Raw genomic sequence first — 72089 nt, forward strand, 5'->3', positions numbered from 1 at the left:
AGGTAGGTCATTCAAAGTCCATGCAATTTAGGGTAATTCCCACAGCAGCAGAATTTCCTCTGGAGAAGCAGGTGTGGCTTAACTGCTCAGTTTGAAAAGTGGTTGTTGATGTTCTGAGGCTTCATTCTCTCAATTCTTAACTATCAGGTTAATGACACCAAAACTTATCAGAAAGAGCTATGTAATACTGTGCCTACTATTCTAATAAATAGGGTCTCGATCTTTTAATAGCTATTATCTCTCCCATTTTTATCCTACTTTATTGCTGTCTATCCACTCAAAAAAGAAATTAGGTTCCAAAACCTAAGGGAACTTGGAACATATGTTATTACATTGGTCAAAAAGAAAGCTAAATCAGAATATTCTACTATATGAAGTAATATGATATATGTACATAGTGGCATATGAAATGTTTTATATTAAAAGATGAACAGGTCACATAGAAATGGCCACACAACCTAAGTGCACCACCAGGAATTCTGAGAGATCAGAACAAAGTCGGGAATAACAACCAGCATATTGGGGTGAATCTGTTGTGGTGGACATAAGGGAGGTGCTTGTTTGCTACATCATAGGAGTGGTCCTCACCTGAAGAGATCATAGATCTACTGGAACATTTATTCAAGTATAAATTCTACTTAACTTAAGGAAAGGATAAAGATCAGTATTAAATCGTTACAGAAATTAAGAGAAACTTCCTGGCAGTAATAATTACAAAATACTGGAATGATGTCTTACCTTAAAAATTCAATTAGACTATATGCCAAAGACAAAAAAATAAAAACAAAACAGCCATTGTCTCCTGGGAACTTAAATTTTATTTGGAGAGTATAATGCAAATACAAAAAAAAAATAATTCATTTAAGTATTTTTCAGGGAAAGGGCACAGGTCTAGTATGAGGAATAGTTGAATATTCGACAACAGAGTAGACAACAGAGAAGAATGAAACAACCAAATGAAAGAATAGGGTAGAATGAGACAAGTAAAATCTTAAAATAAATAAATAAATAAATAAATTTTAAAATCAACTTTTGCTAACTTTTGGTTTTGTGCCATAAATAACATTTCCCAGTAAAACCCTCCCAATTCTCCTTCCTAGATCCATACCTAGCACATAACAACAAAAACATTTTCAGCAAAACTGACCATCTAAGATGTGAGCTTATTTAGAGTTTGGGATGGGACCTGTGATTTCAACTCATATCTGATCATAGGCCCATGAACACAGGAAATCAAATCTCTGAAAGATTTTGCCAATCCATAGGTAAACCCCCACAATCTGAAAAATATCATAAAACTGTTTGGCCCTCCAAAGAAGTCTGAATTATTATGATATTAAAAGATAAAATGTCTTGATGTTATACAGTACTATATTTACATTTTTTGCATTTCTGAGTTTCTAAACTTATTCTGTGTCTTCTACTGACCTTTGTGTGTTATCCATAAAACTTCCCCAAAATTCCCATTTAATTTCTTATTTCAACTTGTGATCTAGTAAAACTGTGATTGGGAAAGTTGCCATGTGGAAGGGATAACTGTGTTTGCAACAGTTATTCTATACATTCTGAAAATTGTAGAAAAACCAATCATCACAATGCTTGATACATGGTAAATATTGTTGAATTGAAACAAGAAAATTCTATTCTTTTCCTTCTAAAAAGCAAATTGATCATACTAGTTTTGTTTTATTCTGTTGCCAATATATAGCACTTTGATTTTCCAAATTATTGAGAACTGTCTATAACCATTTTCTCTCACTTCTAATGACACGTTAAAATCTGTCTATTTCTCTTTTGGACCAATTCTAAATTATTTTATTTCTGCTTTCTATACTTATCAAAATAGGAACAATCCATAGGATCCAGCAAAAAATTGTAGAGCTTGGAATAGCAGCTGGAGGAACACTTCTTGTTGAAAATGTTGAAAATATATTGAACAGAAGACACAGGTTAAATGAATGGTCTAACATTCCAACTTACATTCTGACAAACTATGTAGTAAAGATTTAAATTTCTCAAATTATTTCGATAAACAAGCTTTAAAAATCTTTAAAGTAACCCTCAGTCCATATTGCTTAAGTCACTGAAGCCTCTTTTCATTCCAAATAAACATATTCATGACTAACGGATTTTCAGAACTATGCTTACTCATTATACATTGCTATATTTTACAATTTCTATATTTTATCAGCTTATCACTTACTTTTGTATCAGTTTTGTTATTTTTAATTCTTTTTCATTTTTTAAAATTATGCTACCAAACATAATTCTACAATTTAAAATTACATGCTACATTATAGTTAATGGTTTGCTCTATTTTGGCCAGTTTTTTCATTTTCCTGAAAAGGAGAGAAGGGACTTACTCTTTGTATTTTTAATTGATTTTTGTTTTTATTAAAAAAAAACTATAATTCAGACCCAAAATTTGCTATATGTGTACATTAGTCCTTTTGCTTTTTCCATTTTTACTATTAATGTGGCCTTTTAAAAAATGTAATGTTTATTTCCCAATATGGTTATAGGACTTAAAAGCAGTTGTTGGTCTTTGAAACAGAAAGACCTTGGTTCAAATACCTTCCTCTGTCCTGTATTATCTGTAGGATAGTTGAAAATACTTCTTAGTACTGCAAGTAACTCTCTAAGACTGTTCCAAAGCAAATAAGAAAGTATTTTGGGAATTCTGGGAATTCTAATTTCAATGGCATTGCTGTTTTAGTAAAGTAAAAAATACCTAAAGGTGTCCTCCCTAGAGAGAATGGAGTGTTGTTAGAAAGGGCTCACTGAGGATAAATTATGTGAATAATAGTTACTACAACCCTCCCCTTCCCAAACCAACCTTTAATTCTGCACCTTCCCTGCTGAAATTCACAATTTTAGACATGAAAGTAACTGTGAGGCTCATCTAATTAAAGAATCTAATAGTTCATAAGTATGTTAGAGAGTATTTAACTTAACTTTCCACAAAATTCTGCAAATTCTTCCCATCATCTCTGACAGATGGTCAGCCAGTCTCTGTTCCAACATGACAAATTATACTGCTTACCATTTTCAAGGCAACCTATTTTACTTTGGGGCCATCTTCATGTAGTTTTATATAAGTTATATTTTCTCTCCACATCTTTATCCCAACAACCACCAGAGTAAAATATAAACTCCTCAAGGGCAAAGTCTTTCATTTTTTAATTTGTATTCCCAGAACCTAACATAGTGATAAGTACTAAATAAATGTTTGTTAAATTTAATTGAAATATGTACTCTTGAACAAATCATTTAACCTTTACATGTTTCTACATCTGTAAAATGGTAATAATGACATTTGCGCTCTGAAGGGTCACTTAGAAAATTAGCCATGAAACTTAAAGCATGGTATAAATATGTTATGATTTTTTATCAGTTCATTAATATATGGAACTCCAAACTCTCTTTTTCAATGTGTATCTGAATCTACCCTTTAACTTAAAGTTTTACAAAGTTAACTAAGAGATTTGGAGGTTAAGTGACTTGCCAAGTTTTATATACACCTTGACATCAATTAAGACTTGAACCCAAATCTCAGAGACCTGCTCTCTTTCTAATACTCCTTGCTTTCTCCCCTTGATTATTAGGATTTTGATTTTCTTTAAAACAGACCTTATTAATCATCTAGTGTAATGGGCTGAAGCTCAAGTTGATGCACTGAGGTCCCAAGCACGTGAGGCTAAATAGTAATTGGACCATACTCTATTAATATATATGCTTGGAGAAAGAATGGCCCCTGCCCACTCTGTGCAAGTCCTGATGTGTTGTATAGGAAAAGATGTAGGGACGATTTTGTTGGATGGAGAGAGAGGGGCAGAGAGAGAGGCAGGGAGACTGCTGGCCCGGTTTGTCACCTCCACAAAGAATAAAAATCGAAGATTTTCCCTTAACCTGAATTCCTGACTCCAGCTGATTTTAAAATACACGGTCGTCACAATCTAGATCCTTTGAACTTTAATCAGACAATTTGACTGTGATTTTTAGATCTCACTGATGCCTCCTTTCTTTTTTTTTTCTCTTTTATTTATTTATTTGTTTGTTTGTTTAATAGCCTTTTATTTACAGGTTATATGTATTGGTAACTTTACAGCATTAACAATTGCCAAACCTCTTGTTCCAATTTTTCACCTCTTACCTCCCACCCCCTCTCCCAGATGGCAGGATGACCAATAGATGTTAAATATATTAAAATATATAGTAGATACACAATAAGTATACATGACCAAACTGTTATTTTGCTGTACAAAAAGAATCAGACTGAAATATTGTACAATTAGCTTGTGAAGGAAATAAAAAATGCAGGTGGGCAAAAATATAGGGATTGGGAATTGAATGTAATGGTTTTAGTCATCTCCCAGAGTTCTTTCTCTGGGCGTAGCTGGTTCAGTTCATTACTGCTCCATTGGAAATGATTTGGTTGATCATATTGCTGAGGATGGCCAGGTCCATCAGAACTGGTCATCATATAGTATTGTTGTTGAAGTATATAATGATCTCTTGGCCCTGCTTTTTTCACTCAGCATCAGTTCATGTAAGTCTCTCCAGGCCTTTCTGAAATCTTCCTGTTGGTCATTTCTTACAGAACAATAATATTCCATAATATTCATATACCACAATTTATTCAGCCATTCTCCAACTGATGGGCATCCACTCAGTTTCCAGTTTCTAGCCACTACAAAGAGTGATGCCTCCTTTCTAAACTATTTATCTTGTCCCTAATGTTTTTCATTCCTTGAATACAATTTTGTTAATTGTAGTATGAATGTGTCCCTTAACCCCATTCTCTCTTTTTACTATGGGCAAGCTCATTCACCTAAACCTATACTCACATTTTGGGAAGTTAGGGGGATTCTCATAAGGAGCAACTATATCGGGATGACTGAATTTCAAGGTTCTATGTGTGCTGGTATTATATTCCTATTACTATAAACCTTAGCTCCGAAGTCACTAGCATAGTTCTCATTTAATTTATTAGATAAAATAAACAGTCCAAAATATTTATTAAACAGACAGCAAAGAATGAATATTAATAACATAACATTCTATCCTTAAATCAAAAGTATGCTGTCTCACTGATTTATATGGGGAATAGTGTAGATAAACTTATAGAATCATAATAAGGAAGAACATGCAGAGGGAACATGTGTCCAGGTAAATATACAAGTTTGATCTTTGTTCAGTGCAGGAATAACCTGAAAAGCAATTCACTGATGGATAGAATCACTCCTTTTCTGGGTCTCTCTTTTGTCCTTTTAGTTGGGATCAGTTCACCCATGGTTGCTGCACTACTCTGAAATATTGTTACACTCCTTCAACAAATGGAGAAAATCTTACTTTAAGATTGGCAGAGTTTTTCCTCCAGCTTTCTCTCTAAGGTAGTATGCTCTATCAGAAGAAGTATTAAGTTTGGGATTTGCAACCATGTTGCCTCCTGACCTCACCATTATATTTGTAAATCAAACAAACTGAATTATTTAACACTATTAAATGACTAGCTGAAATTTTGATATGCTTTATATATAGGATTTTTCTGATCTACCAGTCTAGTAACATTCTTTTTCTTTATTTTTTTCTTTTTTACAATATCATTGTCATTTTCCAATGACTTCTCTCTATTTGTTAATGTTACCCATTGACCATATAAGTACAGTATTGGCCATAGAAAGACATGTATATGTATACATTTCATGCCTATTGTCCATCATGTCTTTGCCAAGAAGTAGAATGCATATGTCATTGACAAGTCCTCTGAGATTATAGTTGATCTTTATTGGTTAGAACTAAGTTCTATTTGCTTTCCTTATATTATTATGATAATCATTTAAATTGTTTTGCTGATTCTACTTACTTTGTTCTGGAAAGTTCATATAAGACTTCTCAGTTTTCTCTGAATTCTTACATTTCTTATTTTTTACAGTGATAAAGAAAGAGAGAAGGAAGGAAGGAAGGAAGGAAGGAAAGAAGGAAGGAAGGAAAGACCACATTCAAAAATGTTCATTCTGTATTTTTATTTAAGGTGTTCTTAATCAGACCTCTAGAATAATGGTTGAACATTTTATTTATCATATTTTTGTGTTTTTTGAGGCAATCAGACTTAAATGACTTGACCAAGGTCATATAGTTAGTAAGAGTCAAATGTCTGAAGAGGTATTCGAACTTAGGTTTCCTACTTCCAGGACCTGTACTCTATCCAAAAGGATACTTAGCTGCTTCTTATCATAGTTCTTAAATCTGTCAGATTTGTTTTTTGTTATTGGGTTGTTTTTTTTTTTTACAGTGTTGATATATAATATAAATTATTGCTCTGGCTCTGTTAATTTCACTCAGTGTTTCAGTTCACCCAGGTCTTTTCAGCCCTTTCTGAAATAATTTCTTTCTTCATTTTTTATAGCACAAAAGTATTTTATTACATCTGCATATCCTAATTTGTACAATCATTTCACAACTGATACTCCCCACCTGTTTCCAGTTCTTTGCCACCACAAAAAGAGCTACTGAAAATGTTTTGTAATATTTTCCTCTTTTCTGCATCTTTTTAGTAGTCTAGTTGTGCTATTACTGAGTCAAATGACATGCATCATTTGAGGTCATAATTCCAAATTATTTTCTAGAATAGTTAGAACAATATATTAAGATGACCAAAAGCACACTCTCTCCAACATCTCTCATTTTCTTTTTTCATGTCACTTTTGCCAATTTGATGAGTATGAGATGGAACTTGAAGTATTTTATTTTGAAATATTCTAATTATTAAATGACTTAGACAACAATTTTATATGGCTATACAAAAAATTTAATTTTATGTAATCAAAATTATCTATTTCACCTTGCATAATCCCTGCTCTCTCTCCTTTGTTTGGTTATTCCCTTTTCCAGCTAGGTGACACAGTGAATATAGTGTAGTGAATATAGACAGACATAGAGTAGTTGCCAAAGCACTTTGTCTGGCATCAGAAAGTTCAAATTCAGTCTCGGAAAATATCTGTGGGACAAATCACTTTTCCTCTGCCTGCCTCAGTTTCTTCAATTGTAAAATGAAATAATAGCACCTACAGGATTCTTTGTGGAACATTTGTAAAGTGCTCAGCACAGTGCCTGGCATATACTAGGCTTTCTTTCTTTCCCCTTTAGCTGTCCCTCCTCCTTCCATCTTTGTAAAGAAACTACAGAAAGTTTTCTTTTCTTATTTTTGTATAGGCAGCAAGATGGTATAGTGGATAGAGTGCTGGGCCTGGAATCAGGCCCTAGACACTTTGTTTATCCTACAACTTGCTACCTCCTACTCCATCATTTTGACTCTCCTTGAATCCTTCTTTTCAGCTTCTTATTTGTCTATCATTTTCTTATTTTGAAATGAGTCTACCTTCAAATTGAGCCCTTCCTCTCAATAAGTTTATCTTATTCTCCTTAAGCTTTTTCTGCCCTTCAAGATCAGTCAAAAAGAACTGAGTTAAAATATGGCCTCAGACACTTCTACTCTGTGACTAAGTCACTTAAATCTGTTTTTTTTCCAGTTTCCTTATCTGTAAAATGAGCTAGAAAGGAAATACAAACCCTTCTAATATCTTTGCTAAGAAATCAAATAAGGTCATGAAAAGTTGGATATATGACAATAATATAAGAAAAAGTTATTATATAGAATTGCAGGAGTTTCAACCTGGCCTAATAAAATAAATTATTGATAGAGAAAGGGAGGGAGAGAAAGGAGAGAAAGACAAAAAGACAGAGAGAGAGAGAGAAAGAAAGAGGTGGAGAAGAAGAAGAAGAAAAGAAGAAGAAGAAGAAGAAGAAGAAGAAGAAGAAGAAGAAGAAGAAGAAGAAGAGGAAGAAGAAGAAAGAAGAGGAGGAGGAGGAAGGGAAGAGGGAGGGAGAAGTAAAAAAAAAGTGATATTGATTTTCATTACACACTGCAAAATTTTAAGGTAAAGTAGTTACCAACAATGAGATGACCAAAATAGCACAGAAACTAATTAAGCCAGCAAAACACTTGATTTTCCTGCAAAGCAGAGAGAGAACCAAGATTATTATTGACATATCAGATACAAACCCATTTATAAAACCATGTAGAGGAAGATATAAGAATATTGCAAAATCTCATAAAATTATAAGCAATAAAGTTGTAAAGCAATTGAAAACATTTAAAAAAGTCTACAGAAAGCTTGCCATGATTTCCAAAATAAGTCATTTAACCCCAGCTGCCTAGCCAAAAAAAAAAACAAAACAAAACTAACCAAATAAGAATTATATAAGAATGTTAAATTGGTATTTAAATAAAAAAATTAAGAAATGATTGTATTTGGAAAATATGCACACGGAAGAAATTTATACCGAGAATATTGAGGAATTGTTTATAAACTATTTCATGGAAAGACACAAAATAATGTAAGGGAGGTAATCACAGGTGATATTATACTAAAAGATTATCAGAAAGACATTAAAATTGTCAGTTTATGTCTCTCTTATGTTTTTTGACCCGCAGATTCATATATATTAAGAGTAAAACTGATAAAAGGAGGAGAAAACCTTTGCAACTGTATTATAAAATAAATTTGCAATCACAAAATTTAAAAGTAAAAATGACAAGATTCTGCAATTTTTGTTTCTTGATTACAAAAAACATTTGATTTAGAATAGTAAAGTGCAGTTTAAAAGCCTTCTTCCAAAAAGGAGTCTCATATTTATATATACATATTTATTCATATATGTGTTTTAAAATTATATAGAATTGTTGCAGTCACAGATATAACTATTCAATAACCCTCTGATTATTAAAATCTAATGAAGTATAAAATAGATGCATATACTTACCATCATTGTACACCAATGTTATATGGGAAGTTCTGTAGAGAATTTAAATGGAAGAAGAATTCCAAGTAAATGGAGAAGTCCTCCAGATTTTCCTGCTTGATTACTTTGTGCTGCTTTTAATAGATGCCTGCTGATTGATTGGTTCACCCTTTGTTCCTGTCATTTAAAATTAAAAGTTCTGCAAAGAAGCCCTTATATACTTCTTTTTTCTTTTTTGTTATCATTTGTAATTATATTATCAGAATTTCACTTTGAGCTTCTCCTATTCTTCCTGCTACATCCTCCCCCTTGAGTTTCTGATAATGAGATCATACCTATCTTTTCTCTGACTCTTTTTTGTACCTTTTATGGAAGATTAACTTAAAGACCCAAAGCAAATTGATCTAGTCCTTAAACCAATTCCTGCAACAGGAATATCTCCACAATATTTCTGGTAAGGAATAAAGCTGAAAACTAAACAGAGATATGTTGTTGCTGTTCAGTTGTTGAGCTATGTCTGATTCTTCATGACCTAGTGGGGTCCTGTTCTCAGATTTCATTAATGTCTAATTGTCAACATATTCCTCTGGTATCCAGTATTGTTCATGCTCTGGTCCCCATTTGTAAAGTATAACACAGACATTGTACATGTAATCTTTCCTCTTTTCTCTGGGTCAATTTCTTTCACCTCATCTGCATTTCAACAAAACAGCAAAATAGAAATCTGTGGGAACTTCGATGTGCTTTTTTTTTATATTTAAATCTATCAGGGAAAAAATTTAGTTAAGTGTCAGAATAGAATATGAGAAAAAATAAATATGATAGATCTTTGGCAATTAATGAATTATGACCTTAAGGAAAAACAGGCACCATGAAATAGAGAGCAAATCTCATATAATTTTCATTTTCTTCTATTTTATTTTCAGTCCTTTGGTTTTCTTATAATAATTTTCATTGTCCCATGTAGTCATTGATTTCTGTTTGGTCTAATCTAGTAATCAAGAATTATATTTCCTGGGGAAGGAAGGAAGGAAGGAAGGAAGGAAGGAAGGAAGGAAGGAAGGAAGGAAGGAAGGAAGGAAGGAAGGAAGGAAGGAAGGAAGGAAGGAAGGAAGGAAGGGAAGGAAGGAGGAAGGAAGGAAGGAAGGAAGGAACCAAATAGCACAATAGGGTATTAACTACAACCACATAAGAGGGGATGTATATAGGAACAAATAAAAGAAGAGTTTTGATGAATTCTAGTAGAATGTAAACTCCTGAAGATCAAAACTTTTTCACTTTTGTACTTGTATCCTAAGTGCCTAGCTTGCACTAGGCACTTAATAAATGCTTGTTGTTTAATAGGTTTTCAAAAGTTTTAAATTATTTGAAATTTATGGCATTTTATGCATTGAAATTCTCTCAATTTAAGTCAAGATACATTTAGTGAATTGAAATTTATTTCTTTTCATACAAATATCTATAAGCAAGTTGAATTATTGTTAAATTTCTGGTAAATTTTTAACACAATTTACATACATCACCTCTGATTCTCCACATAACTCTGACAGATACTGACTGCAAAAATTCTTTTCCTCATTTAATAGAAGAATAAGCAAATACAAAGGTGCTAGGTAATCTGTTCACTGTCACACAATGAAGAGTTTGTAGAAGTTTGAAGAGGTCTAGAGTCTTTTGGAGGTTACATCTGTAACTTAACAACATTGACTGGTTTTATTGTAATTGGTCCCATTGTAATAAAAGCCCAGCATGTAAATATTGCCTAGTCTTGTGATCTTAAAGGTTGACAGTGTGCTGGACTCACCATAAATGCACTGCTATTGTGGGGATAAAGGATAAAGCAATCAGCCATGGGTTTGAGGAGGAATTTTGGAGAGAGGATTTTAGAAACAGCATATCTGTTATTTCATTGGTAAAGGAAACTCCTCACTAATATACACCAGCACTTCTCTAGAAAGCTAGATAGTATGTACAATCTATAGAGTGCTGAGCCTAGAATCAAAAAATTCTATATTCCATGTATAATCTATATTAAATTGGTTGCTTTCTCAATGAGAGGATGGTGATGAGGTAGTAAGGGAGAAAATTAAGAACTCAAAAGTTTTAAAAAGAATGCTAAAAATAATTGTTTTTACATGTAATTGGGAAAAAATAAAATACTAAAATTTAAAAAATAATAATTAAATGACATTTTTTTTTAAAGTCCTATGTTCAAATAGACTTGTTAACTATGTGTCCTTGGAAAAGTCATTTTATCTGTGCCTTAGTTTCCTCAACTATAAAATGGAGAGAATAATAAAAGCACATATCTCACATGGCTGTTGTGAAGATCAAAGGAGATAATATTTATTAAATGCTTAGCAAGGTGCTTGGCATACAGTGGGTGCTTAATAAAAACTTATTACCTTTCCTGTCTTCCCCTCTACTTGTTCTCTGCAACATAATGACTTACTCATGCTAACACAGGTAGTATGTGTGAAAAGTAGAATTTGAATCCAATTACTCTGCATTTCCTTACTCTGAGACCAAAGGTAGGTTTCTCCAGTGCAAGTATTCAAATATTTTGAACCCTATTTTCCAGAGGAGGAAACTGAGGCTTAGAAAGTTTAAGTGAGTTGCTTAGGATTATACTACTATGAGTCAGAGCCAGAATATGGACTCAAATCTTGTAGATAATGTACAGTAGTTAGAGTTCAGGAAGACCTGAGTTCAAATCTTATTTCAAACATTAACTAGTGCTCTTGGTGATATCATTTAGCCTCAGTTTCCTCATCAGTTAAAAAAAGAGGGTCTAATAGCATTTACCTTACAGGGTTGTTGTGAGCATTAAATGAGATAATATTTGTAATGTGTTCTGAAACTCTTAAAGTTCTGTATAAATGCCAGCTATCATTATTATTATTCCTTGTCCACTTCTTTTATTCCATGCTTTCCACTTTATCATGTTGTCTCCTGTTTTAAAAAAAAAAAATCTTATTAATTGGTGCTTATTGGTTACCAGCTTTTCAGTAAAGTTTTATCCTCAGTCAAAATTTCAGAAGTCTGAAATAAGGGGACTAGACTCCTACATGTTGAAATCCTGGTAAGATCATAACTAAAATATCCTGCCAGCATTAACCAAAAACCAGGAGAAGGATTTTTCTTCAGACCAGCAGGTGATGGCATTCCAGAAGATCTATAAACTGGCATTAAACTTTATTACTCTTTCCTGGATAGCCATTATAATTAATATAATTTCCTTTCGAAAAGAACACAAGTCCTTAAATATTGGAGCAGGTCTAGACTAAAGGATTAATTGTCTTTCAACAGTGATAGCTGTTTAATGTGGTTACTCATTCAATGTTATTTGGTATAATTCCCATTAAACTGTCAGGTAACAGGTGTTGGTTATATAATCTCTGTCGACCCAAAAGCAAACATTCCTCTTTTGTTTTACAATTCTGCCAAGGAGTGCCCTTGTTGGATGTACCCTCTTCACGTCCCTAAAACTTTGAGGGTCAGAAGGCCCTTACTATATTTGTGTAACTATTATAACACCAAAGTGAGCCACCTCTGGTGTCTTGTGAGTCCTTTGAGACCAGAACTGAATACAAGAATGTGGATAATTATTCAAGATTATATTTTACCTTACCTATCTCTCTCTCTCTCTGTGTTTCTGAATATGAGTCTGTCTCTGTCTCTCTCTCTGTCTCTCTCTCTCTCTCTGTCTCTCTCTCTCTCTCTGTCTCTCTCTCTCTCTCTGTCTCTCTCTCTCTCTCTCTCTCTCTCTCTCTCTCATTATAGGATCAAATCCTAGATGAGTTTCTTAATTGTGTGATGTTGCACTTTCACCTTTTGGAACCACAATTTCCTTGCCTATAAAATGAGGAGGATGAGACAACCTCATAGTGGAAAATATGCTGTTGGAAAGCAGACTTGGATTCAAATCCTTGTCAGCTTCTTACTTCCATGTCTATGTATAATGTGACAATCCTATAAATTTAGCTTTGTCAAAGGAGAAACAGGTGAAAATTTCTACTGTGTAACCTGAGAATTTCCTGAAACAAGGTGTATTGAATATATTAAAACCATCTGTGCATTTTTATATATATTTAAAATTGGCAACAAAAAACATTCTTTAAAAAATTTGTAATGAGTGATCATTAAAGTATATTATAAAGTATGTATAAGGTGTGTATATATATATATATATATATATATACATATATATATATATAAAGTAGTATATAAAGTACATAGTAGTTACAGGGAACATGTAGTGTTTAACATGCCAGTAAGTATGTAATAATTAATAAAAACTATTTTAGGGCTAAAAAGTATATCATATATGAATAAGCATCCCATCTTTTGAATTCTTCCATATCAAAAAATTTGTTGTATAAAGATGGCCACAACCAAAATAATAGTTTGAAATATTTTAAACAAGGCGCTTACTTGAATAAAAGCAAGAAAGCTGAAATACTTAAGGATCAGAAAATTTGATTTTAAGTAAAAAAATCTTGTCAAAAGAGCAAATTGAAAAGGGACTTAGGAGGATAATAGCTGTGGAATGTTGCATATACAGTCAAATATGCTGGCAGACATGATCAGACATAGTTTGGCTAAACTAATTTTTTTCAATTCTTTTCAAAAAATATTTGTTGTTCCAAAGGATGGCTCCCTAGCTTGAGAAGGGATATTTTTAGGAATGAAACCATACAATCAAACTATATAGTATAAAGAAAAAAAATATTTAAACATTAAAATGAATAAATAATACCATGCTCCAAAGAAAAGGAATTTAGAAACCCAAATGGAAGACAAAAATCAACAACAACAAAAAAAAGTATCCTGGTCACAGATAGAAAATAATAAATCCATGAACAATCTGATTTATTACAAAACTTTGCAATATGACTCCAATAAAACAATTCTCTATCAATATGGTTAAACTCTAGGACACCCCCCCACACTCAATGCCATGTGTAAATAGGCAGTTCCATGCACCTGCTGTGGGAGGGTTTTCCTGACTAGCTCAAAAGGCTCATGTGCTAAAAATTTTTGTTGATAATGTGAACTTAGATACTAAAGAGCCCTTTAATGATTAGACAACTTTGCAGTTAGATTCAGGACAGTAAGAAACACCAAACAGCAACAGCAAAAATAAAATAGCTAAAGACAGACTAGTGGATAAAGTGCTGGGCTTGGATCCTACTGAAAATCTATTGTCTTATACTTGTTTTTTATATAACAAAAATCAGTAATCATAATCTAATAGAAAAATCACTAGTTTGGTTGTAAGTAGGCCTAGATTTAAGTGTATTTGTTTGCTTTTTTTCTTTGGAGATGTGTGTGTGTGGCAAAAAGAATTAAGTTTCTCACATATTAGGGATTAAATATGGATATTAGTGATCATACCTGTTGAAGTAAATATTCATATGTAAAAAGCAACCAGTTGGTACTGTGGATAGAGCTCTGGGTCTGGAGTCAAGAAAATCTGACTTCAAATCCAGCCTCAAGACACTAGCTATGTGACTCTGGGCAAGTGACCCTGTTTGTCTCAGTTTTCTCATCTGTAAAATAAATTGGAAAAGGAAATGGCAAACCACTCCAGTGTCTTTGCAAAGAAAACTCAAATGAGGTCATGAAGAGTCAAACACAACAAAATAATGGTGGCTAAATGGGAACAGAAGTGTTCCATTGGCAAATGTCCCATAAAACCCCTTAAGGATATTGGGAGGGAGAAAAAATTATCTGAAGGCAATTCACAACCTGATTTTGGAGGGAGGGGATAGAAGGGAACAGTGTAGTAAGTCTTATAATTATATGTGTACATCTTCTCTCCCCCAAGAAAACGTAACTTCCTTAAGAGCAAAGACTTTCATTTTTGTTTTTGTACCTCTAATATTTAGCACAATGCCTACTTTATGAATGGCATTAAATAATTGCTTGTTGACAGAAAGATTTCAAACACTGAAACAAAGATTTTATCAAAATTCTCTAGAATACAAATATAGAGACATTTCAATATTATTAAGACTAATGCTTTAATCGAAATACAACTAAAATTTAAATTGGAATTAATAGGAAAATTATAAGTACTCAGAAAAAATTAAAGCATATTACTATAATCAAGCAATTAAAATTTCAGTTCTGTATTTGATGTAAAGAAACCTGAAAAAATATTCTAAAACACTTCATAGAAAGGCACATTTAATATCATTTGCCTTAATACTGGAGAACTTGAGTATTCTGTTATTTGTTGGGTTGAATATTCTCTTCACTACTATAAGTTATAAAACTAATTGATTGTTAGTATTGCTATGGCCAAAAAGATGGATAGAATTTTTTTTAATGCACTAGCAATAGTGATCATTATGACATGTTATATAAGCCACTTAATCAGATATTTACACTGATATAATAACTTTAGAAAATAGAAAAAGAGAAAGAAACTGCCCTGTAAAAAAAAAAAAAGAAAAGAAAATAGAAAAAGAAATGATATACCACGGCTATAACACAGTCTTGGGGCATTGCTTAAAGTGTTAACCCAGTTGACACAAAACTGTTGTCATATTTTCTGGTCTTTTACTCTTTAGGGATTATTTTCCTTTTAATTTATTATTTTGTGTTCTAAAAAGTGGAAAGGATCATAAACAATGTTTTAAAACATATTAAATATAACTTGTGGTAAATTAGTAACACCTCTTGTAAAACCTTGCTGTGAGTTCTCCCAGGAGTGCTTCCTTTGGGGAAGGATAACTCAATTGTGTTGATTTAAAGGTTCTGTCTAGTTCTTTTAAACATTCCTTTGATGTTGTATTGCTGTGCTTGTAATAGACTGTTATAGCTCTATATTGAGTTTTCAGAGTGAAGGTAAATCTTCTGTGATGTAATTGTCCTACAACAAACTCAATATTGCTCAAAGAACCTTTTGTAACTCTCCAGCTACATGGCCACAGAATAGGGCATATTTTCATTTTTACCTTTTTAAATTCTTATTCTTTGTTCTGAAACTGAAAGGGAGAGCTTTACATGCAATTTCTGTGCTTATTCTATGAAATGATAACCTGTAAGTAGAGAGAACATTGTCAGATTTTTTTCTTCTCTCTTTCTAAAATTGTTGGGTTTTGTTGTTTTCTTTTTCATTATGTTCCAGGAGGCTCTCTATTATATCACTTCCAAAAAAAAAAAAAAAAAAATGAACAAGAACAAGAACAAAAAGAAGAAAAAACAACAATATTGTGGAAAACTCAAGTCCAAGTTTTGGGGAGCAAATCATCTTTGATGAACAAACAAAATTATCAAAAGACCTTGTGTTAGAATATAATCCTACCTTCAAACCCAGAAATTAGAGGCCTCCAGTGACAGTCTTGCACACATGACTACACGGCCAAGACCATTGGTAATTTATTTACAATGGCTGTGTTTGATTCAAGGCAGAAACTTAATAGAATCATTTATATAATAGTTTGTTTTGTTCCTTTGTCAAATCTGTTGCCACCTTCCAAAATTAAAATACTACTTTCTACTGAAGCAGCTGTCATCCTGCACAATTAATTAAGCATGATCAAGTCAGATAGTCTTCCACTGAATCACTTATCTAGAGCTGGAAGGTTTCCTCAGAGATCATTTAGTCAGACCCCTTTCTTAAGAGTTGAGGAAGTTAAACGCAGAAAGGTAAAATAAAAAGTAAACATCAGTGGTGAGATTTGAATCCAGCTCCTCTGACTCCAGAAGTAGTGACTTTCCTACTGTAACACATACCATAAAAATTAAAATGGGCCACCTCTCCAGTTATCAGTAGTTTCTCAGGAATTTACAGTTTTGCTCAGAGCACTAAGGCTTAAGTGATTTGCCCAGAGTCATAATCCAGCATGTACCAGAGGCAAGACTTGAATATAAGTTTTTCTGATACTAAGTTCTCAGTTCTCAGTTCATCTAGAGTCTGTTTTTTAATGATGATGATGATGATGATGATGATGATGATTTGCTTGAGCTCAAACTTTGATCATTATGATTCCTCTGAACCCAAACTTACCTTTGGACTGTGTTTCCAACCTGTTTCTTAGATCTCACTGATATTGCCAACTTAGTGCCCTCCCTTCCAGTGTTTTTAATGTCCTTAACTCCTTTGAAAGTGTAGGATGGGCATTGCACCTGTAATCTCTTTTTTCTGGCCCAATTAGGATAATAGTCCTGTAGGTTGAAAGTCAACTGAAAAAATTCATAGAAAATCTGTTGGGAATTAGACCTAGGTACTTGCTCACCCGGATAGTCTATCCAGTCTACCCAAAAGGGCAAAGGGACAAAGTAGTTGAGGCAAAGCTTATCTGACAAATGATACCAAAAGATAACCACAAAGGTAGTTGTCTTCTGTTAGAAAAATGAAACAAAAGCTCTATAGGAAAGAAATGGAAAGAGAATAAGTAGCTTAGAAGAGAAAGTTTTTAAAGCCCCCCCCCCAAAAAAAAAGTGGAATCCTTGATTACTAAAGTAGATCAAATAGAAATCTCACAGTGAGAATTATTATAATAGAACCTGTTATGGGGCAGAACTCTGAACTTGAAATAAGGATTCTTACAAGGTGTTAAGTCAGTGGAATTGATAAAGACAATGGTTATCTAGTTTAGCATAGTGCTTAATAGTTCTCTAGTTTAGTACATGTACTTAGTACTTAATATAGTTCCACAAGATTCACACCTATGATATTGCAGTATATAACAGCCAGCAAGGACTGGACAAGATTTAGTTCCATCTTTGGTTAGGCTCCTGGTGGCTGGCTTGGCCTCCTGCATTTTCTCCATTGAAATCAAGTCCCCTCTGAAGGCTACGAGAAAGCTAGCTGAGCACCAGATCAAGGAGACAAAAATTTTTGGACTTTTAACACTTGGCTATTCTTGTGGTGATTAATCTGCTGAAAAGAAGGCTGCCCCAGAGACCTCCAGAAAACCCAAAAAGAACATTACATACACACACACACACACACACACACACACATATGTGTGTGTGTATAAGTATATATATATATATAGAGAGAGAGAGAGAGAGAGAAAGCAGATAATGATTTCTTTTTTAAAAAAACATTTTAGTTGTTGTTATTGTTATTTAAACATCTTTGAGATTTCCCTCTGTCTCCTCCTTCCCTTCCTCTTCTACCCCCCCCCAAAAAAAAACTTCTTAAATTGCTTTTCAGTATTTTAAGAAAGAAAGGAAAAGGAAAAGAAAGGAAAAAGAAAGAAAAAAGGAAAAAGAAAACATAAGCTATCTGATATCAAAAATAACTAATCTAGAAAACAAATCAAAGAGAGAGAATTTAAGAATCATTTGACTTCCTGAATATCATGACCAATAAAAGCCTGGGTACTATATTTCAGGATATCACATTTGAAAATTATCCAGATCTATCAGAAGAAGAAGGAAACTACTAATTACCTTCTGAAAGGAACCCGACATGGAAACATCCTAGAAAATTCATAGGCAAATTATAGACATCCCATGTCAAAGAAAAAATGCTGCAAGCATTCAGAAATAAACTTTTAATTCCCAAGGAGCTAATAAAGATTACTTATGGCTTGATAGCTTCTACTGAGAATAAAGGAAATTTTAGAAAACCATGTTTCAGAAAAGCAAAAGAGAGACAGAAATTTGTAAATAAGAATGTTACCCTGAAAAGAAGAATGAAATCCTTCTGGATGAAAAATGGATCTTTCATGGAATAGAGAACTTTCATGCATTTCTAATGAAATGATTAGAGTTGAATATGAATTGTGAAATATAAACAAGAATCAACTGAAATCTATTGTAATTTTTTGAACTGGAAAATATGACCCTTCAGGTATTATTGTGCTCAAAGAGTATTAAGTTAAACAAACAAAAACAAAACCGAACAAAAAAACAGATATATCCTAGGGACGGGGATTGGTTTGTTCTGAGAGTTAGAAAAAAGAGCAAGAAAAGGAAGGACGAAAAGAGAAACACCAGTGTAGATAGAAGGAAAGAGGTAGAAGCTGTTTGTTTGTTTGTTTTTCAGAACTGGTTTGTGTGAGAAGAATGTTAAACATAGAAGAGGTAGGAGGAATGGATTTCAGATGATCCTTGTTTTTTGAACCGGACAAAAGATGGTTGAACACATAATCTCTCTCTCTCTCTCTCTCTCTCTCTCTCTTTCACACACACACACACACACACACACACACAATTTTGTCCAGAAATATAGCAAACTCCATAATGAAAGAAGACCGAGGGAAGGATTAATAGTGAGGATAATAGCAGAGATAATAAAAGCAAAACACAATTTTTGATCCTGAAAGGAAGATTCAAAGAGGTAGGGGTGCAGAAGGAGAAAAAGAACAAGAATGTACAAAAGAACCTTAGATTACATCTTAGACCACTGGGAAATGACTGAACAAACTATAACATGGATGTATGGGAACATCATAAGAAATGACAAGAGACAATTGTAGAATCCTAGACAAGTGAGCTGAACCAGGAGAACAATTTATAAAAGAACAGAAGAACAGTGTAGTAGATTGAAATGCATATGGAGGCGGCATGGTATAAATATGGTATAAATAAATATAAATAAATTGATTCTAGGCAAGATAGTCAAAGCTTACCTATCAGAGCCCAGGCTATCAGGATCAGACTCCAGGAACTTCTGGTGAGAGGGAATTGTTTGGCTCCCACTATTGAGGGACAGGTTATCTTGAAAAGAATCACTTCTTTTGCACTAACTATTCTTGTACACTACTCATCTTTTCTTTTCCATCTTTCTTCAACAGAGATGTTAAAATGTTAAAAGTGCAATAGGTAGAGTAAAGAGAGAGTTCAATTCAGTTCCCTCCCCCACACATCTTTTTGTTTGATCCCAGAATCTGCTCATTTAGAAAAGAAATAGTTTCCTGGATCCAATGAGATTTTGGATCTAGTCTTAGAGTCCTTAAGAGTTCCTTAGTGCAAGATTGAGGTGTTTAGGTTGTACATTTTCTTGAGGATAATAAAGTGTTTTAAGCTTTCTTATGCCAACCAAAGATTAATAGTCTCTAGCAGAATGTAAACTGGAGGCATCTTGGTGATTCGGTGAATAGAACACTAGGTCTGGAAGTCAGGAAGACAAGTTCAAATCTAATCTCAGAAATTTATTAGTTGTGTGACTGTGAACAAGTCATTTAATCCCCTTTGCCTTAATCTACTGAAAAAGGTAATGGCAAGCCACTCTAGTATCTTTGCCAAGAAAACCCCATGGGCAGCATTCATATACTATGTCCAAGGAGTCCCTAAGCTGAGCAACTGTCACTGAAGGAACATGTCAGTGGATTGTTGTTAGCTCATACTTGCAGGTTCATTTTATACATTTAAATCTTTGAATTTTTCAATGATAACCACTTTAAAACCAAGAATTCATAGAACAGAATGTGAACCTTCTGTTGGCAAATGCAACTGGTTTACTAGGCCATCAGTCTCTTCAGACAGGACTCCTCCATAGTCCATTTCCCAAATGATGGCATTTTCATTTCTCATATTCAAAGCCTGAAATTCTTCCTTCCTTATCACTGTCTTCTGCTCTGCTACCTTGAAGTCCTAGATAAAACCTCAGTTGCTACAAAAAGTCTTTTTCTACCCCCATCTAATGCCAGTACCTCCCTATCAATTATCTCCAATTTATCCTATATATAGTTTGTTTGTATGTAGTTATAAGCATGTTGTCTCCCCTAGGGCTATGAGCTCCTCAAGAATATGGATTGTTTTTGTCTTTCTGTGTATCTCCATTTCAGTGTCTGACACACCTGAATATGCTTAATAAATGTTTATTGACTAATTGAAAATAGTGACTTTTCATAGTCCTCTTCATAGTCCACAGACCAGTCCAGGATCTGGTCATCACTGTAATGGTCTCTACCTGCTATAGCTGCCTAAAAATTCTGATTAGTCTAAGGCTTTTTGGGTGATGCCCTTCACTACTGAACTCTTAGAGACACTGAGTAGCACGAATGCCCAGAGTTAGGACAAGCTAAGTTCAAATACAGCTTCAGACTTTTAAATATAAAATGAGGATAATAATAACACCTACCCCTTAGGGGTGTAGGGTGTGTTTAGAGAGACTAAGACCTCTGGTCTGAGGCCTGTTGAACTCCTTCAGGGCTGCCTTCCATTTTTGGTGTCCATCTAATCCACCTAATTGTCCCCTGTGGCTCCATGCACATCAGCCACACCCCAGTAAACTGCTTTGTCAGATGGGTTAAACCAGGTTAAAGGATCTCAAACCCATCAATAAGTTAGGTGCTATCTACCCCAAGCACATGAAACCTTTTTCTGGTGGAATGGGTGAATGAAAACAATTTGTTCCAGTGGCCACAAAGGCAGCTGAAGAGGACACCATGGAGCACTTAAAGCTTCGTTAGACACCAAAGACACCATGATCATCCACTATACTTTGAATCGTCACCAGTTATCTTGACTCAGTTCTGCCACTGGACTGTGATGATTGTGGAAGAGAGAGAGAGACCAACGACTTCATGCTACTCTGCCTCACTTAAATACAATTTATGCACAAATCAATAGACATCATTTTACCATTTTTATCTATTAAAGTCCTGTAGTGACAGGAAAATGATGAAGCAGAAGGTGAGGACACACTGACAAGCTCATAATTCTGGGTGACTTTAATTCTAGAGTAGGGCCAGACTACCAGACATGGCAGGAAGTCCTTGGGAGAAATGAAGTTGGAAACAACAATAGCAATGGTCATTTACTATTGAAGACTTGTGCATCTCATGATCTCCTCATCACAAACACTGTTTTCCATTTACCTAAACACAATAAAACTTCACAGATGCACCCTCAGAGCAAACACTGGCATTTAATAGACTATGTGATTGCAAAGAGAAGAGAAAGACAAGATATGAGAGTGACAAAAGCAATGTGTGGTGCAGAGTACTAAACTGATCATAGACATCATTTCTAAGCTAAATATTCATATTCAGCAAAATTGGAGATCCCAAGGCAAAATGACTACCAGAAGACTTAATGTCAATAGATTAGAGTGCTTCTCTGAGAGGAATAAGATGTTGCTAACTTGGAGGGAAACTTGAGTCACAAGATTGGCAGCAGTTGAACAGAAAAGGAGTGGTCATCTTTCAGAGATTTGGTGTACAATACTACATTTGCTCAACTGAATCAGAATAGTTACAAACATCAAGAATGGTTTGATGAAAATGATGGGGAAATTCAGTAGCTACTAATGAAAAAATAAAAACTCCAGAGAGTCTACCAGCAGGATAGTTCATTCATTTCTAAGAAAAAGAGCATTTGATTGCATCAAAAGTAAAGTACAAATGAAGCTTAGATAGATGCAGGATTCTTGGTTCAGTAAGAAAGTAAATGAAATTTGGTTTTATGCTGATAGTAACAATCCAAAGCACTTTTATGATGACATGAAGGCTATTTATGAGTCAGAGATATATGGTGCACATCAACTACTCAGTGCTGATGGAATCATAATGATTAGTGCTAAGAACATGATTTTGGAGAAATGGACTAAATACTTCCATGATGTTTTCAATATGTCATCAATCAATGCTAAAGCCATTGACCATTTATCTCAGGTTGAAGTCAATCCCTGTCTAGACAAATTTCTTGCTTAAGAAGAGGTTTTGAATAACATTAGGCTACTTTCCTATAACAAAACACCTAGTTCTTATTGTGTTTCAGCTGGAATTTTCAAGGGGTGTGTATGGGGGAGAGGGGTCCATTGTGTATATAAAAAATTGACTGAAATTTTCAGATTATATGGCAAGAAGAAGTTATCTCCCAGGAGTTTAAGGATGCCTCCATTGTCCATCTTGATAAAGGTAAAGGAAACAGATTATCCTATAACTATCACAGGTGGGGTCTCTCTGTTAGTCATTGCTGGCAAGATTTTTGCAAGAGTCCTTCCCTGATTCTTCACCTAGAAGATAGTCAGCTACTTGAGAATCAGTGGAGCTTCAGAAGAGTCAATATAGTGTTTGCTGCCCATCAATTCTGGGAGAAATGCTGAAAGCAGAACAGAGGTCTGTACACAGCATTTGTAGATCTGACCAAGTCATTTGATACTATCAGTCATGAGGGCTTATGGAAAATTATGTCAAAATCCAGTTGCCTCAAGAAGTTCATCAGTATTTTGCATCATTTTCACAACAGGATGCATGCTTTCCTGGGTTCTAGACAATAGATTATGCTCTCATGCTTTCCCAGTCATCAGTGGTGTGAAACAAAACTGTGTGCTTATGTCAAATGCCTTCAATGAAGAGGTACATAGCATCAAGATTAACTATTGCATTGATGGTAAATTCTTCAACTTAAAAAGACTATGAGCCAATTCCAAAGTGGATGGAGTGTTGGTACATGATTTTTTGTTTGCAGATGATTGTGCACTTAATGCAGCCTCTGAAGTTGAGGGCAACAAAATATTGATCAATTTTCTGCTACTTGTGCTCATTTTGGCCTATCAATTAACACCAAGAAAATACAGGTGCTGCACCAACCAGCACCACACCATCCAGACATGGAAATCATCTGTTACAACAAATCAAGTAATTTTGAATGCTGCAGATAAATTCACTTATCTAAGCAATTCCAGGGCTGTCCATAAAGATGGTGAGATTGTTACATGGATTGAGAGAGCTAGTTCAGTGTTTGGGAGGCTCTGAAAGAAAGTGTGGGAGAGGAGAGGTATTAGATTGACTACCAAAATGAAGGTCTATAGTGCCGTTGTCCTGACTTCATTATTGTACACCTGTGAAACCTGGACAGTACCTTGTCAGAAAAATAAAGTGCTTCCATTTGAATTGTTTTAGAAAGATTATGAAGATCATCAGGCTGGATAAGGCACCAGACACTGAGTTCCTTTTTCAAAATGAACTGACAAGCATTCAAACTACAGAGAATACAATTAACTCCAACAAGTTGGCCACAATGTTCAAATGCCTAGTTTAGCGAGAACTTACATAGAGCAAGTGCTCACATGGTGGTCAGAAAAAGCAACACAAGGACACTCTGAAGGTCTCTCTTAAGAACTTTGGAGTCAATTATATGACATGGGAGACACTGGCATGGGACTGCTCAGCATAAATGTGTCTTTATCAGAGAAGGTGTTGTGTTCTATGAACAAAGTAGAATCAAAGTAGCTCAAAAGAAATGTGAGATGCACAAATTTATTTATTCTTTAAGATGAGATTGTTCATATGACTTATCTGTGCCTGACTTGTGGTATAGCATTTTGAACTCATATTGGTTTGATCAGCCAAAAGTTGGGCACATTGTAACTTGATTCTAACATAGTGACATTAGAAGGAAAGAAAATAACCAACCAACCTTCTGAGGTGGTTGTGATCATAAAATGAAACAATATTTCTAAAGTACCTAGCACACAGTAGGCACTGTATAATGCTAGCCAAGATTATTATTCATTACTGCCTTTAGAGACAGACCTTGGTAGCTGTTCTTGACAGCTTTAGCTGTCCCTTTTCTCCTTGCCCAGCTTCTGGCAGACTGTCATTTTGGAAGATGAGAGATGTCATCCACTGTAATTTCTCACTGAATTTCTTAAACTTGATTTGGACTGGTAAGTATCCACTCTTCAAATAATAATAAATAAACAATAATAATAAATTATTATATTAAATATTTATATTAATAAATATATAAATAATAACAAACATGTATGTGATATATAATAAATTATTATTATTTTAAATTATAAATAATAAAATAAATAACTAACAAGAATGGCTATAAATCCATGGTTCAAATAATCTCCTTGATAATTTTGAATATTGAGGCTAAGTTTTTTGTTGAATGTGGTAGAATCATCATTGTTTTTGCTTTGTAATGTGCTTTAAGAAAAACTCATACTGGGAATAAGAGAAGTGTTAGCTCTGTCATTTTCTTATTGTTCCTTTTGCCTCATATTATTATAATATGAGGCAAAAGGAACAATAAGAAATATGTGATTTCTCTAAGGGAATGTTTTGAGGGAGTTATTTTGGTCAATATTATAATATAATTCATAAATCCACTTAACCAGACTCACAGGAATAATGATGCATTATAATATACTGAAAGTAAATGTACTGTTGGTCACTGTAACCTATCTTCCCACATTTCTTCTGAGTTACTTGGTATATCATATGTACAGGATACATGACTATCTGAAAAATACCATACTGAAAGCATCAACATTTATTCACATATGTAATATAAGCCAAACTTCACTTTCATCTTATATTTTTATGTAGCAATAAAGAGAAATTCCAACATTTCTAAATGAGTTGAAACCTCAAAGAATCTTGAATACTACACTGTGGAATTCATCACTTTATTCAGACATTTATTAAGTGCCTACTTATTAAGTACCTCTTTGGAACAGTTTTTGAGGAATTGAAGGGAATATCACACAGAAGACAAAATTGAGGCACATAGTTGGGTTGAACATGGTACCATTCATAAAAGGTGAGGAACTTTAAAGAACAGGAGTAAAAGATATCATCAGGGAAATCACAATAAGAAAAGAAGATAGGCCAGAAGTTATGGGGTCCCTGGTACAAGAGCTCTAATGGTGTCTTTGAGATGTCAGGAGAAAACAAAGAAGGCCTCTGTAAAGAATTGGTAGCCATGAACAACAGTCACATGGGATAGATAGGTATGGATGGACTGCACTCAGTATAGCTGAAAGGACTGTCTAAAATCACTGAAAGGACTGATCCATTTCAGCTTTGAGTACCTAGAGAAGGCATGGAGAGAGCCTCAAAAATAAACAAATACCTGCCTTCAAAGAAATAAAACCAAAATGAGGACAAATACCACATGTACATTAAACTCTAAGATTAAAAAAAAAATGAAATTGGAGAATAAAAGAGGTACAAACAAAATGTTCCAAGAGTTTTATAGAGAAAATAATTGTCTATGATGGATATCAGCAAAGGGTCATGGAAGTCATATTTGAACTGGATTTTGAAGTATCTAAAATTTCTCAAATATGTATATTTTTTCATAATTCCTGATTTAAACAAATCATTTCAGCTAATATTGCCTGCTTGATCTGTTGTTAATGGGAAATCCCCTCCCTTTTTCCCCAATTCTTGTCTGCCGAGATAAAGTTCTAGCCCTTTTGTAATATTCTCTCTAAAATGCAATATTCTGTGTTGAGGTTTCCTTGGGGTTCTCTGAAACTTCATTTCAGTTCAGTAATCACCCCAAATGCAGCCAGGAATTAAAGTCCAAATCCTTTATTATCTCCTTCAAAGTCTTGTCTCCTTTCCTGGGTCCCCGTTAACTTTCTTAGAGGCCTCTCTCTCTCTCTCTCCTTGGTTCCGAGAGTTTAAGCTCCTGCCCCCGGTCCTTTGTGTTCTCTGCCTCTGCCAGCTTCTTGAGGGCCTCCTGAATGTGTCTTGGTTTCTGTGGGGGAAGCAGGAGGACCACCACCACTTCTCTGGTCTTCCCTAGTTCTCTTTCTGGCTGAGTTTGTCCGAGCTTATATTGTCTCTTATCAAAGATATGAATCTTGTAGAACTATAGTTCTACATGTACTGAACTAGAGAACTGCTAAGCCCCATGCTAAATAACCATTGTCTCTATCACTTCCACTGACTTAGCACCTTGTTTCAAGTTCTGGCCCATAACACTGTGTGGCATCATTTTATGCCATCAGTTCTTGTGGTTCTGCTCTCATTGCTCTCCCCTATAAGAGCTGGAAGATACTTCAGAAGCCATTTAATCCAATCCAATCATACACACACACACACACACACACTTTACAAATGTAGAAACTGGGATCTTAGCAGGTTCATGATAGCTAGCATTTATATCCTAATTTAAGATTTGCAAAGTACTTTACATATATAATTTAATCCTCATAACAAGGTGGGAGCCTCATTTTTGATGAGGAAAACTAAGCAAAGAGGGGTTAAGTGACTTGTGCATAGTCATTAGTAAGTGTGGTAGGTGGGATTTGAACCTAGAATTTCCTCTATCATGTAGGGTCAACATCCTCACTTACTCCACCATTTTAATTTATGAATTTAACTTGTACCATACCCAGACTAAATTTGGCTTAGATTTTTCTAAGTGTTTGAACCTCTCTGCACTTTAATTTAGTGACTCCATAGTGCATAGAGTGCTGAACCTGGAGTCAGGAAGATTTATCTTCCTGGGTTCAATTCTAGCCTCAGCTTCTTACTAGCTATGAGATTCTGGGTAAGTCACTTAACCCTATTTGCTTTGGTTTCCTCTATCTCTATCTCTATCTCTAAAATGAGCTGGAGATGTCAATGGCAAACCACTTCAGTATCTTTGCCAAGAAAAGCTCAAATAGGGTCAGAAAGTATCAGAAATTACTAAAGTGAGGGAACAACTACAACAAATACAATCCCTTAATTTTACAGAAGAGAAAAATGAGGTACAGAAAGATAAATGAGATCACACAGCTACTAAGCATCTCAGGCAAAATTTGAACCAAGATCTCCCTGGCTATTTAGCCCAGTTATACATTCCATGATCCCATGCTGCCTCTCAATAATCTCGTAACAGTATCTAAAAATTGTGATGTGTTTTTTAAAAGAAAATTGGTCCATGGAAATAAAAGAGTTTGTTGAAAACTGGATCTCTTGTGCACTAATTCAACTCAAAAAACATTTATTCAATACCTAAAATATTCAGGGCAGTATGTTAATTTAGCCCCTTTTTATCTTCAAGACAGATAAAGGATAGTGAGTAGAAGTCCTGCCCTAATGAAGAGATATTTCTGTAATCCCTTTAGGTCAGAGCTTTTCTGATAACCCTGTAAGGAGAGTGCCATTGTTCTTAATTATGTTCTTAAATTATGTTTTCTGTAACTCCCTGTAGGGCACTCAACAGAGAAGTTTATCTTCCCTTTTGAAAGCTTTCTGGTTTTTTATAATGCAAAATGGATTTAAATTGGAGCCCTGAAGGTCACCTCTCCTCTTCACACGGGATTTATTTATAAAAGGTAAAATGAGACTTTGTTTTACATAAAGTATAAGGTAAAATCATGAAATAGTCTCAAAATTTGCTATATTTATTGCATCGGTTTTAAAAGCAAGTACCTATGGGAGCATTCAAGTCTTCATGTGTGTGAAAAATCTATTTTGGATGATTTATATAAAGTCTTGCTCAAAAGCCAGGTGAAGAATTATCTCTAGACTGAGTAAAAACCACATTAAATTCTATGGTTACATTATTTATTTCTTCAGCATTATTATATCAGAATCTATTAAGAAAATTTAAGGAAGGAAATCTCAGCTTCCCACTACTGGCATGCTTACACTGGGATGTAATGAAGTACACCTAAAGCCATTATGAGGTAAAATAGGAATTATTGTGTGCTACACTTCAGGTGAACTTGATTCCAATTAATGGAATAGGCAGTCTTCGTAGTTAATGAAACTGCCTTCAGATCAAAAGCAGGGCAGATCACAGGATTGGGTTAAGAGCAGAAAGGCTCAATCTTCAGTCCCTAGGTGATACCTGACACACCTGAGCACTAACTTTGGAAGCTTGGGGACAGAAGATAAGCTCCAAATCACATAGTGCTTCCTTTGCATTTGGCCTGGTAGCCAAGTTTAAAAAGACAAACAGGCTGTATCACATCGAAGTTGAAGTACTTAAATGTCAGACCAGCATTGTTAAGACTCTATCTGTATGCACAACAACTATCATGTACACTGACAAAGAAAAGAGTACATTTCATGAAGGGAAATGAGAACAAAAGATAGTATCCTGTTTTACCATTCCCAGAAGGGTCTGAAAAAATCTTTTAGCAATTAAAATGCTGTTGACTTCATTGATCTATACATCATGTCTGTCTCAAAACCAAGGGAAAATATACAAAGTATTTACATATTCTTCATTTCAGGGTACAATGATAGAATCAGGCTGCAATAGGCTCCATTTCAAGGATAGTTTTGAGCTCATAGCAAACACGAATGCATCATCCAGAGCTCTTAAAACTCTGACCTCTGGCTTGGTCTCTGCTATGGAATACAGACTTTCTGTGGGCCACTGATGAAAGGATTATGAATGCCAGAACCTAGAAAACTGCCCCCAAATTACTTGTCTTTTAATAAGAAAATTGAGACTCAAAAAGGTGAAGGAGTTTCTGTTTAGTAGCAAAACCAAATCCAGAGCCGTGGGTGCCAGTGCTCTTTTCATAACATATTCATTATTTTTTTCAAAATAGATTGAACAATGAAATCCTTTGCTCCCCCAATTTTTTCTTTCTCTGTTTCTGTCTCTCTCTCTGTTTGTCTCTGTCTCTGTCTCTCTCTGTCTCTCTCTCTCTCTCTCTCTTTCTCTCCTCCCCCTTCCATTCCTCCCTTCATTTTTTAAGCCTATTGTCTGTATGGCTTAGATTATTTGATTAAAAGTGCTAAGTCCTTGTAGAAAAAATTTCTGCGAGACAGAAGCAGTTTGTCTTCTGATGTGGATAGCAGAAAGAAGGGTTGAGTTACTATGGGTTGAACTTGTTGATAAAGCAAAACTGTTGAAAGAATGCTACAATAACAAGAGGATCTGTTCAATTGTTGGGCTCAGGTGGTACTATGATACTACATACATATTTTAAGATGCTGATCTGTTTCCCAGGAGCTGAAATATATCTTAAGATAAAGCTTCTGATATTTTCCAAATGCTATTTGCTCAATAAGTATTCTTCAAACACATCAATAAAGTGGATTAGTGCTATTATTGCCATTTTACTTTTATATATGAGATTAATCTAAGAAAATATAATGTAGAAATATAAGAAAAGTTTTTATCTAATTTTCTTAATGTTAATTTTTTTTATGTTTTTTAAATATCTCTTCACCTTCCCCCAGCAAACTGAGTGAAAAAAAATGAAAAAAGGCCCAATCAACCAGCAAATCATTTAGATCCTCTCTGGAGTATTCCACTTTATAATTCCCCACCTATAAAAAGAAGGGAAGGAGTACATTTTCTCAATTCTTTAAGGTCTACATTGTTTATACTGTAATGCCAGGGAAATTGAGGCAAGATAGAGATTAGAGAATGTTTAATATTTTATTTGAAAGGGAGAGATTTACTGGAGGCAGAATAGAATCCATTCTGCCTCCAGAGCTAAATGAGACTGTCATCTCCAAGAATCCAAAATCCAGTAGTTAATGTGTGTTTCCCAAGAAGTACATATACACACACATGGCTTCAAGCGACCCAGGTAGACTGAGGCAAGGGCGGAGTCAGAGTACTGAGAGCGGAAACAGACTATCAGTCTGGTTCTGACAGAGTGGGAGGAGGCACCAGACATTCTGATAAATAGGGAAGGGCTGGGGTCATGATGTCTAAAATAGAAAATCTTTCTTCTTATCTGGATCAAACATTTACAGTTTATAATCTTAGTGTAGCCAGCCCTAAATTATATCAGTTCTAATGATTAGGAGGGAAAGCTGGTGTTGCCACCAGGAGGACTGAGGTAGAACAATTAAGGGAAACTGAGGCAGGACAATTAAAGGGAACTGTGCCACAACAGTACAATTATACAGCATTCACTAGCTGGATGGTTTTCTTTGGGGGGGGAGGGGAAGGAGGGTGGGAAGAGCACGGGGGAGGTTGTTCTTCTGTCTACTTTGTTCAGTCATTCTCTTTGTGTTGTTTTCTTACTTCTACTTCTTTTTCTCTCAGACCCTTAGATTCAATTCCTACATGATAAATTACACTGTGATAATCATTAATTAACTGGAGTTAAGTGACTTTGCTTAGGATCCCACAGTTAGTTAGGAAGTGTTAAGTGTCTGAGGTCAAATTTGAATTCAGGTCTTCCTGACTTCAGGGCGGATGCTCTATCCACTGCCACATAGCTGCCCCCCTCCACTTCCATTTCTAAGTGTTTCTTAACCATCTCTTTAAATATCCATTTCCTGCCCCCAGGAGTTGAAGTCGAACTCACTAGTTTATAGTTTATGGATAATATTCTTTTCTCCTCTGTCTCTCTGAAAATTGGGACAGTATTTGCCTATTCTCCCATTCTATGGTTCTTCCAGCATTCTCATTTTTATTTCAGCTTTCACTATTGATGGGCTGAGAACTGCAGAGGCTGCTATTGCTGCTACTGTCTCTGCTGTCTCCAAAGCCCATTCCTGCTGCTACTGCCAGCTCTGGGTTGGCTCCCACTTCAATGTTATAGGCTCTTCCTGCTGATCTAAATTGTCTTAAACAGGAAAAATATTTGACTTTGACCTTTTGTTGGCTCTACTACTCCCAAATTTTATTTAAAGAGTTGTTTTCAAGTTGCTTGAAGAGGGAAAAAAAAGTTCAGACGGGCGTACTCTCTATCTTGGCTCTGACCTCTAATTGTCAAATTTTAATTGCTAAATGTCCCTTTTCAGTTTTCATCTTTCTTGAATTCTCCATAGCATTTGACACTGGTGATCACCCTGTCCTTTTGAATACTCTGTTGTCTCTGGGCTATTGTGACATAGCCTTCACTTGGTTTTTCTACCTACTGACTGCTTCTCCTCAATCTCCTTTGATTGATGACCATCCGAATTATGTTCCTAATAGAGACTGTATCCCTAAGGTTCTATCCTAGGTTCTTTTCTCTTTGTGCATTCTGCCTTTCTAATTTTATTAAACATCTCTCTATTGGTTTGTCAAATAGTTCTTCAGAACAGGTCTGTTGTCCCAGATTTCAAGGTCTTTCATTTTTTTCCATGTGTCCCAGTCCTCTCCAAATCACCTTGCATCTTTATATAGACCTATATATGTGCATGTTGTCTTCCTTGATAGAATATCAGTTTCAGAAGGATAGATTCTATAGTAATTCTGTCTTTGCAATCCAATTGTCTAGCACAGTGCATGGTTCACAGTAGGTACTTAATAAATGCTTATTGTTTGAGTGGATAAAAAAATGTTCTTCCACTCCTATACTTTTCTTTTTAGAGTCCTTTTCAATAAATTTCTTAGAGGCCAAGAGATTATATTCTTGTCAGTCTTTGTTGAGTGAAAATCTGTTCCTAAGACCCTGTAATTTTACATATTTTAAATTGTGATTCAGAATATTCTTTCCTTTTCTTCTTCCTCTGAATGATATTCTTATACTCTCTAAATTCCTGATAAAAGCCAAGCTTTCCTTCTGCTTTTCAATTCCATTTTTTTCCCACATTAAGGCCCACTTTCATTTTTTTTTTTATTTTAAGGAACATATCTTTACTTCTAATAATGTATAGCGCAGATGGGTTTGTGTTTGTATATTTATTTATTTTTATTCATTTTTTAAATTTATGGAATAAAACTAACATTTCCACAATAAAGCATAATAAAAAGATGATTTCACATGAAAATATGCATCTATTATGTATAATTTGCTATTCCTTTTAAATATAATAACATTATAGCATAATTTTTTTTCTTTTCAACCCCTCCCCTACCCTAGAGATGGTTGCCATTAAACACAAATAGGTACATATATTGGCTTATATTGGTTAAAATTGCAATGCCAGAGAAACTGAGGCAAGATAGAAATTAAAGAGTTTTTAATATTTTATTTGAGAGGGAGAGATTGTGGTGGGACCAAATGGATCCATGGTGTGGTCCCAGGGCTGAATAAGACTATTATCTCCAAGAATTCAGCAGCTAAAGAATGCTTCCCATGAGGTATATATGCACATGGCTCTAAGCAACGGGAGTAGACCAAGGCAGGGGCAGAGTCAGAGCACTGAGAGCAGGAACAGATTATCAATCCAGTTCTGACAGGGTGGGGGGAGTTACAGGACATTCTGATAAATAGGAAGAGCTGGGGTCATGATGTCTAAGACAGAAGATCTTTCTCCTTATCTGGATCAAACATCCTGATGATTAGGAAGGAAGGTTGATTTTGGAACCAGGAGGATTGAGGCAGAACTATTCAAGGAAACTGAGGTAGGACAATTCAAAGGGAACTGTGACACAACAAATAAAGAGGCAATGAAATCACGGCCATAGATTTTTAGCATCATTTGCTTACCATTTCCATAAATACAAAAATATATAGATTTTGACTTGTCATTCATCAGATAAGAATACTTGAATGTATCAACACAAACTCTTCACCTCTATTAGAAACTCAAAAAAGTTTCACTGATGCCTTTCCTTGGAGCCGTCATCATAGGAAGACAACAACACGGTTACCTTAAAAGGGAAAAAACCCAAGGTTGTTGAAAAACTAATCTCAAAAAATAATTATTTGGGATTCAATGAAAACTGGGAAAAAATCATTTAGACTAGGCTTATATTCACAGTTTTAACTCTTCCCACTTAAAGATAATTATACAAAAGACCACTACAAATTGTAAAAAGCACAGAAACCCATTTATTCAAACAAACAATTCAAACAGAATCTGGAAGTTTTATGAATTAGAGTATATCAGAAAATACACAAGTGAAAGAGGAGTTCACATTCAACCAAGATAAAAGACTCTGAAATCTCTAGGGAGGCACTGGGGGAAACTGGTCCATTTTGAGCAGTCTGCTTTCCTTATGTCTTTGCAGCTTCCAAAACCAGGCTATGTCTCTCTATGTCTCTAGAGTCAGTCTCCTAATTTTGGAATCACAAGTGTCTCTCAGAGAAGAAAAGAACCTCTAGGCTCTTATATCCCACTGTGACTCTTATGCAGACATCTGAAATACTGTCTGCATTCTTCTCACCAATTATTAGAGGTAACTAGATGCAGAAAATGCCTGGACCGGAATCAGGAAGACCCGAGTTCAAATTTGGATCCAACAGTTACTAGCTGTGTGACCCTATCAAGACTCTGTTTGCCTCAGCTTCCACAACTATAAAATGGAAATGAGAATAGCACTTACCAGAAAGGATTGTTGCAGAAGATCAGGTGAGATAATAGGCATAAAGTTCTTATCACAGTGCCTGGAGCTATATAAATGCTTATTCCCTTCCCCTAAATATAAATCTAAAGCAAAATGCCCCAAGCTTAATTAAAAATTGGGGTTCCAGAAGCAATGGAAGAAAAGTGGGAAAGGGCAGAAGGAAACTAGTATCAGAGCTATAGCAGCTGCAGTCAGTCTGGAAAAGCCAGGCCTGCCTCCACCAACTCAGGATGCTTGGCAGTCCTTTTCTGACAAGATGAGTTCTGGCAGAGCTAGGTTTGTCTGGACACAACTGGCACATCCAAAAATAAGCTTATGTGTGAGACAATAGCTCCGGGAGATGGCAGGTACACATCTGTAGGCTGCAGAGAAGGAGCCAATAAGTTAGGGAGAAGACAAAGATTGGGAAAGAGATGATTACTTGAGCAAATTGCCCCAAACAACAGGAAGTAATGGAATCAAAAGCATAAGAGACTGACCTTGATGAAGAAAAGGAGTACCTTATCATCATGGAGTGAAGTAAAGGAGTGGAGAAGGATATCAAAGGGTTTTGAAACAGGGCTGGGGAGAAACAGCTCACAGGCATATAAGATCATGTCCATGGATGTGTCCCCGTAGATCTGTCCATGGAGTTTTCTGGCAAAGATATTAATTTGGCATTTCCTTTTCCATTGTGCCCCCCATTTTATATATGAAATAAAGAGACAAATAGGGGTTAAGTAACTTTCTACACACCTAGTAAGTGGCTAAGGCTGGATTTGAAGTCAGATCTTTCTGACTACAGGCTGAGTGTTCTAATTCAGATAGAATGATTAAAGAATATAATTATAAGAGGAATTTTTAAATTATTGATCATATATTAGAATATTTGTGAATTATGATGATGAAATCAAAAACATGAGGTCATGTATTGTTCAGGTAAAGTGAAGGAGTAAGTTATGAGAAGTTAGGGTGTCTGAATTTATTACTTTGTATTTTGAGGTTCCCTGGTATTAAGATAGGAGATAAGATAGAGGAAGACTATGAACTTGGTATGAAACTTCTTGAGAAAGAAGGGAGAAAGATCTGATTACCTGTAAGTTATTGTCACAACAATCTGCCTAGAATGATATATGTATATAAAGTGAATTTGAAAGAAGGAAAGATTATTAAGTGAGTGATAGCATCAGATAGATTTGAAGTAGTCATGGAGATCAAAGAGTTTGCTTGTTTCTCGTTCTGCACAAATGTGTTATAAGGCATTAAAGATGTATTCAGTACTAGAGATAGTGACTGGTGATGCTATGAATTGAGGGGAAGCCAGTACTCTGTGAGCACTGGGAAATGCATTGAACAAAAAAGAAAGAATTTTTAGATAATGGAAAATTTGTTTAACTTCCCATGGGTTCCAAGGGCCAATAAAGAAAAGGATTAAGAGAGCTGGGCTGGTTTTTGAGAAATCTAGGATAGATAAGGGGAAAAGGGAACTGAAGGTGGTGGCAGGAAAGGAGGGCAACTTTTGCTTAGGTAACAAGGATTCAGACACCCTGGAGTTGGAAAAATAAGAGGTGAGAATTGTTAGCCAGAAGATGAGGATATGCTTTTTGACTGGGACCCCCATTTTTAAGTGCTCTGTGAATGGCAGAGGAAGAGTTGGTTTTCTTTCAAATTCTAAGAAAAAAGGGAAATTGTGCCTGGTGAACCTTTGATTCTGGGCTCGATCCAATAGGTCAAGAACTTGGTGTCTGAAAGTCAGGTTCGGATCATTACCTGGAGGTGAGAAGTGAGGCATTTGAGTCAGGTAGTACATCTGGTTTCAGATGTGGTCCCCCCACAGAGGCTTTGCCCCAGTATCAGCAGCAGAAGTATAAAGAGTTGAGGGGGGGAAGGGAAGAGGGAGGGGAGAGAACAACTTAAACTAAGGCCTGCTGGCCAGATGCAGCAGCTGAGCCCCCTCACCCAGGGCTATGAAGTTTCTTTATTTAAAGGCCCACGAAACAAAGTTTTTGTTTTGACTATAGTCCAGCGCTCCAACAGTCTGAGTGACAGTGAACTGGCCCCCTATTTAAAAAGTTTGAGGACCCCTGAACTAGGTAGTACAGTAAATAGAGCACCAGCCCTGAAGTTAGGAGGACCTGAGTTCAAATTTGACCTTAGACACTTAACACTTCCTAGCTGTGTGATCCTGGGCAAGTCACTTAACCCCAATTGCTTCAGAAAAAAAAAAAAAAAAAAGCTATGCTGTGGTTTTGCTGTAGTGAATCAGGGCAAACCCTAGGGAAGCAGTAGACTCAAGGGCAGTAGCTTCTGAGGGACAGGATAAAGTAGTTGCTCAGAATACAAGAACACTCCTCCCAGCTTGACTGATGATGGCTGATTTGGGCTGGACTGAGCATGTTATTGTGTGGGTTTCCCAATGTTTAGTGTCCCCTTCCTCCCTCACTGCCTATGTATACCCTCATGGCTAGTTAATACATTAGATGACAAAGTCAGGATCCAAAAAGAGCTTGACAACTTGAACAATGATTTCATTGGAGTGAATTGAATCAGATGAAATCCAATAAAGCCTTATCCTTGAGTTCAAAAAAATTAACTTCACAAGTAAGAGAAATCATAATTAGATGTTTTGTCTGGAACAGTCTTGAGATTTTTGACGGACTTCAAACTCATGAGTCAATAACATGATGTGGCTAAGAAAGGGTAGAGAAATATAGTTTAAAAAAATAATTAAAAGTTCTATTAAGTGAGAAACAATTTGCAGGAACAAAGGGATCATCCCCTTTTCCTCTCTTTGATCAGATGACTACCAGATTGGGTCAAGTTTGAGGTACCAAGTTGAAGAAGAACATTTAAAAGACTGGAGAGCATAAACAAGGGGCAACCAGGAGAGTCAAGGATTTTAAGTCCACAACATAGGGGGTTCATTTGAAGGAATCAGAAAAGCTTAGCTAGAAAAATGAAAACTCAGGGACATGTTAGCTATCCTTAAGTACCTGAAGGGTTATCACATAGAAGAGATGTGTTTGCTAGGTCTTTCAAAATAGAAGTAGAGCATTTGAGTAGAAATTATAAAGAGGCACATAAGAGTCAATGTCTGGAAAAACTCCCTCCCTCAAGGCTGTACCAAAATGGAAAAGGTCCCTTGGGGAGAGAACATTCCCTCCTTTGGATGTCATCAAGCAGAATATGGATGATAGATGATCTTTGGGGTTGGAGATTCCTTTTGGAAATGTGATTATATTCTATTGTAACTGGATCCCTTCCAACTCTGAACTTTGAGGTTGGTGTTGCTGCATTTGAAACCATTGTCTTGCTGCTCCTAATCAATACTTTCTCCTTTCATAACCTCCTTGGCACTAGGCTCTCTCATGTCCTCTACCTTTCTCTATTATTCCTCTTCTGTCTACTTTGCTGGGTTTTCACCTTTTTTCTTGACCCCTAAATGTGAACATACTTCAACTCTCTTTTCTCTTAACTTATCCCAAACTAGGAAGAGTGTCAGGGAATTTTTAACAATGAATACTTTTTTGAAGCTCTCTGTCCACTAAGTTTATTTTCTTGTATTACAAGAAAGATTACAAAATGATTCATGAACTTCCAATGTGATATAATAGAGAGAGGTAGGAAACATGATATAGTGGGAAAATGACCTGATCTTGTCTCAGGAGATTTTAAATGTCTTATGTTTAACAATTATATGAATTGTGAGCAAGTCACAGTACCCTTCTGAGCCTCAGTTTTTCCCTCCTGTAAAATGGAAAAATAATGATAGTTATTATTAATTTTATTACTAGCTATCACACATAGAAAGTATTTCAAAATCTTTAGCACACTGATCCAAATTCATTCATAAATCTGCGTAATAAATAATGTCAGTCTAAATTAATACATTTCTTTTTGCTTTGCAACTTCAGAAGTTTGTGAAAGAAACTGTGACAAAATTGGGAGAAATTTTTATTTGTCGTAAATTGGAGTTTTTTCTCCAATTTATGCTGCATTGCTAATAGCTTCCTTCTCTAGTTTCTTATCTTCTCCATGTTCATTGAAGGAATAAAAACATAGCCAATGCCAATGATCTCTGACATCCAGGTAGACATCTTGGGAACACAGATGGAACTGATAACAGGTCATTTTATAGGGCCTTAAAAGCTACCAAAGAAACTAACAAGGTCCATTAGACTTTCTGTCATGTATATGATGGGAAAAAATAGAGTACCATAAGATCCACTTGATTGTCCTGCTGTGACAGCAGCAGCCATTGTATGGGAGAGCTTTTTGGAAGGTAGTTCCACCTTAGTGTTTATGCTCTGTTGGCTAGTGGGAGTTTCAGGTCCAGCATCCTAACAGAAGGGGCATTGTGATAGGCTATCAGTGACAAACAAGAAATACAACGTGCACCTAGTGGTTTGACAAGAAGGAGAAGCTCAACAAAAGGGGAATGATCTGCTTCAGTTTCCCATTTCAATCTAACATTCACTTCCTCGCACAAAGATTAGTCAGGAGTGTTGGCATCCAAATCACATTCAAACCCTGTTCAATGCAATGGGAGGCAGGCTGAAATATTTTAAGTGGATTTTCTTTTCTGCGTTTTCTCCTTTGAAATGCTTTTAAAGTTACAGATGTTTGGCAGCCCCAAGCAGACTGAGAACCTTAGGAAGCAAAAAGTATAGAAAGTATTTTTCTAAACTGATACTATTTAGATTTACATCTAAAGTCATTTGAATCAGAGCTTCATGACTTCCTCATACACGTTTTCTTTTCCTTTTCTCTTCATAAAAAGACTCATTTTACATGGAAAGCAATATAAGCTAATATTTTTCTAATTCAATAAAGAATTACTGAGTTCTTATCATATGCAAACTACTATCAGAGATATGAGGATAAATAAGACAGTTCTTTCCCTAAATGAGATTACTATCAATTTGGGGAAGTAGGAAATGTACAAAAACAAACATAGTATAATTTGGAATAATAGGCCACACGAAAGAGTAAATAGAAATTAGGTCTGAGAGTCAGGAAGACTCGGATTCAAATTCTGGCACTTACTGGCTGTGTGACCCTGAACAAGTTATTGAACCTCTCAGGTTAACTCTCTGAGGTTAAAAGTTATAGAGGAAGGGCCAATTTACATTTATACTGCAAACTTTCTCACAGAGTGACTGCTATATCAATGAAATCATAGGTCCAATCCAGAAACAAACAGATTTTAAAAAAGAGAGAAATGTATTCAAGTAGCAGAGAAGGGGAAAAAGTGCTTGCCACCTAACTAAGAGTTAGGGAAGGCTTCCTTGGAAAGACAATAGCCCCCCTAGACCATGTGAATTGCATTCTCTCTTTTGCTCTCATATCCAAGCATTAAAAATGGATGATAGGCTCAATAATACCTACCTCTAATGCCCATAGATATGTACAGAGAGTGGGCCAGCAGTACCCAAATATATCAACACACCCACACCATACTTTTTTTTTTAATAGCTTTTTATTTACAAGATATATACATGGGTAATTTTTCAGCACTGACAGTTGCAAAACCTTTTGTTCCAATTTTTCCCCTCCTTTCCTCCACTCCTTCCCCCAGAGGACAGGTAGACCAATACATGTTAAATATGTTAAAGTATATGTTAAATACAATATATGTATACATGTCCATACAGTTATTTTGCTGCACAAAAAGAATCAGAGTTTGAAATAGTGTACAATTAACCTGTGAAGGAAATCAAAAAGGCAATGGACAAAAGTAGAGGGATTAGGAATTCTATGTAGTGGTTTATACTCATTTCCCTGAGTTCTTTCCCTGGGTGTAACTGGTTCAATTCATTACTGCTCTGTTGGAACTGATTGGGTTCATCTCATTGCTGAAGATGGCCAGGTCCATCAGAATTGATCATCATATAGTATTGTTGTTGAAGTAAATAATGATCTCCTGGTCCTGCTCATTTCACTAGCATCAGTTCATGTAAGTCTCTCCAGGTCTTTCTGAAATCATCCTGCTGGTCATTTCTTACCAAACAATAATATCCCATAACATTCATATATAACAATTTATTTAGCCATTCTCCAATTGATGGGCATCCACTCAGTTTCCAGTTTCTGGCCATTACAAAAAGGGCTGCCACAAACATTCTTGCATATACAGGTCCCTTTCCCTTCTTTAAAATCTCTTTGGGATATAAGCCCAGTAGTAACACTGCTGGATCAAAGGGTATGCACAGTTTGATAACTTTTTGTGCATAGTTCCAAATTGCTCTCCAGAATGGCTGGATATATTCAAATTCTACCAATGTCCTATTTTTCCCACATCCCCTCCAATATTCCGCATTATCTTTGCCTGTCATTCTAGACAATCTGACAGGTATATAGTGGCATCTCAGAGTTGTCTTAATTTGCATTTCTCTGATTAATAATGACTTGGAGCAAATTTTCATATGGCTAGAAATAGTTTCAATTTCTTCATCTGAAAACTGTCTGTTCATGTTCTTTGACTATTTATCAATTGGAGAATGTCCTGATTTCTCATAAATTAGAGTCAATTTTCTATATATTTTGGAAATGAGGCCTTTATCAGAACCTTTGACTGTAAAAATGTTTTTCCAGTTTATTGCTTTCCTTCTAATCTTTTCTGCATTAGTTTTATTTGTACAAAAATTTTTCAATTTGATATAATCAAAATTTTCTATTTTGTGATCAATAATGACCTCTAGTTCTTTTTTGGTCACAAATTCCTTCCTCCTCCACAGGTCTGAGAGGTTGCAATTTATTTCTAATCTATGCCTAGATCATGAACCCATTTTGACCTTTTCTTGCTGTACGGTGTTAAGTGTGGGTCAATGCCTAGTTTCTGCCATACTAATTTCTAATTTCCCAGCAATTTTTGCCAAACAGTAAATTCTTATCCCAAAAGCTGGGGTCTTATCCACACCATACTTTTACCAGCATCTTATCCCTCACTGCCCTTTCTGTACCAGCCAGACACCAGGATCTACTGGACTATCACTATCACTTACCTTAGCTTTCCTCAGCTCACTACCACCCAGTATATATATATGGGAAAGGGGTAAATCTAGAGTCCTTTTTCTCAGATGTCTCTTTTGAAAAGGTAATTGTACTCAAAGTACTACTAAGGTAACATACTAAGAGAAGAAAAAAGTTCAATTAACAGATAGAAAAGATAAAGGTTTTTCATATGAAAATACGAAAAGGTTCAAACAATTTAATTCTGGCCCTAAGTAGCAACCAGTTAGTTAGCTGAGCCAATTCTGAAGAGTTGACCTACTCATGGACTGTTCCTGATTAATCTGTACTTATTCTTCATTTTCAAATTAACTCAATTCTAGTTCTGTTGCTCTGATGTGTTGTACCTGCTTCTCCAACAATTCCCAAGAGTTCAAAATTCATCCTCTATTCAGATAATTCATACATCTATATATCCAAGCATAATCTCTCTCCTAAACTCCAGTACTGCATTACCAACTGCCTAATGAATTCTGAGATTTCCACCAGCATCTCAAAATCAACACCTATATTATAATTCAGAAAAACCTCTGGGTTTTTTATCCAGTCATTCTCTCTCCAATAAATTGTCTCTACTCTTCCCATTTTTTGTAACCACTTAACTCTTGAATTTTCTATTTGTAACTTTCCAAACTAGAAAAGTCTAGATTCTCTATTGATGGATGCTTCCTATTTGTGAACTCAGAAGTGGGGATGACAATTAGAGTCCCCTTAGTGGGACCACATACATTCTTTCTAGATGCTATAAAATTTATCAGTGGCCTTCTTAATGAAGCTTAGATGAACAGACCTATGAAGACCAGGCATTAAAGCACACACAGAAATTCACTGCCAGGTTTCAGTTCAAGTGATCTAAGCACTCATAGGAAAGGGGCAACTTTTCTCCCTCTCCATTCTTTGACCCTATGAGGAGATGACAAGTTTGATCTGAAATTCTGATACAAAGGACAATTTTTGACATCACAGTTACCACAGATGGGATGAAATGGGATGAAATGCTTGACTGGCTGTGTTCTGGATGTGCATACCTTATTCAAAAGAAACAGAATTCTACAGGGTTTATATCCCAAAGAGGGATATTCCCTTAAAGGAGGGAAAGGGACCCATATGTTCAAAAATGTGTGTGGCAGCCCTTTTTGTAATGGCAAGAAACTGGAACCTAAGTGGATGCCCATCAGTTGGAGAATGGTTAAATAAGTTATGGCATATAAATACTATGGAATATTATTGTTCTATAAGAAATGATCAGTAGGGTGATTTTAGGAGGCTTGAAGAGACTTACATGAATTGATGCTAAGTGAAGTGAGCAGAACCAGAAGATCATTATACATGGCAGCAACAAAATTACATAATGATCAGTTCTGATGGACTTGGCTCTCTTTAACAATGAGATGATTCAGGCAGTTCCAAAGATCTTTTGATGAAGAGAGCCTTCTACACCCAGAAAGAGGACTGTGCAAACTGAATGTGGATCACAACATAGCATTTTCATTCTTTTGTTGTTGTTTGCATTTTGTTTTCTTTTATCTATGCATATGTTTTGAAAAAAAGACCTTTAATTTTTAAAAAGGAAAAAAAAACAAAAGAAACAGAAAAAGTAAAAGAGAGTTGGGGGTGGGAGGGAAGATAGAATTATATATAAAGAAGTTACACTCAGATGAGGAAATCCAAGGGACAGAAGAGGAAATTATCAGGATGAAGATCAAATGAAGGAGAAACAAGTGATTTTGTCAATACTTGAGATCAGCTGGAGAGAAAGAAGAAATAGATGAGGAGTTTGGAAAACAAATCACAAGCCTGGCATGGAGGTTGACAAATGAAGAACTACAATTATCTTGGCATCTGTTAGAACTCTCTGTTTCTCTCTCTCTCTCTCTCTTTCTCTCTCTCTCTCTCTCTCTCTCCTCTTCTTCCTCCTCACTCTCTTCCTTTTTTCTTACTCCCTCCTTCTCCTTCTCCTTCTCCTTCTCCTTCTCCTTCTCCTTCTCCTTCTCCTTCTCCTCCTTCTCCTTCTCCTTCTTCTTCTCTCTCTCTCTCTCTCTTTCTCTCTTTCTCTCTCTCTCTTTTCCTCTTTCCTTTCCTTCTCTTTCTTCTTCTCTCTCTCTTTTCCCCTCTCTCCCTCTCTCTCAAAAGCAGAAAAACTAATAATTTTTGATGTGCTTTATTGTTAATTTCATCATTCAAGAGATGCAAAAGAAAAAAAGTTTCTACTTTATTTCGTAACAGGATTTTCTTTAAACTAGTTCAGAACATTTTGCATAATATGGTACTTAATACATGGTAGAGGCTTAATAAATGTTGATTAGTTGATTTATTGAGAAATGATTCCCTCTATCCTAGAATTTGTGATAGAAAAGGAGAGAAGAGAAGCAGAGGCAAGATGACAAAGGAAGGGACTCCCCAGACTTCTCCTGTAAACCTCTCCAAAAAACCTTAAATAATGCCTCAATAAATTCTACAGTAGCAGAACTTCCCAAAAGGCAGAACAAAACAATTTTCCAGCCCAAAACAATTTAGAAGATCAGCAGGAAAGATCTCTTGCAACAGGGTGAGAGCAGATCCAGTCCAGGATCACACCAAGAAGACCTGGTCCCAAACCAGGAGGAGACTTCAGGGTGACTGAATCAGTAGCAACAGTTGCAGTTTCCATATCTTTCAGCTGACAAATAATAAAAAAGGACTGAACAATCAGAAGAGGATTTTAAAGCGGTCCCTTGATGGCATCATGGGCAAGACTCTGTTGCATTGCCTGTATGTGCATCTGGGTATCAGTCTGGGTTTTAGTCCTAGTGCAAAGAGGAAGATTAGCATAGCAGAGCTTGTAACCTCAGGGAAGCAGAGACCCTGGTTCCATGTTCTTGAAAAGAGTGCTTATAGTCATTTACAAACCAGAGCACAGTATAGGAAAGGAGTAAACGCATCTCTCCCTAGATCTACCACCTTGGAAGAGCCAAAACCTTACAAGTCCCCAGAATTTCCTCTGAAAACAGTCACACAAAAAATGGTGAGCTTGGGAGAGCAACCCCTCGACTTGGAAAACAGAGTTAAAAGCATGGAAATAAGCATAGACTTAAAAGTCAAGAATTATGCTGGAAAATGAGCCAACAACAGGAAAAAAATTAACCATAGAAAATTCTGCTGTGACATGAAAGATCAAAACACATTCAGAAAAAGACAATAAAGTGAAAATTCCTACATCTAAAGTCTCTAAGAAAAATTTAAATTAGTCTCAGACCACGGAAAAACTCAAAAAGGATTTTAAAAATCAAGGTAGAGATGTAGAGGAAAAACTAGGAAGAGAAATAAGAATGATGGAAGAGAATTATGAAAAAAGATAATCATGGTAAAGGAGGCACAAAAAAAATACTGAAAAAAATTAAACCTTACAAAAAGAATAAGCTAAATGGTAAGAGGCACAAAAATCTAATGAAGAAGAGAATGGAAAAAGTTATAGAAAAATTCACTGAAGTTCAGAATAACTCCTTAAAAAGTAGAATAGAACAAAAAGAAAAGGAGGTACGAAATGAAGAAATTTAGAATTGTGTAAGCAGAAACTAATGACTTTATGAGATATCAAGAAACAAACAATGAAATCAAGAATGAAAAATAGAAGAAAATATGAAATGTCTCATTGGAAAAACAATTGATCTGAAAAAGAGATAAGAATTATTTGACTACCTGAAAATCATGATTTTAAAAAAAGCCAACATATTATCTTTCAAGAAATTATCAAGGAAAATTTCCCTGATTGCCATTGGGTAAAATTGAAATTGGAAGAATCCACTGATCACTTCCTGAAAGAAATTCCAAAATGAAAACTCCCAGAAATATTATAGTCAATTCCATACCTACCATATCAAGAAGAAAATATTACAAGCAGTCAAAAAGAAGTAATTTGAATATCATGGAGTCACATTCAGGATAAGACAAGATTTAGCAGCTTCTACATTAAAGGATCAGAGGGCTTGGAATATGATGTTCTGGGTGTGAAAGAACTAATATTACAATCAAAAATCATCTGCCTACCAATACTGAGAATAATCCTTCAGGAGAAAAAAAAATAGATATTCTATAAAATGGAGGACTTTCAAGTATTCCTGATGAAAAGACAAGAGCTGAATAGAGAGTTAGACTTTCAAATGCAAAAGAAGCATAAACAATAAACCAAAAAAGAGAAATTATAAGGAATATTAAATTGTTTATATTCCTTTATGGGAAACTTATTTTTATAGCTCCTAAATATGGTTAGAAGGAATATACATAGACAGGAGAGATGTGAATTGAATATAATAATATTATCTAAAAGAAATTAAGGGAAGAGAAAGAAGAATACTCTGAGAGGAAAAAGGGAAAGGTAGAATGGAATAAATTATTTGACATAAAAGAGACTTGAAAAAGATTTTACAGTGGAAAGGGAACTGGGGGAAGCTTACTCTTATCAGAATTGGTTCAAAGAAGGAATAATATACTTATTCAGTTGATTGTAGAAATATACCTTACCATAAAGGAAAGTAGGAAGAGAAGGAGATAAGAGAAGGTGGTGAATGGGAACTGATAGAAGGGGCCATGAAAGTCAGAACTAAAACACTTTTGAGAATGAATAAGGTGAAAGGAGAGAGGGAATGGGCTAAACAGAAGAATACAGACTGGAGGGAAATACATAGTTGTTAATCATAACTATGAAAAAAATATATAGTGAGTTTCTCTGCTAAAGACTTCATTTTTCAAACACATAGAAAATGGAGTCAAATTTATAGAAATAAGAATGATTCCTCAAATGACATTTGTTCAAAGGATATTAACAGGCAGTTTTTAGACAAAGTAACCAAAATTATCTATGATGATGTTTTAAAATGCTCTAAATCACTATTGATGGGAGGCATGCAAATTAAAACAACTCTGTTACTGCCTCACATCTGTCAGATAGGCTAATATGACAGAAAAGGAAAATGACAAATATTGGAGGGAATATGGGAAAATAAATACACTAATCACTGGTGAAGCTGTATACAGATTTAATGATTCGGGGAGGGGAGCGGGGGGGGGCAATTTGGAACTATGCCCAAAAGGTTATAAAACCATACTCTTTGACCAAGCAAGACCACTGCTAAGTTTATATCCCAAAGACATAAAAAAAGGAAAAGGACATATTTGCACAAAAATATTTAAAGCAGCTCTTTTGGAGGAAAAAAAATTAGAAATTGAGAGTATTTCCATTAATTGGGGAATAACTGAACAAGTTGTATGTGATTGTGTTGGAATACTATTGTTTGTTTATTTTTAAGAAATGATGAGCAAAATGCTCTCTGAAAAACGTAGAAAGACTTATGAACTGATGTAAAGTGAAATGACCAGAACCAGAAGAACATGTACAGAGTAACCGCAATATTGTATGATGATATACTATTAATATCTTGGCTATTTTCAGCAATATAATAATCTAAGACAGTTCTGTAGGGCTTGTGATGAAAGGTGCTATCCATCTTCAGAGAAAGAACTGGTAGAGCATAAATACAGATTAGTACTTTTTCTATATTTTTCTTGGGATTTTTGTGTTTTCTTTCATAGAATGAAAAATGAACTACATGGAAATGTATTTTACATGACTATACATGTTTAAACTATGTCAAATTGCTTTTCTTCTCAATGAAGAGGGAAGGAAAGAGAAGGAAAGAATTTGGAATTCAAAATTTGAAAAAAAAATGTTAAAATTGCTTTTTCATGTAATTGGGGAAAATACAATATTAAATAAGAACAAAAAGAAAATGAGAGAAAATCTGAACATAGTATGACCAATTCGAAGAAAATAAATTTCACAGGTTTCAGAGGGAAGATTAGAATGTCATGGACTAAAATACTTCAAAAGAATTCAGCCCAGGAAATATGAGAGATATTCATATTAAACTTTGAAGACACAAGGGAAAACAATTCCAATGACAGGAGAGGAAAAAGGGAAGGGAATTGTGTGAAGAGATCAATATGAATTTATGAGGAACTCAACAAACAACTTAGACTCTAAAAAGAAATGTACAGAAAATAGAAGAAAGGTCAAGTAATAGTAGATGAATTCATACAAAAGATTTGGATTCAGAGAAACCTTGGAAGACTTGTATAAAATGAAGCAGGGTGACACAAGCAAAATTAAAAGAATATCTCATAATGATTAATGACTAACTTTGAAAGAAAAATAGACTTTATAGAAAAAATATTTTAAAGCTTAAATTCAGTGCCAACCTTGACTCTAAAAAATCAATGATGATTTATTCTTCCTACTTCTTAACAGAGAGATATAAAAAATAACCTAGAAGTATAGAAAGAAATATATTTTCAAACATGGTTCATGCCATGCTAGACTATGTTTATTTGCTATAAGTGAAGGCTTTTAGGTGGAAAAGAAGAGAAGTTACAGGTGAAGAGAAGCAAGGAAAAAAAGAATGAAAAAAAAAAACATTAATATAGCATGTGAAAATGTACAAAAATGAGCAGAAGGATTTTCAGAAGGCCACAGAGAGAAAGCAGAATAGATTTAGAACTACTTTAAAAGCCCAAGGCATATGTAATGGGAATTCATATATGACATGTATAAATTATATGTATATATATATATATATATATATCCTATAAAATCAGCTTTTTCTGTTCTTTGCATATATACTTATCAATTGACTGAGGTTTGTCAAATTCATAATAAAAACTTTTTTTGTCCTAAAATGGAACAGATCTTTTCTTCAATGCATCACCATTTTCTCCCTGGAAGGACGTGGTATCCCATCGTGGTCTTTTATCTTAACAGTCTTTGACCACAGGCATAACTGCCCTTAGTATGCCATTGTCCCATCTCCAAGGTATTACCTTCATAACATTCCTTTCTCCTGAAAGACTTTCTGGAGATACTGACCCAACTCTGTGGAGGACCACCACCTCTTCCAGCATAGCAGCTTTCATGGTTGGAGTCCTTTGGATCAAGTTCCTGCACCTATTACACATGCTAGAATTTCTAATTACTTCTCTGCTGGACAGTGAACTTAGGGTGCATTATCTTCTGGAACATGTACTTCTATATCATCATTCCCACTACTATAATTACAAAAGGACTGATCAATGATAATTGCCATCCTACTTGACTCTTTTCAATAATGCGGTGATTCAAGGCTTTCCAATGGACTTAGGATAGAAAGTGCCATCCACATGTAGAGAAAGATAAACTATAGAAATTGAAAGTGGATCAAAGCATAATATTTTCATCTTTTTGTTATTGTTTGATTTTTTTCTTTTTTTGTGTTTTTCCCCTTTTGATTTGATTTTTTCTTGCACAGCAATGAATATGGAAATATTGCATGTTTTTCCTATTGGATTGCTTCCTGTCTTGGGTAAGGGAAAAGGAGAGGGAAAGGAAGAAAAATTTGGAACACAAGATTTTGCAAACCTTTTGCAAAGGTGAATGTTGGAAACTATCTTTGCATGTATTTGGAAAAATAATACACTATTGAAAAAAATGATAATTGCCATCCTAACTCCAATTCCAAAATTTCATCTGCCTGATTTTTTGAGAATTCTAAGTCTTACTGTGGCTCTTTGGTCCTATAAATATAGCACTATGATAGATTTATTATATAATATATAAATTCAGCATTTTATGGGCAGCCCAAAAGTTTATAGGGAAAGATTCAAAGCACAGTAATAGTCACTGCCTACACAAGCTAATTAAGGGACCAATATGATTTTTAAAATCTGCTAAGAGTAAACTTTTCTGATTCTATTACATTAACCAAGGATAGCAAAAGAAAGTTTTCAAAAACTTCCAAGATATAAAACTTGCATTATGTGTAATACCTACTTGGCCTTTGCGAAAGACAAGGTAAATCTTGGTCTAGGAAAATAGATGATGAAACATTCTCACTTTGTCCTTCCACTGAGGAAGACACATTATTCAGATAACTAAATTAAGACACTTATTACAGATTTTGTGAACAGAGTTTTTGTAGCTACTATTGGCAAATTTATGAGGCTAAATAGATTCCTAAACTTAAATATTCTAAAATAATTTTCCATATTCTCCCCAAAATTTCCAGTTAACTTTTATGTAATGTGTTAAGAAATTTGTTCAATTTCTCACTATCCCAAAGATAACAGTGGAGGATATGAATAGTCATTCTTGGTTCATTTTAGGCAAGAATCTAAGGTTTAAATTATAGTAAAGTTGTTCATCTGCATTAGTGGAGAGAGTTTCTTGAATATGTATTTGTGTGATATATGTATCTCCTCCTCTGATGTCTAATGATAGCATTAACCAAAACCAGGTTCTAGAAGATTATGCCAGATAACATAAGGCTCTGTTTTACCAAGCTGGAAAAGTGTCAAGTATAGGTCAGGTCTAATTTTACTCTTGTTTGTCTATGATGTCCAGTGCAACTATACCTCTCTGCTGCTTTTTTTTTTTTTATTCCTACCTATTGAATTGACACTAAGGACTTGAAGGCTACCCAGAAGACTCACATTAGTTTATCTTCAATATTTTGTTCAAGTCGAGAATCAAAGGGAATTTTTTAACAAGTGAAAATCAGTATTAATAGAAGAAATGCTTAGTTACAAATGAAATATTCTTTTCTGAATCAGATATTTGCACATACTTCTTACATGAAACATTATATAGTAAAGAATAAGTCAGAAGAGAGAAAAATGAAAAAAAAAAACCTCTGATTACAGCAACTCCAACTTATTTTTTTAAACACGTAGATCCTGAAATATATGAAATGGGTAAAGTAAAATATATCAATGATATCAAATGCTATCAAAGATATCAGTGACCTTATGGAAATTCAGGCAGTATGAAATAGTTATCACAACCAGGAAATTAAAAGATACAATATTGGCCAACACACAACTGATATCTTTGTCAAATAGAGAGACATGGCAATACTGGGCAATACTAATTTAAAGAGTACAAGCTCATATACAAAACATAGTGAAGAACAACAGGAAATTCTGGATAAAATCATCTTACCACAAAACAAAAATTAGCTGAGTGGAAAATGAAACTGCTTAAAGTTTGGCATAATCATTCTGAAATATATTTTTATGATTAACAATAAAAAATATAAAGCATATCTGCTGACATTTCTGTGATGATCCATTTTTAATCATCAATAATAATGGAGCCATCACATTTGGATGCTATCACATTTGTTCTTCATGTAGTATGTTCATAGTCACAAGGTGTCAGGAAGATTGTTGAAACTTACTAAGTACGTACAAGAGCAAGTCACACTAAAGATAATACAATTTTAAAGATACTCATCTATCAATTTTCAATATATTTCAAACAGGAGATATTCCAAAAGAATTGAAACTTCACAGCTGTTACTATTTTTTTAAAAAATAGAGGAGAAAAGCTAGAGAAAAAATTAGAAACTACTGATCTATATATTCACTTTTTTTAATCTTTAGAGAAGAACTCTATGTGTCATTTCATTGCTATAGACAACTACTAAAAAAAGAAATGTCTTCTATATATGCAAATTGATAACTTCTCTGAAACCACTGAGAGATTAAATCACTTGACCAGTATCTCCTAAGTCATTGTGTATAAGATGAACTTGAACTCAGTCCTTCCTGACACTTAGGCCAACCATGTATCCCTTCTTTCTTGTCTTTATAACGTCTTAATGCTAGTGTTCTAAGCAAACATCAAGAATATTCTTGAAAATAGTAAAAGGGAAATAAGCTTTTTCCACAATTTCCTGCTGAATATGTAATATGGAACCTATTGTTAGTTCATGCTGTTATTCAACAAGGTGTCTCCTAATCATTGTTGAAACCATAAAAGACGTATTAACAGATGCAAACAAGATAAGAATACCTTTCAGATCCACTAAATGTCAACATTATTTAAAGCATAAAACATAGCCAATGCTCAGTATTATGCCTGATGTCTTCCCTGAGACCTCATAGAAACAAGGACTTACAGAATCCTCTGTTCTTACATGGCTTTGCAATTATCACACAAAGTACTATAGGGCTTTATCATCTCCTCAACAGAAATGAATATTTGTGTAATCCCAATATTAGCCAAGAGGACAGCTGGGAAATGTCGCTTTTCTCTACTGGAAGAGGAGATCAAAAGATTGTAGGAAGGTGGTACCCACAAAAATGAGAGAAACCATAAAGGATGAACACACCATTAACAGAAACTGATTGCAAATGAAGGAGGCTGACTGCTACCCCATGTTGTCCATAGTCACAAGCAAAGTCTCACTGATATGCTTAAACAATGATCTGCTTGGAAAGAGTTTGCTTTTGGCTGAATATGCCTGCCTTCTTATGATTCTGTGACGTAGTTTATCTATGCACTTTCCACTTCCTTCTCCTCCCCTGCCTCTTCACCACCTATAGAACCAACATTTTTTAAACTTTATTTATTTGTTGTCTATATTTTTTATCAAGGCTTTTGTCTCCAGATAAAGATAAGATGATTTATATTGCATCCTAAGCAAATGTTTGTTAAACAGGAGTGGACCACAAAGAGAGGAAAGAACAAAAAGTAAATATATGAAACCAAAGGCTTAGATTTTACCGAGAAAAAAAATAATTGCTAGCCTATACTAAACTCCCTGAGTTTCATTTAAAATTAAATGAAATGTAGCATTATTTTGCATTAGTAGTACTAATATCACTTGACTATAAATTATGGAATACCATAATCCCAGAAGAATTAAAAATTAAGGTAGAGTTTCTTCACTAATAAAAAAGCACAGGTCAAGACCAAAAAAAAAAGTTATTAAAATATGTCAATGTAATAGAATGCAAAAATCTTCCTGTAGTACCTAGTACAAGAATAGGATTGACAAGAAATGACAAGATTAAGAAGGGAAATGAAGAGGAACCTCCAAGAAGCCTTTCATTTAGTATTATCCCAGTAGATCCTTCCCATCTTATAAAGGGACTGAACACAGGCATCCATCCTTAGGAAGAAAGAGAAGTGACTTCTAAAAACAGGGTAATAGAACTAAGCTTCTTAAACTGTGTGTCACACTCCATATGAGACAATGTAACTGAATGTGGGGGAATGTGAGAAATAACAGTAAAAAGTGTCAAACATTTTTGTTTGACAAAGATTTAATTCTTTATGTAAAAATAGACAAGCACATCCATCTTATTAGTTTGGAAAATTGCTTTCACGTTTAAAGAGTAAAATTATATGTATATCAAAGAATTGTTTTAAAATAAATTTATTTATGATTTATTTTCAGTAAATGTTTGATTTGTATACTTATTTTATATGCCTACATATGCAGGATCATGTTATGATTCTTACAAGGTGCTAAGCCAGTGAAATTGATAGAGACAATGGTTGCTCAGCAGGGTACTTAACAGTTCTCTAAATGTACTTAGTACTTATTAAGAGTTCCATAAGATTCACACCTTTAAGAGAGCATATATAAGCTAGGAACCTCAGCCAGGATGCTCTTCAGGAAGCCCACAAGCCCACTCTCGGAGGCAGAGTTAGATTCATTCCAACTTTCACCTTTGTGCTGGCTAGATTTGGAGGAAGAGAGACTGAAGCTGACAGAGGCAAAGGACTAGCAGCAAGAGCTCTCAGAACCAAGGAGAGAGATAGGTCTCTAAGGAAGCTAACCAGGCTATTTTGAAGGAGACAACAAAGGATCTGGACTTTAACTCTTGGCTGCATTTGAGGTGATTATTACACTGAACTGAAACTAAGGCTGCTCTAAGAAGCCTCCCAAAAAACCTGCACCCAAGGAAGATTATAATTTAAAGAAGAACATTACAGGGTCACATAAAAATTTCTCAGACAGAAAAGGGTTACAAGTGAGAAAAGTTTAAGAAGCTCTGACATAGAACATAGGAAAATGGATTTGGAAAAGGCCCAGCTGCATTTTTTGAATTTTCTTGCAGCAATTACCAAACAAGTCATCCTTACCCACTGAGATCCATGAATCTCACCAGTAGACTTCAGGGTGTGGGTTTTGTTTAGTTTTTTTTTTTCTTTCTTCCTTTCCTCCTTGGGAAGGGGGAGGTGTTACAGTGGTCATTATGGAAGAGAAGGGATTAAAGGTGAAAAATTTCGGTACACAAGAATCACCTGCCCAGCAAAACTGAATATAATCCTTCTCAATAACAGGTGATTACAAAAGATTTTCAAGCATTTATGATGAAAAGACCAGAGCTGAATGGCAAATTTGGTTTTCATATACAGGATTCTAGAGAAGCATAAAGAGATAATCAAGAAAGTGATATCATAAGGGACTTAATAAGATTTATCTGTTTACATTCCTCCACAGATAAGTGTTACTTGTAACTAATTAGAATATTCTCATTATTATGGCATTTAGAAGGAGTATATACAGATAGCGGGCATGGGTATGAGTTGAATATGAAGGGATAATATCTTTTTTTTTTAAATGATGAAATTAAGAGGTGAAAGAGGAATGTACTGGGAGAAAGGGAAAAGGAGAAGTGGAATAGTGCAAATAATCTGCCATAAAAAAGCAGCAAGAAAAAGTTTTTACAGTGGAGGGGAAGATGGGCAAGAAAGGAGTGAATAAACCTTAATTTCATCAGAATTGGCTCAAATAGGAAATAACATACGTACTCAGTAGAGATATAGAAATCTATCTTACTCAACAAGAAAACAGAAGGGGAGTGGGATTTAGGAAGGAGGGGAGGGTAATAAAAGAGAGGGCATATTAGGTGAGGGAATATTGAGTATTTTTGAGGAGGGACATCGTGAAAGGAGAGAGAATAAGTGAAGGAAAATTCAATTAGCAATAATAATTGAAAAAAATTTTCAAAGCAATTTTCTCTGATGAAATATGTTATTGTTCTCTGAGAAATGATGAGCGGGATGCTCTCAGAAAAGAAAAAAAAAAAAAACCTGTTATGTCCTCCATGAACAAAATGAAATATACTGTATATAAAGTAATAGCAATGTTCTGGGATGACTAGCTTTTGTTATTCTCAGTTATACAGTCATCCACCACTCCTCTGAAGGACTTATGATGAAAAATCCTGTCCATACCCATACTCAATTTTTTCTTGAGGGTTTTTACTTTCATTAGAGTGTAATATCTATGTTTTCTTTCACAATTTGACTTTTATGGAAATGTTTTACATAACTTCACATATGGTCTCTTAATTGTGGGTGGGGATAAGGGGTTTGTTTGAGTTCCTCAAACTCAAAAAATCTAAAAAACAAATGTAAAAAAAAAGTTTTGAATATAACTAAAAAAAAGAAGGAAGGAAGGGAGGAAGGAAGGGAGGAAGGAAGGAAGGGAGGAAGGGAGGGAGGAAGGAAGGAAGGAAGGAAGGGAGGAAGGAAGGAAGGGAGGAAGGAAGGAAGGAAGGAAGGAAGGAAGGAAGGAAGGAAGGAAGGAAGGAAGGAAGGGAGGGAGGGAGGAAGAGAAAAGAAAAGTTTCAGTACAGCAAGGATGTCAATGAAAACCCAGAAAACAAAGAGAGATCATCTAAGCACAAAAGAATCCTGAGTTAAATAACATATAAGGAGGAGGGGGGATGAGATAAAAAACAAATCAAGAAAGGAGGAGGAAGATATGAATTAATATTTGAAAAAACACATAAAAAATTGTTAGCTCCATCAGTAAAACAATATTGTTGAAAATAGACTACCATAGAAGACTACTTCTTGGATAGAGAGAGGGGTGATGCTATACTTGGATCTAAAATAAATGTGTTGGGACTCAAGATGAGATGTGGCTGACAGATTTCCAGTTTCTCTTCTACCATTTTGGTGATGAGAAAGTAGGGATGGAGAGGTAAAAAGAAGAAAAGGGAAGATCTAACTAAAAGCAAGAACAAAGTTTATATTATCCAAAAACCAATAAGAGGATCATAAACAAACTTAAAACACATAAGTACAAAGTACATGAAAAGGAGATTCTAGAGCACAATAGATAAGAGTAAGGAAAAGGGATAAATAAAAACTAGTTCTTAGAATGTAGAATTACAAATTAATATCACTAAAATTAGAGGTTGACCATATCTCTGACAACATATTAGCAAAACAGAAAAAGAGATGGCTGATGAACTGAGCATACAGTTTAGAGATCTAGAAAATACATTATTAAGGTTATTTTTTCAAAATTAGAAAATAAATAAAACTTTAAAAGAAAACAGAAATGATAAGTAAAACTATTTTTTTAAGATTAATGAAATTTTCCTTTGAAATATTACCTAAATTGAACAGAGAGGAATATCAAATTGACAAAATAAAAAAGTGAATTCCAAAATAAAATAGAAGAAATAAAGTGATTTCTAAGAAATTTCTATATGACAAAAAATGTTAGCAATGCTAAGAGTTCAAATTGTAAATGAATATCTTCAAAAATATAATGTATTTATCTTAACAAAATCATTTATTAAAATGTTATATAACCTAATGTCAGAAATATCAAGTAAGCCATTAATGATTTGTTTAAGAATGGGGAGGGGAATTCTTTGTTTATTAAGCTTTATAACTGCATGTCAAAACTTAATCAACAGGTAATTATTATATAGATTAAATAATAAATACTTTATGAAATGTTTCTTGTGTGGATGATCAGATTAATTCTTTTGAGTGCTTATACATCTCTTTTTGAAGACTTAAATGTTATGAGTTTTGATGAAAACACCACAATGTTATGCAAAAACAAGAGGATCTCAGCATTCATAGAGAATGACTCTTTTAATTAGACTCTGTGCTATATAGGTGCCATTACTCTGGTGAACAGCTTTGGCAAGCATCCTTCTTCCTGTTTTATATCGCTCCTTATGTTTATTTTCCTTCATGTATTTCCCTTCAATAATCCAGTCTTTTTTTTTCCCATTCTGTTGCTTTAATTACATTTCATCTCCCATCATCATACTTTTGCACTAACTCTCTTCCCTCATGCTGGGAATGTATTTCCCCCTCACCTCTATCTCTTAGAATTCTTGGCTTCTCTCAAGATTCAGTTCAAATATCACTTTCTATATGACGACTTTCCTTATCCTCTCAGCTTGTCTTGTATCTCCAGTGGCTAACACAGTACCAACACACTGTAGATGCATGCTTGTTGATGGATTGATTAAAGTCACTGGAGAGAGTTACTTCTGTTGTCATAGTCTCCAAGGAATTTTACTTGATTTTTGTGTATGGATAAAAGATAACTTATTAGAAAAGAGCTTTCAAATACACAATTATATTTTTATTATACAAAATCAATTTTTAAAATCAACAAACAATATTCACAATAGGATCTTGTATTTTCTAAAATCTTTGTGCTAATGGTGAATATCAAATAATGAATAGACATTTAAAAGTTTGCTATATTCTATAAACTGTATTAAGGACCGGAGACAAAAAGAAAAATAAAAAATCAACAAAAAATTTGTATTCTAATAGGAAAAATGAAATTCATATAAATAGGGATATGCAAAATATATATCACATGTATTTTTAGATGAAGACACAAACAACTGGGCATAACAGACCTAAAGATGGTATTTATGAGATGAAGTAGAAAAAATTCCAAATTTGGAGAACAATCAATACAAAGATCTAGGAGACATGATATGTAACAGCTCTATGATGAGGAACAGCAAGTAATATGGAGCTATTGAAATCATAGAAGGGAGTAATGTGTAAGATGTCGGTAAATATAGGAAAAAGTTTCCTTTGTTATTAAAATGTTAAATGACATAAAAAACCCACATTTATATGGTACTCTAGAAATAAAAGGGAGCCAACAGAGGTTAAGACATAGAGTAATATGGTTAGATCTGCCCTTTATGAAAATCACTTTGAAGTGGAGGATACATTGAAGCTTAGAGAATAAGTTACAAAAACCAACTTGTTCTCTACCCTCATTAAGATGTCCTTCAAGTATAAGTGGATGAGTCTTAAAGAATTTTTAGTTATTTTATAAATAGGGAAGTAAGTATACATATTGTAAGATGTTGGTGTTCTCTTGGCAACCTTTTTTATTTTATTTTTTATTATAGCTTTTTATTTACAAGACATATGCATGGGTAATTTTTCAGCATTAATCCTTGCAAAAACTTCTGTTCCAACTTTTCCCTTCCTTCCACGCATCCCCTCCCCTAGATAGCAGGTAGTCCCATACACGGTAAATATGTTAAAGTATATGTTAAATACAATATATGTATACATATTTATACAGTTATCTTGCTGCAGAAGGAAAACAAAAATGTAAGCAGACAAGAACAGAAGGAGTGGAAATGCTATGTTGTGGTCCACACTCATTTCCCATAGTTCTTTTGCTGGACGTAGCTGGTTCTCTTCATTATTAAACAATTGGAACTAGTTTGGATCATCTCGTTGAAGAGAGCCATGTCCATCAGAATTGATCATCATATAGTATTGTTGAAGTATATAATGATCTCCTGGTTCTGCTCATTTCACTTAGCATCAGTTCATGTAAGTCTCTCCAGACCTCTCTGAAATCATCCTGCTGGTCATTTCTTACAGAACTATAATATTCCATTACATTTATATACCACAATTTATTCAGCCATTCTCCAATTGATGGGCATCCATTCAATTTCCAGTTTCTTGCCACTACAAAAAAGGCTGCCACAAACATTTTTGCACATACAGGTTCTTTTCCCTTCTTTAAGATCTCTTTGGGATATAAGCCCAGTAGTAATTGGCAACCTTTTTTATATTAATTATATTTATATTAAATTTTATGTTATATTAAATATAATATTTATATTATTTATATATTAACAATATAATAATATAAAATAAACCTATATTTATATTACCTATATAATATGTATTTTGCATATAATTAATTATATTAATTAATAAAATTAATATTTTATATCGAACAATTTATATATTATATATAATTTTGTTATATTATATTATGTATAAATAATAATTTGTATTTTAATAATATGTATTATATTATAAAAAAATAAATTTTTCCTTCCTTGGAATGTTTCATATCTTTTGATGACTCGTCAGTTGGTCTCTCAGGAAGTTATCATTATGTCAGTTTCAGCATGGATAAGTTTTATACCTAAGTCTAATATGAATTTTTCTTCCCATTGTAATAGTAGTGGTAATAGTAGTAATACTAGTAGCAGCAGCAGCAGCAGTGGTAGTAGTAGTAGTAGCAGTAGTAGCAGCAGTAGCAGTAGTAATAGTAGTAATAGTAGCAATAGTAGTAGTAGTAATAGTGGTGGTGGTTGTTGTGATGGTAGTGATAGTTTGCAATTTCTATTTCTACCATAAGCACAAATGGAACCATAATATTAGGATCCAAAACCTTACTATCTGTCCTTGATGATAAAAACATCATACTGTAAGAAAAATTATTTTTTAACATATAGCAAAACCAGGAGGATACCACATCCTCCCAATGTGATAAAATTCTATAGATCAACTTGTATAGGCCTCCCTTCAGTTTGCTACTTAATTTATTCCTATAAATCTTATCACATCAAGTTCTTTTTTAAAATATTTTTTTAAAAATCTTTATTCCATATTTTATTTTTCCCAAATTACATGTAAAAACAATTTTTAACATTCTTTTTTTTAATTTTGAGTTCTAAATTCTCTTCTCTCCTTTATTTCTGATTTGACATAGTTTATACCTATATACTCAGTTGATGCATATTTCCATATTAATCATATTATAAAAGAAAACATTCTATGCCATGTTCCAAAAAACAAGAAAAATAAAGTTTAAAAAATATATTTTGATCTGCATGAGACTACATCGGTACTTTTCTGGAGATCGCATTTTTCATTATAAGTCCTTCAGAATTATTTTGGATCATTGCATTGCTGAAAATACCTAAGACATTCACAGTTGAGCATTGTACAATATTGCTGTTTTTGTGTACAGTATTATCCTGGCTTTGCTCATTTCATTTTGCATCACTTCATGTAAGTCCTTTTCTAAAGGAGCTTGGTCATTCTTTCTTATAGCACAATAATATTCTATCACAATCATATACCACAGTGAAATGAGCAGGACCAGGAGATCATTATATACTTCAACAACAATACTATATGATGACCAGTTCTGATGGATCAGGCCATCCTCAGCAGCGAGATCAACCAAATCATTTCTAATGGAGCAGTAATGAACTGAACTAGCTATGCCCAGAAAAAGAACTCTGGGAGATGACTAAAAACCATTACATTGAATTCCCAATCCCTATATTTATGCCCACCTGCATTTTTGATTTCCTTCACAAGCTAATTGTACAATATTTCAGAGTCTGATTCTTTTTCTACAGCAAAATAACGTTTTGGTCAGGTATACTTATTGTGTATCTAATTTATATTTTAATATATTTAACATCTACTGGTCATCCTGCCATCTAGGGGAGGGGGGGGGGGGGGTAAGAGGTGAAAAATTGGAACAAGAGGTTTGGCAATTGTTAATGCTGTAAAGTTACCCATGTATATATCCTGTAAATAAAAGGCTATTAAATAAAAAAATAAAATAAATAAAAAAAAATAAAAAAAAAACCAATCATATACCACAAGTTGTTTAGCCATTCCCCAATTGATGGGCATTCTCTCAATTTCCAATACTTTGCAACCAGTAAAAGAACTGCTATAAATATTTGTGTACATATAGGTCCTTTTATTTGGGGTTTTTTTTTTTTTTAGTGACATTGTCAAAGGATAGGAATATCCTTTAGAGCATTTGGTCATAGCTCCCAATTACTTTTCAGAATGATTGAATCAGTTCACAACTCCACCTACAAATACATTAGTGTCTCACTTTTCCCATCCCCTCCATATTTGTCATTTTCCTTTTCTGTCATATTAGACAATTTGATAGACATAGGGTGTTATATCAGAATTTTTTTTGTTTGCATTTCTCTAATCAATGGTGATTTAGAGTAATTTTTCATATGATTATAGGCAGCTTTGATTGCTTTATCTGAAAACTGCCTATCCATATTCTTTGACCATTTATCAATTGGGAGGTGGATATTATTTTTATAAATTTTATTTGATTTTTCTGTCTATTTGAGAAATTAGATCTTTATCAAAGAAACCTGCTATAAAAAATTTCCCTCCTATTCCCTTCTATTTCCCCCCATTTCTTCTCTCTCTTTCCTTTTATCCTGTCCATCCTCCAAAGTGTTTTGCTTCTGACTACTGCCTCTCCCAATCAAACCTCCCTCCTATCAAATCCTCTTCTTTTCTTATCTTCTTCCCCTCCTACCTTGCTACAGGGTAATATAAGTTTCTATGCCCAATTGAGTGTGTGTGTTGTACCCTCTGTGATCTAAGTCTGAAAAGAATAAAATTCAAGTGTTCCCCCCCCCACATCCCCTATTATCCCCCTCTTTGTCCCTTCCTCTGTAAAAGCTTTTTTGAAGCTCTTTTATATGAGATTATTTGCCCTATTCTACCTCTCCCTTCTCCTTTCTCTCAATGTATTTCTCTTTCTTGGCTTCTTTTCTATAAAAAATATCATTTTATTATATTCAACTCACAACTATGCCCTCTGTCTATGTGGATTCCTAACTGCCCTAATAAAGATAAAGTTTTTAGGAATTACAAGTATGATCTTGTAAGAATATAAACAATTTAAACTTATTGAATTCCTTTGTGGAGTTCAAAATTGTCTCATCTCAAAGAAAAACCACTGAAACAGAGCTCTGAGCCAATAAATCATTTATTAAAGGGACTGGACCCCTCCAGTGAATGGGACTTCAAATATTCCTCATGATCTGAGATGCTCCCTCTCTAGGGCTCTAGTTTTATGTGCTTGATACCCAGAGACACAAAAGAGACAAAGTAAAACAGGAGTCTCATTGGTTGATAAATCTTGCTGTTGACCATCCAAGATGGCTAGAAATGATATCACTATAATCCCTACCCCATGGGACCACACTAAACTGATAAATGTATTTAAAGTAAAATAGAGGTACAATAGATCTTTCCTCAAAATTCATTTTTTTATTTTATTTTTTATTAAAGCTTTTTATTTATAAAACATATGCATGAGTCAATTTATCATTGACCCTTGTAAAACCTTGTGTTCCAAATCTTTCTTTTCTTCCCCCCACCTCCTCCCCTAGATGACATGTAATACAATACATGTTAAATATGTTTTTAAAATATGTTAAATTCAATATATGTATACATACTTATACATTTATCTTGCTGCACAAGAAAAATCAGATTAAGAAGGAAAAAAAAAAACTGAGAAAGAAAGTGCAAGCAAATAACAACAGAAAGAGTGAAAATTCTATGTTGTGGTCCACACTCAGTTCCCACAGTCCTCTCTTTGGGTGTAGATGGCTCTCTTCATCACAAGATTATTGGAAATGGTCTGAATCATTTCATTATTGGAAAGAGCCACATCATCAGAATCGATCATCTATAATCTTGTTGTTGCCGTGTGCAATGATCTAGGAGGATTTTTTTTTAAGTTTCATGCTCAATTCATTGACTATTGATCTCTTTATTTATTGACAAAAATATTGAGAAATATAAATTTTCTCCAAAAGGCTGCTTTTGCCAAATCCCAAAACTTGAAGTATATTTCCCATTTTTTTCCATTATCTTTAATGAAATTACTAATTTTGTTTTTTAGTTTTTGGCCTCATCAATTCTTTAAGAGTAAGTTATTTATTCCCTGATTAATTTGTATTTCTTTTTCACCAATCTTTTACTAAATATAATTTTATTGGGGGTTTTTTTGGTTAGGAAATGCATTAGAATACATAAAATGCAACAGAAGTAAAGGTATAATGAATGTACAGCTAAGAAATAAGTATACTTTTCCTGTTCCTATTCAATAATCACCAAAGGTCTATTATATTTAACTATTCTAAAATTCTATTCAGGGTCTTAATACATTTCTTATTCATAATTTTGTTAAATGTGTTTAAATCTGAAAAGGATATATTGAGTTACCCATTTTATAGTTTTCTGTCTTTTAAGCCTGTAGTTATTATGCCACTTGATGAAAACATGTCATGTATCCATGGCTTTCTTCAACAATGAGATGAACCAAATCAATTCCAATTGTTCAGTAATTAAGAGAACCAGCTATAACCAGCAAAAGAACTATGGGAAATGAGTGTGGACCACAACATAGCATTTCCATTCCTTCTGTTATTGTCTGCTTGCATTTTTGATTTCCTTCTCAGGTTATTTTTACCTTATTTCTAAATCTAATTTTTCTTGTGCAGCAAGATAACTGCATAAATATGTATACATATATTGCATTTAACATATACTTTAACATATTTAACATGTATTGGTATACCTGCCATCTAGGGGAGGGGATGGGAGGAAGGAGGGGAAAAGTTAAAACAGAAGATTTTGCAAGGATCAGTGCTGAAAAATTACCCAAGCATATGTATAATTTAAAAAAAGAAGAAAACATGTCATGTATCAATATTAATTCCTTGTCTATAGGACCTTTCAAAATAATACAATTTTATTGATTACCTCATTTAATTAAGTCTATTTTCCACTGTTTTCCTTGCCTGAGATCATGACTGTTACTCTTGTTTTCATAAATTCAAATGAAGCATTATACTTTTGCTGCAATCTCTTTTAAAAAATCTATTTGAATATTTTAAATAATGTATTTATTTATAAATATATATAAACAAACAATCTGCTTTTACTCCTCTGCCAAAGATTATGCCTCTAGAAGTGCACTGAGTCAAGCCATAACATAGAGAGTTGGGGATATTTAGCTCAACATTAAGAGAGGAGAAAATGGAGAAAGAGGGGAATGGGAAATAAGAGGGAAGGTAGATTCAGGGAGGGACTAGTCATAAGGAAAATAAGTTTTAACCTCAGAGAGTGGATTGTGCACTTGTGTTAAGCACACACCTCTCACCACCTTCTTTGTGAGGAGAGAACAAGGTAGGGCATTAGTGGTAGGTGAATAAGATATTTTACTCATCTGGGCTGTTCAATCTATTGCTGTGCTAGGTCAAATAAATTTTTTTCAGCAATTGTGTTGACTCTTTACCAAACTGAGCTGATTCTACTATTGGTTGTTAGCAGGTCTACTACCAACCCCAGTTGCCAGTGTGACCTGTGATGGGGTTTGATATATTTCTTATTTTACCTGTTATTTAGGCATTCGTGTCTCAGGATGCTCATTCAGCTAAGATCAGGGAAGAACAAACACCAAAGAAGCAGAAGTGCTATGTGTCCAGGGGATTCATAATAGCTGGGTAAGGAGAAAAAAAGGCAGCCAGATTCTCTTCTAAGCAGAAGTTCACAAAACTCTTTCTCATTCTAAAGCTACTAGGGAAGAGACTGAAAGGCTATCTACTCAAATAATTTCTGTGCACACAATTCCAGTTCAGACTCTCCTAAGACATAAGCCCTTTCATCTTTGAAATGGATTAGACTTTTGATCATCACATAAGACTAATCCTCAGGTGATTCAGGCCAGTTCCAATGGTCTTGTGATGGAGAGAGAGCAATCTGCACCCAGAGAGAGGATCCATGGGGACTGTTTGGATCACAACATAGTATTTTAATCTTTTTGTTGTTTTTTTTTTGTTTGTTTGTTTGCATTTTGTTTTCTTTCTCATTTTTTCCCCAAGCTCTCAAAGATACTCCTAAAATACTGAGGGTGTGATGTAGCCAGCCTGGCTTTGACTATTGAGACCAGAGACATGTTTGAGTTATCTCCTCCAGCAAAATGTAAGCAAGGTAAAAAACAGCTTCATTTTTGTTTATTTATTCCTCAGAACCTAGTTTAGCATCCAAGATAACAAGCATTTAATACTTTATTTATTGGGGTGGAATTGGGGGATGGGGTAGGAGAGAAATAACGAGAAAGGGGAAAGGAGGGGAAATTTGGAAGTAAGGGAGAGAAACATAGAAAGGGAAAGACAGAGACAGTGACAAAAACAGAGAAAAAAAACAATACTTAACATTTTCATATATCTATTTATGTATTTTCCTTTATCTGAACAAATTATTAAGAGTATTAATATGATAGTATTTCATAGACAAAAATAAACTAAAATGAAGAAAGCTGTTCTATAGACTAAAAGTTAATTAACTACATTTTACCTACAATATTATGACTAGAACTCAGAATGAGAAGGGATACTCAAGGTCATCTGATCAAATTGCCTCATTTTTTATAAAAGGAAACTGAGACCCACAGTTATCAGGCAAGATTACAGTAAGTAGTAGTGTTGTGATTCATTCTTGAAGTCATATGACTTCAAGTCCTTTACAAAAGCTCATGCTATCTTTCCATCACAGGATGGAATTTTGTATTAACTAAGCAAATACTTAAATAATGAAAAAAAAAATGAATACTGATATAAGTTGAAAAGAACAAATTAAACTCTGTGCAAATGATCTGAAGTGGAAACAGCCTGTATGGGGAGGGTAGAGGTCACTTTTTTTCCTTAATATCAGACAGTGAAGACTTTTCTAATTCTTATTTTGAATTAACTATACTATGGTTTCTTTGACTGCAATATTTTCTTGCTTTTATGTCTTCTGTCTCAGAACTCAGTCACATTTTCTTAACAAATTATCATATTATTTTGCAGGGAAGTTTTGTGTTTCTTGGTGGATTTATTGAATTAATTGCCTTTGGAAAGAATCATTGAAAAGTCTGAAAGCAATATTATGCAAAATGATGCCCGAAGTGAAATTTATACACTTGAAAATTGATTCCCACTGAAACAATCTGGCTCCACAAAAGGAGACAGTCACTCAGCTCCTGTCAGACTTGGGCCTGACAGGATTTCTTCATCTTCATTGGAGATTGTTGCTGCTCCCTTACCCCAGGCTTAAACAAGTGGTATAACATAACTAGGGACTGGAAGACAATGTTCTTGTCCAAAATGATAATTTATGGAAACTTTAAAGTGCTACATTAATATCAGTGTTGTTGTTTTGTTGTCTTTATATAGACCTTCAAAGAAAAATTAAGTCTTGGTAGTAAATGATATTGTCCATCTTCTCACCCTCAGCTTTACGAGGTTCTCCCACTTGAATGGAATTATTGCTTGTTAGCTTTGCCTCTTCACTCCCTAATTCTTTCTGATAATTAAACATATACTCCATATTTCATTTTTATTCCTTCTGCTAGTAGAAGATTCTGTCTGCTAGTGAGAATTAATGTGGCTTGTCCTGGTCCCCCTGCTAGGCTATGCTCACTGCCCCAACCATTCCGTCAGCCCATCCCATGCTGCTAAGGACCACGTCAGACAGAAGCCCCTGTTTTGTACCTCTTTCATGGGCTGCTTTTTTCTAGAGAGCTGTCACCACCCCCTGGAAGGCTCATATCAGCCCTGGCAGCAGGGTGGAGACAACGTGAGAATAACATTTACAGAGGAAGGGATCTGTGACTGTTTTTATGGGTTGGTTTCATATTGGAGAAAGAAGAGGTTGGAGTGCAGAAGGACAAGGGAAAGAGATCTTTGCACATGATAGAGACACAGAAAAGATTGTGTCTTTCAATGGGAAAATGCAAGGTGTCTGTAACAGGTATACTCTAGATTCTTTTCAGAGTCTGCATTTATGCTGAAAAATGTCAACAATGTGTTCATGAGTGGTATGTGTCATTTGGCTTTTTCTTTTTGTAATGGGTTCTTTCAATAAAGGGGAAAATTCTACAAAATATAGAGCTGATCCCTGTGTAAACATGCTTAAATGATCAATCATGAATTGTCTTTTTTGTTTCTACAATAAAGCAAATTAAGTCCAGAGTAAAAGCAGCACATATGAATTCTTCTCTAATTCTCCATCCTACTATTCAGTGTTTTGTAAGTCTTGAAGAATCACATATATGAGTTCTTTGTTCTTAAAAGTACAATATTTAGCTGATAACTATGGGCTTGCTTTAGGTGGGTTTTCATATTTTCAATTATTTCCTTGTTCTATAACCAGTTCTTTTGACACCTGCTTAAGCTTATCTTTGTTTTTCCAACTGGGCTTTACAGTTTTGTCAATAACCATTACACAAGAATCCTGGTAGTGAAATAAACAAGCCAACATAATAATCTGGAGGAAAAACTGATGGCGATAGGCCAGTGCAGGTCTTTGGATAATAATGCCTTGTGAAAGGAACACTCTTTTAACAGATAAGACCTTAGAGAAACTAAAGCAGGTATTTTTAAAATGTGTTTACTTTTCCAATGTCACTTTTTTACCAGTATATTCATTTTTATTATTTATATCCCTAACAGAAATTATCTTTTTATCTATTACTACACTTAGGATCAATAGGACTAAGAATATGGTGAGAGGCAGTATGAAATACTGGATAAGTTCTGGCCCTGGAAATAGGAAAACCTGGGTTCAAGACCCATTCTAGCCATGTTAGAAGCTATATATCCCATATGCTAGATGTGTTAGAATCTGTGTGTCTCATATTCTAATTGTGCTAGAAGCTATGTATTCCATATACTAGCTGTGTTGCCCCAGACATTTTTCTAAGGCTATATACACTGGTAGATGGAGTTCCCTAGGGATTTCATATCAGTGAATTCATAAGCTAAATGTTATGGGAGGTTTTTAATGTCTGAAAATATTTGACAAATGTTGAAATATGCATACCCACTTGTGGGACAGAAATCTCAACCATATCTCTGTCTTACATTTGTTCATAGTCAACAAGGATAGTAAATTGCTTATTGTTCTGCCATTTGATTTTTCAAACCATTCTTTATGAAATAGGTGGAAGGCTTTTCATCAGTGTTTTATTTTAAACTGGGTAATTTTACTTACCTTCTAAAAGGTGTTCTGCCTATAAAAGTTGTGTTCTGTCCAGTCTGTAGTTTATTTTGTCTCTTCAATCTACCTACTTTCTAGTACTACTTGTTTAAATTGTATTTATCTCACAAAATAAGTAGTTCTACTATATCATTGGTTTTCATTGTTTCTTTTGAATAGCAGGCTGGTTTGGATAATTCAACTTGATATTTACTTTCAAATCAAGGAAATCATTTTTCTTTAAATCTTAAAACAGTCCTTTTGGAGACATTTTCCCCCATTGCACTCTATCTTTTATATTCAAAATTGGTCTTATGTCATCATTTTTGTGTCTTATGATAACAGTTAGTTTGAATTATTACTCAGATTACTAATCTGAGTGTTCAATAATAAAACAAGCACCCCATCTTAGAATTATCTAGATAAATATAGATAAAATAGATCTGTTTTGCCTGTTCCTATATGCAAATGCATTATGGATATATTAGTATCACTATCATTATATATCCCTGAAATGCCATAAGAAACCATGACTAAAGGCAATTAGGTACTGGCAAGAGTTAGGTAAATAGGTGCTCTCTGAAGAGATCTATAACTAACTGAAAACTTAAGGAGATTTCTATCAGCTAAAGAATATCTGAATACATTGTGATCTATGAATGTGATGGAATACTGTTGTGCTGTAGAAAAGGAAGAAAAAGTTACTTTCAAAGGGACATGGAAAGGCCTGTATAAATTGATGCAGAATGAAGGAAGCAAAACCAGAAGGACAATTTATAGAATAATAATATCAATATAATGAAAGTGAACAATTTTAAGAATTTTTACTAGCTAATAAAAAATGAAATGAACAGGGCCAGAATAATTTATGCAATAACAACATCACTAAAATAAAAATTTTGAAAGTTATGAAAAATATGATCAATAGAAGGACCATTGGTTATTCGAGAGGATTGATAATGAAACAGGTTATCCATTACAAAGAAGTGAAGGATTTAATATCCAGAATGATACATATGTGTTTCTGAATATGTTCTTTGGATAATTGTCTTATTTATGCATATGTGTTACAAGAAAATAGTTTTCTTTTTCTTTCCCTCACCCAGGTAGGTGAAAGGGTGAGAAAATAGATTGGTTACCTTTTCTTTTTTAATAGAGAGATAAATGAGATACAATAAATGTGAAATTTTGCCTCCACTTTCAGATGAAGTCCTGTATTATTAATTTTGCTAAATCAATAATTAGTTTTACTAAACTGTTTTGCTTTGATACAAGATACCTCTCAAAACTGGGAGTAATCTGTAAATGTTTGCAAAATAAAAACAAAGCACACTAATATATATTTTTTTTTAAAAAAGCCTCCTGTTCCTGATGATACTAATATTATAAATGCTTTTACAAGCCTTCTTTACCATGTTTTCTCCAGCTACCCTGTAAGGTCTGAATGTGCTTTCAAATGCTTAATAACTTTCTTAGTTGCCATCAATATATATAAAGTCATAGAACTTACAAATCATCAAGAATCTTAAAGTCAGTTGTCTGACCTCTATAGTTTATAAAGAGCTTGGAGAGCAAAATGTCTTGCCCACTATCACAGGTCTTTTCACTAATCTATTCTTTTCTTTGGCCTAGTGAGTTTTGGGGCTAATTATCAGAACAAATAATGTTTTCAGAGTACATACTTGTGCTTCATAATTTGCTAATTTCTTTCCTCTTCAGAATTTAGCTTTCTAGAGTGACTTAATTTCTTTGTATCCCTTATAGACTTATATGTATTAGAAAATATTGTTACTTTGTATTCTTGAAGGGACAAAAGATAAACTGCTGTAATGATTGGATTTTATTATGTATAATCTATATATAGCTAACTCCATTTAGAAGAATTGATTAAATCTATACTTCTCCCTTTCTTTGGAGATGTATAAGTATAGATGATTCTTTCATATAACAAAAATATTTTATACCAATCAAATGTGATACTAATTAAAAAGACATATATGGACAGTTCAGAAAAAGGTTTTTTTTTTTATTACTGTACAATTAAACATGCAGTAATTGCTGCCCTTCCACTCAAAGACTTCTTTGCTGATAAAATACTCAGTTTCTGGAAGTTTTGAATGGTTTAGAGAAAGAGGCAGAAGGAAGAAGGTTAGAGGAACATTTGACTTTGTATTTACAGTTTCTTTTGCTTATATAATAAAAACAAATATTTTCTCATTAAGTTATTTTGTTTTGTTTTGTTTTAAACAGTGAACAGGATTGATATTCTGAAGTGTTCCCACAGAGCAATATTACATTTAGTTAAAACATTTTTCTTCTATTATCAGAAAAAAGTTCTCGCTTTTCTTCCCTTTAAAATTGGAATTTGGAAAATTGTTACTGCAATTCAGGATTGTTACAATTTTTTGCATCATGGATTCCGTTAGCAATCTGAGGAAGCCTAGGAACCCCTTCTCAGAATAATGTTTTTAAATGCTGAAAATAAAATACATAGGATCATAGAGGAAAACAATTATATTGAAAGAAAAATCATTGATTCTCCTGGAATCTATCCACAATGAATCCGTGTTCTCCTTCTGACATATATGCTAGATTAAAGTACAGTGGAATTTGCTTTTATTTTGACTTCATAACTTCACTTTGAAATAAGATGTTTATGTTTTGTATGCTTGTTGGATATGCTAAATCTCAAAACAATTTGACCACTCCTTAAACACAGCCTCAGAATTGGGAAAAGGAAAATTCAGCTCAGTACTGATCATGTATGAAGTTCAATTTCTAGTATCCCCAGTCAGATCATAAGTTACAGCCACTATATTTCTGAATCTTGACATAGCAGGCAGGGGACCTCCTTCTCAGAGCAGATGCTTTCCCCTCCTCCCTGCCCCTCCCCCATCGAGAAGGCAAAGTGTCTCCTCTGAGTGACCTCTTGCTCTAAATCATGATTCAGAGCAGACCAAGAGGTTTCCAACAAGAGCTAGTCATAATTTTTAAGTTGGCTCCATCTGACCTTTGACTACCAAATTTAAGAAGCATATTCAACAAGGGTTAAGGCAGAGATGAACTATAAAAGTGACTCATATTTCTCAATTGTTTCCATTGGGCAAGCATTTCTTACAGAAAAAAATTTACATTTTTAGTTTTAAGGTTATACTTTTCCAGTTATAGAAATAAATCATTATGTCCCAGAAGAAGGATGCTCTCAGAGCAAAAACGTAAACCTAGCTTTAAATAGGTAGACTTTAAAAAGACTGTTGGGGTGGGGATGAGGGAACAAGAGAAAGAAAAGGTCATTTTTGCACTAAAGTACTAAAGTATTTTAACTTAAAATTAGTCATTTTGGCCCTAAATAAAATTGTGGGATCATGTTTTTTCAATTGACATGAATAATACCAATATGAATAATGGCATGTTTCTCTGTCAGGATATGAGAGTATTGAAGATATGAGTATTACAGAATAAATTAAAAGTATACTTGTGGGCTGCCATTTTAAGGACTACTTTGATTTCGATTTTTTTTTTTTTTTGATAACACAAAATAACCTTGAACAATTAGTAGCCATGCTGAGTGGGCAAGCATTTGCTTTGAAGATTTAAAGATTTTCCCTTGCATATTTTACAGAAACTAGAATTTCACTTTGTATTTTCCTCTTTTTAAACTAAAGAATGTTATAGACAAATGTGAACCAAGGGTTCACATCTCTTACTTCCAGGTTGCTCTTTTAATTGAGGCAGCAATGCCCATATCTAATATTCTTTCATATATTGGGATGAAGTATTGTTTGTTTTGTTTTTTCCTCTTACTGCATACATTTGACTCAAACCAGTACAACACAGTCTAGCTGACATTTGAAACTCTTGCTGCTTATAAAATCACGATCTCTGAAAGTAATGGCTATTGGATCACTTGTCTCCAAACTCTATCACAGAAGACAATGAGCTGGATTCTCATCTCACAGAGTTCTTTTCTTCCTTTTGAATCTCATGGAATGCAAATCTGACCCACTATGTAAATACTACAAAGTACATCTTTTAAAATGTACATTAGCACATATACACTTTTGTGCTTTGAGGAATTGTTGTTCTTTTTTTTTTTCTTTATCATGCCCAATAAGAAACTCTGAGAAGAGTAACTAAACCCTTATAACACTACTATTTTCCAGGATGTCTGCCAAATGAATACTTAGGATGATGGCCTCCTGGCTGGAAGCAAGTGTGTTATCTGTCTGGGGACTACATGCTATCCCTGAGGCTCCCAGAGGTGATCCCAGCTTGGTGATCTGATAGCTCTTTTCTATCTCTTACTAAATAGATATCTGCAGTTTCCAAGGGGTTAATATTTCAAATTACTGCGACAAATGTACTTCTTTTTTTCAGTCCTTCCTTGTGCTAAGATGATTAACTTATTTTTCCTACTTTACTGATTTTTAGTAATACTACTTTCATAAATAAAAATATTAATTAGGAAGAAAACTGTGGGTGTTTTGTGTTTATTTCCTATTTATGGACACATTTGGTTTTGGTTTTATTTATGAATTGTTGTTGTTGATTTTCCCCACTTCTCACCTTCCCCACCAGAGTATGATGTTCCTGGAAATGGAGACATTAATTCTTCATCATGGAAATTGTTACACTGGACAGGTTATTTATTGACCTGGGGAGTCCCTTTTTCTTTTTCTGATCCTTTTTCATCATAGATAATGCTATTTAATTCCATATTTTTTCTGCTTCTAGCAATTTACCAATTTACTTTTTTGGTTATGACGTGAGAACCCTGAAACTGAAGGGGGGACCCCGAAACTCTCTCTCTCTGAAACTCCTTCAAGAAGATAGCCTCCTTGAATTCTTTTCTTTGTAAAAGACCTGCCCAAGGGAAACAGGATAAGTAGCTTCATTCTGTTATCCTGAGAGACCAGCATCACACCCCCATTGATAATACTCATTACTAATTATGCTCTATATTGAGTTGAAAATTAGTCTAGGACTTCTCATTCAATTCCAAGATTCTCTATTTTGATTTCAACTTAAACTGCTCCCAGCCCCCACCAAGAACTGTCAATAAAAGAAGCTGCCCTCAGCTCAATCTTTTGCAATAGAGGAACTCAAAGCAGGAATCGTGCCAGGACAAGGCACCTCCCTTGGCATAGCTACCTTCAAGGGACTCTTTGCCTGCTGAAAAACATTCTCTTTCAACATTACTCCCTCTTTATCTCTCTCACCTATTTCCCTAAAAAGACCTTATTCACCTCTCTGTCAGGATTTCTCTACTAGAAACCTTCTCTGCTAGAGAATTTCTCTGCTAGATCCTTAATAACAAACTTCTTTTGCCAATTTAACTTTCCAGGAAGGACCTGCACCAATCAGGAGGGGGTTCCCACAATTCCCTGTCCTGTGCCAAACCTCATCATTTGGCTCCCTGACCGGGAATCAAGGGGAACCGAACCTCATCAGTCAAAAAACTGAATTTTAGTCATTTCATTTAAGAAAACTTTTGGAAAATTCCTATTTGTTTACTTATGTGGACCAGCTTATATTCTCATTGGCATATATAGGGATCTCCTGATGAGGAGCTTCCCTTTTCTAAAGCCCAGAAGCATCTGTTAATTCATTTTCTACTCTTGAGTCACCTGAGAAGTTAATGACTTGCTCTCAGAGTCTCATAACCAGTATATGAGCCCAGATCTTTAGGTTCTCTGTTCACTGCCACTGTAAATGC

This window comes from Sarcophilus harrisii, chromosome 6, assembly GCF_902635505.1.
Source record: "Sarcophilus harrisii chromosome 6, mSarHar1.11, whole genome shotgun sequence".
NCBI classification, from domain to species: Eukaryota; Metazoa; Chordata; class Mammalia; order Dasyuromorphia; family Dasyuridae; genus Sarcophilus; species Sarcophilus harrisii.